Source organism: Lipophrys pholis (assembly GCF_963383615.2).
Source record: "Lipophrys pholis genome assembly, chromosome: 11".
NCBI classification, from domain to species: domain Eukaryota; kingdom Metazoa; phylum Chordata; class Actinopteri; order Blenniiformes; family Blenniidae; genus Lipophrys; species Lipophrys pholis.
The window spans coordinates 17089332-17161420 of NC_137631.1; the positions used below are offsets into that span (position 1 = coordinate 17089332).

The following is a 72089-nucleotide window of genomic DNA, read 5'->3' on the forward strand; positions in this document are numbered from 1 at the left end:
GGTCCTGAATCATTCTGACATCTGCATACAGTGTACAGGGACTTGTGTTGCTATATCAGGAGAGGCTCAGTTGAACTAACCCTAACCCATTCCAAGCATGCCTGCTGTATGGATGACAGTGCCTCCAACTGCAGCAGTAGATTTTCTGCATACCGATATTAACCCCGCAAATGTATGAATGTGTGGGAGCAAGCAATTGAGTCAACAGTAACTCCAAAACAATTTTATTTAAATATCTGCAGCAAAAACAGTAATAATGAAAACATCTATTGAACCTACAGTACATACGAGTGAAGGAATTGTACAAAAATATGTAATTTTGTCAAACATAACACATGATTATCACTAGAGATACACACATCAATAATAGAACTAACTTGGGCATGCTGTGTCTCCTGTACATGTTCATATAAATATTTACAGTCATTCAACATGAGCAAACTTTTTTTTTTATGAGATCACAATTTTAGCACTTCAACCACATCATTACCTCTAACAGTGAGTGTACTTTCAGCAAAGCAATAAAAGTTGAATCTGATTGAGTCACAAACCATGTCATTATCCTCTGCCAATGGCTTTACTGAAATATCAGATGACAGACACAAAGTAGTAATTTTCATGCATAATTCAGTCTCAGTTTTCAACTTCCATTGTAACCTCAGTTCAATCAAAGTATTTCAAATATTTGACATTTCTCATTTTTCCAAGAAAAATGAGAAATTCAAAAACATTTTCAGAGGCATGGTTGGAGTCAAAGAAGGGCAGGTGTACACAGGTGTATCTTCAAGACTATGAATAGCACTGGAAAGAAAGTTAATTGATTCGTCAATATTTCAACACCCAAACTAAAAGTTTACAGCATTTATTGAAATTTCAATAGTATTTGTGGTTTTCAATTCAGAAAACTGGAAAAACATCTGATCTGGTGAGATATGGAACCATTTTGAGATATTGGATTATATAAAAAAAAAAAAGCAATATTCCTGTGAAAGTCGAGGGGAATTTAACTTCTATGTTTTCCGACATGCACCTGTAAATCACGAAACCAACAAAGGTTTGCAATGACCGCTACATTTTTGAACGGTCAATGTTGTTCATGCTACATCAACTTAAGAGTAAAACTTCACATCTGACACTCAAATTTGACAGTTATGTCATTTCAGCTTAATGTTTAGAACCAGTGAATGAATACACACAGCTATTAGTTGCTTTCCATCTCTTTCCTCACTGCTGTGCCGTCCTCACTATCCTCCCTCGCTCCTGTTGTCCCATCTTTTCCTCCGCTCTGTGGTGTCTCCTGTTCCTGCTTTTCTTCATTTCCTGGATATGTTTCCATTTGCCAACTCCTACGCCTCGCCCCCGAACCCTTGAATGTTTCTTATCCAGCCACAGTGAATCGCAGTACTCTTCAAGAGAGCTGAATGGAGAGCTCATCACTCTCATGTAGTCCTTATACCGCTGACGGGCTTCTGCAGCGTGGTGTATTTCCACTGCGGGGCTTTCGCTGGGCTTTGGTTTCCTGTCCAGTTGTCCATGTGTGACAAGCTGCAGTGTGAGACGCAGGAGAGTGTGCGTGAAGTGCGTGTGCTCTTGAGCAACACAGATATACACCCCGACATCGGAGGGATGGAGAGAACGAATCAGCAGACCACGTTCGGTGTGAACAACTCGATCGTCTGGTCGAACCTAGGAAGAAGAAGAAGATGATGAAGGTGACATAGCAGCTGTGTTGTTTGCCCATCCTTTATACTGCTTTATTTGACTTGAGTGTGGGGGATCCAAGCTGACTATAGGTGAAAGCAGAGTACACCAGTTTAACTTCAGAAACAAGTTTTGTTTTTTTGGACTGTGTTTAGAAACCGGTGTACTCAGTGGAAAACTTGCACATGCACAGGGTAAACATGCAAACTTCACAGTTTAGGGGTTGGGCCCAACCCACTGAGAATCAGTCTGCCTGCACATGACATCTGCCTACAAGTGGACACCCATACATTTCAATGCAAGATTTGTCTTCAAGGTATGTTAAACAAGGCACTGACCCCTGGAAGAGGAAGCATATTGAATTGGGTGTGGCGAGAATCACCCACAGTGTGGGGGGAGGGGGGCAGAGAGCAAGATATGGTGTGGAGAGATCTTTAGGTGCATAATGAGAGTACGTGCTAAGTGTTATGGGGGTAAGTGTGTGTGTGTGTGTGTTTGTCAGTGATGGTTGGTAGCATGTGATTTTTTACAGCACTCTTTTTATTTAGCAACCATAGTTCAATCAGGTGGTGTGGCTGCTGTCGGAGCCTAAAACAACACAGCTGTATTGAGAGGAAAGAGAAAAAGCCAGAACTGTGTGTGTGTGTGTGGGTGTGTGTTTCTCTGCATGTGTGGCTGCTTCAAAAGCATACCTCCCACAGCCCTGTGATGACCCCCCCCTTGAGGTGTAGCTGATAAGAGGGGCAGAATATTACCATAAATTTCCCTCCGCATGAGTGTTGTAGCTTTGTGTCGCTCTTTGTGTGTGGTTTTTTTTTCTCCTGCATGTGCAGTCCTTTTGTGGCTTCACGGTCTGACACTGATGATGTGTTGTCCAGCCAAAGGCAGACCCACCAGCTTCAAAATCGATCTGGATATTGACCCTTACTCACGTCAGACTCACCACCCTGTCTCCTATCACGTACTTGTTTCCTGACACACTAGTCCGACTTGACTTAACATATGGAATAGGTATTCAACACATAAAAATCTCACTTCTCCAAGTCTCTGTTCACTTTAAATCCATACAATCTTTATTGATATGCTTATTTGTTTGTCTTTTAAGCCACCCATTCCAAAAAGTCAAGGCATCTGAGACTAAACAGCCATGCCAGACATTTAAAGTCGCACAGATGGTCTGCCTTCATTTATGGGCCTGCGTGCATGTGTCTGTGTATTTCCAGGAATGTGATTAAATCAACAAACGCCTAAAAAAAAACAAAAAAGTAGTGAAGTATAATGGAAATTATATTATTGTAATGAGTTGTCTGTGCTTGTACAAAAAGTGAAATGCTAATTTCCATGTTGGAACGCATTTGAATGGGTGTGGCAGAACCAAATAAAATAATATTTTGTTTTATTGTTTACTTTCAACAACTATAATAGAAGGTTAAGAAGTTGAGAATTTCCCACGATTTTAGGAAGGAGGAGTTTTGTTCAAATGGGCTCTGTGGGAGATTTTCAACATCATCCATGCCTTTCTTATTAACGCATTTCTTTTGGGTAGCATGCTAGGCTCTAGGAGGTAAATACATACTCGTGCGCACACACATGCGCAAAAAAGAACACACATTTAGAGAACCGCAGCAGCATTTATTCCCACTCATATCTTTAATAGTTGACTTTTATTAGAAGATATGAGGTGCATGTGAGGAGGGGGAGTATTGGTGTTGGCTGCAGCTGGCTGAGGATTTCTAGCCACAAACTAGGAACACCAGAGGAAGAAAAAAAAAACAAACTGTGAGAAGTTGTAGAGATATCTCAAAAGGTGAGAGGAAAAACAAAATAGACATGCTGAATGGCGTGAAGGGAGGAAGTGAGGAAAGATTAGGGTGGGACTGATGGGGCAGGTTGGAGGACAGGTAAGACAGACAAAAGGAAACGGAGAAGGACAAGTGACCTGCATGTTAAAAATCACCTGCAGCACAGCTGTGAGACTGGGTGAACTTCACTGCACCAATAAAAGAGAAAACCCAAAAGATTGGAGACAGTTTTATGCAAAACTGTGCTACAGTTTTTTGTTGTTTTTTTTTTATACTACATCCAACTAACTTCACAGGACTTTTTTTGGCTGGATCAGACAAGTGTAAACACATTACAGGTACAAACGTGTGAGATGCAGGACTTCTTATTGCTTCTCAACAGCTGACAGGAGTCTGTAATCCAGCTTAATGTGTCATTTCTGACTTGAACATTCAGTTGATGTTGCACCCTACTGATCGCCACAGATATAATTTAAATTCCACTGTATATTTTCTGACATACTGTTTATAACTGCCTGCATTTAAAGGTTAAGAGCAGGATAAAGAACTAAACATGAAAGTAACCTGAAATTCCCCTGAACTTGTTTCTTAGGTTTGACTTGTGGTACCTGATACGTTTACGTGCAGAATAATGGAATTTATTTATGCGATGTCTCTTGCACTATTAGGATTCTCTTTCCCTCCAGGATAGCGGTTGAATCCTAATGAACCATCTGGTTTCGTCATAATTGCATCCATGCATACAACAAACCAGCATTAAGACCAACATCACAATAAGTAACAGGAATTATTACATCCAGATGGTCTTTCTTCCAATTTATTGCTAAACCTTATAAATAAATACACAAGTCGATGTTTTGCCACTTGGTCGTAATAAAAACGAGCCAAACTGCTGTTGATCCCCGGTCTTAAACACATTTGGTTGTTTTTATTTTGCTTCTGTGTCTAACACATAACAAACCTGAGAGAGGAAGAACTCCCGCGTTCACTCCTTCATCACTTTGTCTACAGTACAATAGGTCACATATCATTGTATGCCTACACACACAAACACAGAAAATACCCCATTGTGTTCATTACCCCTAAACACATGGCTGGCCGTAGGGAGTGCTCTGTTATGATTTCCGCTGTGGGGGGGTTCATAAAGAAACACACGGACACACACACACACACACAAACACACACACACACACACACACACACACACACAGACAAAAAAACACAAGACTTTCTGCTGTGCAAGCCCGTAAAGGAACACATGGGTCTTTAGTGGCCTCTGCACCTGTCTCCGTGCTTATACTCGCCCGTGAAAGAGAGAAGACGGAGCGCAGTGGTGGGAGTAAATGACTCTAGTGTGAAAGGGGGAGTGAGTGGGCTAAAGCAGTAAGAGGGGCAGTGGATCTGGGATAGTATGGATGTTTTGATAGGGGAGGGGAGGAGGGCACTGAGGTGCTGAGTAAGCCTGTCGCTGTCGTCTCATTCAGGAGACAAGTGTCATCATCAATGAGTTCCTTTTCACACAAAACAAACCTTTTTATTTTTTTATAAGTATTCCGAAACCCAGCAGTCAATGTATTGTTTTAATCTATTCATTAACAAACCAGTCCTATACCTGTTGATTATCTAACAGTGCGTACTGCTTTGATTAGGGGTGCCTCTCGGAGGGTCCATTTAAACTCAAAACAGTCCATCAACTACAATTTGCCGTCCCTAATTTGTCCACTGGAATAGGGTTGGTGGATTTATACAGGCACACAGTACACTTTCCTGATCTACTGCTAAACTATGAATCACCTGGACTTCAGCTCGTCTGGATCGAACATACTTTGTGTCAAGAGTCGGAACAAAAACATGTTGAAACTGCTTTTACTTTTTATGTACCAAATATTTGGAACAAGGACCCAGACACATAAATAAAAGCCTGAACTCTTAAAAAAAGACTAAAGAGCTTCATCAGCTTGCTGCTGCCTATCAGTGAAGCAACCACTCATCGTATCATAACCCTGCCATTACATTGGCTGTTTATTGTATTCCATACTTTATTTTACAATTTAATGTTTTCAATGATACTTCTCTATATTTACTTGCTCGTTTTCTGCTTTGTTTGCTGTTCAGGTTTGTAGATTTGAATTGTCTTGTTTCTGTAATGAGCTGTATGAATTAAATTGCTTTACCTATTGCCAGTGAAATACCATTAACATGAAAGCTTCACTAAGAATGCTTGTTTGGAGAAAATCTTCATATTTAATTTCTCTCAACTACTACTGTTGGTATTGTTCAGAAATCATGCAGCGTATAAGAAGACAAATAACCACAACAATAGCAGATTTCCTTCAGTATGAATAATAAGAATTCCTGGATAAAAAAAAATAGGCAATGATATAAAGTATTGTTGTGGTTTTTTTTTTTATTACTTTTCTTGTAAGAGAATGATGACTGCCCATCCCCTTCGCACTGGGAGGATCTAGTAAAGGTTAAGTCATCCCTCATTCTCCTTAAAGACAAAGGAGTTTCAAAAAAATAAAGCCCTGGACACTCATGAGTGCAAACATGATGGTGCAAAAACAGTTGCTTAAGGCTTTGAATATCAGATCTCAGAGCCAGTGAGTCAAAGGGCAAGTATGAGGTTCTTTGGATACTTCTTACAAGTCTTACATAATACATTCATGCAGGGCCAAACATTAGTTTTTGGCTCTGCCATTTCTATTGTTTTTGACCAAGCATGAAAAAACGCAGCCCTCCAGGTAGTGTTCAGAGCCTCAAAACACTTCCAGACTCCAGGGGGAGATAAATGAGTTTTTAGCTGGTGAGTGTGAACAAATGCAGATGAGCGTATTCTCTGACCTCTTCCCTGCGTTCAGATCCAGATATTTGGAAGTACCACCGGATCTGGGCCTGTTGAGATTTGGGGATACACTCCAGGAACGTGGAGTTGTTCTGCACTCCAAACAGAACTTTTTCTTCGACACGCCCCACACCGAAACCTGAAAATAGAGGGAAGAAATAACTCGTTATCCAAGAGCGTTGATTTGTTTGTTTCTCACAGAGCCGTACTTCCGCTAGTAATTGCATAAATGATGACATTGCAAAAGTCACATACCCACATTTGTTCCCAATTCAACAACAACAACAACGACATGAAATGGTTGTGTGTCTCAGTTTCATAGTTTTTTTTGAGGAAACATGAAAAAGGTATTTTGAATTTGATGGCAATAGAAACATGTGAAAACGTGTTTAACATTGTGGATCATCCCTCTGATCAACCACTGTCTGGAAACATCTGAGAGGATCAGTTTCTGGAGTTTTGTTGAGGAAAGTTGTCCTATTCTTGTCTGATGCAGGAGTCCAGCTGCTCAACACATCACCTTCTCAGTCTTCCGTTGCCACTGTTCCAACCTTTTTTTTTTCTTTTTTTTTTAAGATTATTCCATTCAAAATTAGCTCATATGTTTGGAATATTGTAAAATGTCTCTTTTTGCTATTGGGAATAAAATGTGGATTTCTAAGATTATCAAATCATTGAATGTGTTTAATTACAGTGAACATACCATCCTAATTGTTTTAGGATCATTTCTTTAATTAGGATTATGACAGTATCACTCCTCGATGCAATCAGTTGTTGAAGATACTTGGCAGATAAATTGCAAGGATATTGGATAACCTACTTAACTTTTTTAGGTGAATATTGTCTGACTCGGTTACTTGTCCTTATGTAATCCCAAACTGATGATGTTGGGGGTGTTTTTTGTTTCGTTTTTTTATAGAGATATTCTATTGAATGCAGAAGTTGTTGTTTTTCTTGCCTTTAATGATTCTTCTTTATGGCGGCATGCGCTCATTTCCACGCCGTAAAATAAATCTGGGTCTGATCAGATGACTCTAATCAAGTCATGATGAATGCAAAATCTTAAATAACTTGTGTACTGCATCTGTTCACTCTTTTCCTGTTTTTGTCTTTGCAAGTTAAAAACACACAATCTCCCAAGAGTACATACTGTCCTCTGTGTCCCAGCACTGATTAGCAGGATCTCCATTCTTGATATCTTGTCTTCTCGCTCGCCTGAAACACAAAAGCACACAGTCTAAGAATAAATGGCCATCGTTCAAATCTATTACCATGACATACGAGATGCACAGCTTCACAAAGTGAATACCTAACACCTGAGATTTCAATTACCTAGTTGTTAATACATCATGAAGTTTAATATGTACAACTGCATTATTGTTACCAATGAGTATTGGTCCAATAAAGTGCTTGGCAAAGGAAATAACAAAATTGATTTTCAAATCATTTTTAATGGTAAGACTTTTTCAAATGTTAAATTTGCATCTAGCGAATCTACCTGAAGCAATATTCTTAAAGCTATTTATTGTTGTCTATAAGTTAACTAAAAAGCCCAAAACAATGAGAATTGTGAAGATAAAAGCATAAATATATTCTTTTCCTCCTTAAAAATAGTATTAAATATGAAAGAAACTGATTTGATGGAATTCACTTGGGCTCCATCAGTTTGTATTGATTTCTTCCTCCACTTCCTGCAAGTTCTACGTGATGAGACATCTGTAGCCTACATTCGGTGACACTGAAGATCTGCTTTCAAAGGGTTGCTTTCAAAAGCGGGGGCCTCTGCTGCAGCACAAAGTGTAACAGCATCCCCACTGGCCAATAATGTGACCGCTTGACCCCTAACTGTAGGGTATGGATTCTGTAGAGCTTAGAATTCGTGCAAGCAAGCACACAACAGAAACAGAGAAAAACAACATGGGTATCCTTTTGCACCTCAAGGACAACACTCTGGTGGTGTGGAATGACAGATGCATTAATAAGCTGAAGAACAGTATCGCTAATCATTACTTGAAAGGAGCCAAAACCCTCCGGCACGAAAAAAATGCTGCAGAAATGAAGCAATCCGAAACACAAATATATTTAGCAAAAAAACCTAACCTCCTGACAGCTTCGGGAAACATACAAGGAATATGGGCTTCACCAGGAATCTAATTCTGCTTTCATATTTTCTTTTGTTGTTCTGTTAGATCGCTTCGATGTTTAAGATTTATTGCTTTAAATCAAGCCACACCGCAATCTAGGATTTATTTGTTTTATTCATATCAATATTTGAATAACCAAGTATCATATTTATAGCATACCGCTTCGACGCAGGGATGTATCGAGAGCACGTGTGTCCGTCCCAGGCGCAGTAGGGATCTCGTGCCAAGCAGCATTCAGCACAGGCCTGACCGTACAGGTGACATCTGCTGAGCGAGACCTGGGCAAGTCCTTCACGTGAACCCACGTAGAGCTGTTGCTGCAGTAAAACACAACACTGCTTCAGGAGAGACAAACATACAAATCCCTTCCAAGTTCAAGTTTATTATCCATGATAAGCATTTATTCGGTTAGAGAAGGAAATGTATACAGTGTAAAAGTATGGTACATTCATATAGAAGGTAAAACAGGAGCAGGCAGGGCTGAACTGTGAAAGATCCTGAGATGAAACCGTCTTTCATGTAGAATAATTGGATAAAGCTAAAATATTGTATCACTCCTGGAAAAACATTTTATTTAAAGAAAACATTCACATTATTCACAGATGAAAATGTTTTCCTTAGATTATGTTCAAGAATAACTTTGGCTCAAACAATGTTCCACCAATGTTTTTCAATGACTATGTAACTAATACACATTATTCAATTACAATGATAGATTGGCACCTGAAACAAACTCGTTTTGAGGCTTTTACAATGCAAACTATCTTCAAAATTGCAGGTTTGAGAATCTGCACCGACTTGTCTGGAAAACACCAACAAGTAGACGAGCACACACACATACACACACACAAACACACACAGACACAGGTCAAACTCTGCAGGAGATTAATGGAAGCTGTGATTAGGGTTGAAGTGTCTACTGACACCCCTGACCCCTAGATAATGAGGCAGTAGACTGAAAAAGGTACAAGAAAATGGGCTAAAGACAGAGAGGGTTGTGTGTTACATTAGGCTTGAATGAAGGCAAAAGTCAAATGAGATTGTAATCAGTTAAATGAGAACAAACCTGCTTAGAAGACATCTTCATACTGAGGATGGGAGTGGGACTCTGCAACAAGTAAGAGAAACCCCATCAGCTTGACATCAGTGCACATTGCTGAATGGCTGTTGTTGGGGATTAATTACTCAGACAATCCATCAATGTCGCAGAGTTTTTATAGCAACAGCATGATGAATATTTCACTGCAAAACATTTATCAAAAAGCAAAACTCAAATAGATTAATGGACGTGTGTGTGTGTGTGTGTGTGTGTGTGTGTGTGTGTGTGTGTGTGTGTGTGTGTGTGTGTGTGTGTGTGTGTGTTGTGAATCAAACCTGAAACACTTGAAGCTCTTCAAGCACCACTTCTTCGGTGGACCAGTTCTCTTGTGTGATGCTCACCACCTTTAAAATTGAGCCAACGTCTACAACACAGCAAGAGAAGGCAACAAAGTGGAGTGAATAGTTTTCATTCACAAAAAAGCAAGACCTCAGTAAGTCAAAAAGAGATTATTTCTGGTGCATTTTGTGGTGAAGCCCCATTTAAAGTCACCACCAGACCATTTATAGACCGTGGTTTAAAGGTTACACAATACATTGAAGAGTTACAAAAAAATGATGAGCTATAGGATAAGGTGTGAGATTAGAGGACAACCCTGAACAGTGTCCCATCAACTACACCAAAACACCATCAGCACTCTTAGTATGGGTTGAGAACAATACAGAGGGAACAAGTGGTATGGGGGCATTATTGTAGCAAAGCGATTTGTCGATGCATAGGAAGAGTTTTCTGTTAGTATTCCAATCCGTCTGTCCAAAGTGAGTTGTCAATGTGTAAAAGAATTTGTCAATGTGAACCTGAGCTCAGGGCAGCAAAACCCAGGGCTTTACAGCTTTGGATCCTGTCAAGGCAGAACTGCAGCAAAAAAACTTGTAAACTTGTAAAAACAAAACTGCCAATTGTGAAACTGCTGGACTCGTAACTGTAGAGTTGTCTGTATTTTTAGTATTTGTAGTTGAAAAGCCTGTTTTCAGCTTCAAATATATTTGTACGTATTGACAACTATTTGTACACATTGACAAATCGTATTAGATGTACAAATTCTAATACAGATGAGCAGATTTTTTTTACACATTTAATTATCTTATTACAGACAGTGCCCTCTGCTGGTCAAAGTTAAACTTTCAAACGCTGTCTAGTAGAAAATGTACTGCATGTGTCTTACCTGTCCCCAGGAACATAACTTCGTATTGTCCGTCATCTGCCATAACTCTGTCCACCACAATGTGTGTCAGGGTGTAGTCCACTCTGACACGAGTAAACACAGGCCGGCCAGTCAGAGGGTAGACTGAGCGATACATCAGAGGGTGGAATCGAATGAAGCTGACAACTTCATCTGGGAAGTCTTTGGTGGTCTTGATCCTTGGATCATAGGTTTTGCTGGGGCACTACAAGATAAAAGAGAAACAGTTGATCTTGTGGAAATATTCTGAAATCAAAAGATGATTTTGGTCCTTGATAGAGATTTTAAAAACTTAGTGATCCTGAATTGAATGTAAAATAGTTCCATCGCCTCACTTAGTGACAATTTACTGGTGTGTGTCTCCTCCTGGTGGTCAACCGGAAAACTCCAGCAGGAGAAGCACATGTGGAACATCTGTCTTTCCCTCCTTTTCTGTAACAGTATAGCTCAAACTGAGAGCTTTCTCCAGCAGTACACCTGAGGTTTGCACCAAATTCCCCACGCATCCTGTTCCCTCCCTTGATTGTATCTTTCTAAACAAAGTGGAATGAGAATCTAATTAACATGTCGGTAACCTCATCAAACTCAAGGTTATGTCATACATAATGAGACTGTATGTGCAGATGTGAGCCCTACAGCATCTTGAGGTTTTCACCCTTGAATCAACAAAGGCACACTTTTAAATCAGGTCATGTTTATTATTTTGTAATTAGGACAAGAGCGGAGCATTATACTTAATGTGTAAGCACAGAATCATCTGTCGCTTGAAGCGATGGAGTGAGTATTTGTGATAGTCTCTGTGCTCTTCTGTGTGGTTGATAACTCACTGTTCCGGGGCGAGGATACGGGATCCTTCCTTCGTATTCCACCCACCGGTGGTCAGGCCCTTCCTTGTGGGCATAAGGTCCATTGAACACGGCCCTTATGTCTGCCATGCTATACACACACACTGCAGAGCCACGGAAAATAGAGCTGGAGACGAAGCGGAAACAGCTGGTCAGATTAAGAACAGGAAAAGGAAAAGATCACAGGTGGTGATGATGATGGGGACCTTACCTGGAAGTTGTGAAGATGGCATACACTACAGGGTTTTTATCATCTCTGGTAGGAAGTACAAAGATGTCCTCTGCAAGAAAGAGGAAAATAACAATGAAAACCTGCACACCATATACTGCATTTAGGATTTTCTTACATATCAAGGCACAGAGAGAAAAGCTTTAATCATGTCTGAAAGCAACGCGACTTATCCATCATGCAATACCAATTACTCCCATTACTTAAAATGCATTTTGCTCTAAAAACACCAATAACTATCAACGCCAGACCATTCACATATAGTGTTTTAACAAGTAATCAGTTAATTTGATAATATTCAAATGATAAGTTCTGACAACAAAGATAAGATTTGAGATGGGAGCACAGCCAAACTTATCCAGGCTTCAACATGTTTATCGTTACCCACATCCTCAATCAAATGAGCTTAATTGATATAGAATGCATTTCTTTCAGTTTGGTAGAATTAAAAGTGCTTTTCAGGATGATTGATACAGTGATAAACAAATGACGATAAAAAATAGAATATGAACACAAAGTGGACTGAAAATTAATACAAATGAATAAAAAGTGATAAAATGACAACAATGAATCCCAATGTGAAAAAACAATATTAAAACCACGTAGGCCAGCTAAGGCAGATCAAACTGAAATAATAATACAAATTTAAATGAAAATATACAAAACTAGTTTGGATGAATAAGCCAATGGATAAAAAAATATATTAAGATGAAGATGGCAAAAGAAAAACCAAAGTAAAATGAACATATTCAAATAAATAAACATTTTATTAATTAAAAGCCTGGCTGAAAATGTATGTTTTAAGCTTTCATCATATTTTTATGATGCTTGTAGCTGCCATCTTGGTCGGCGATTTTATTTACCAGGGACTTTTAATATTACATGTATTACAAGTATTAAGTGCTCTCATGGGATTCTCTCTTTTACTTTATAAATTCACAGTGACTTACGGAGCTCATCAAAGTGAGTATCGACACCGCCGGGTCCAGGGATGGAGCACACAAGTCTGGCTTTGAGGAAGGTTGTCCACTTATTGGTCAGACTTCTCAGCCCACCCACATCATTCTGAAACACAACCGCACAAAAATACAGTCAGCCGTCCGACAGGACCAGGAGACAACCACAATTAATAATACACATGTTGTACTTAACCACAGCCCAACTGTAAACTATCCAATAGTCTCAAAACACACCACAGCCTGACTCGGATTTCTTTCACTAATTAAGAAAATAAATAGGTGAACCGCATGCCTCTGGTGGAGTTGCTTATTTAACTCGCACAAAGGGGAGCTTCTTGGTAATATAATTATAGTCGCGAGTGATAGAAAAGCAAAGGGGAGAGAGAGAGAGCGTACAAAGAACTCGGAGAAGAGGGGAAAAAGAGAAAGGAAGAAAAGAAACAAGTGTAAGTAGTGCATGTTGAAAGAGAGCACTAAAATCAAGTGAGGCTGCTGATTAATAATGCAGGTTTCTTCTTAGCATTTGAATTGCTGTTTTAAATTGCAACCTTTGACGGAGCTTTGGTGAAAGATTTCAAGTGCATCTCTTTGTGCCACATGGAAAACTTATGAGAACCCCTTGGACCAGGGCACAAACTGAGCACTATAGAGGAGACGGTTATGGTTCAACACACACAAAAACACACTTGTGTTTAAGAGACCCCCCCCCCCAAAAAGAAAATGTAAGCACTTAATGAGGATGTTTCACGATCTTCAAAAGAGGTCTGATGTGAAGTGCCCTTATTCCTTTTACATGGAGGGAATAACACACTTGCAGATAATGAAAGTGAAGGAAAAATGGAAAGTGTGAGAGGGGAGAGCGAGAGCGAGGGAGAGAAATGGGGAGAGTAAGCAAAAAAAAAGGGGCTGTAAACCAGAGGAATCTCCTTCCAGTCTGCCTTACAGCTTACTCTGAAGTCATAAACACACCAAAAGCTTTTCTCCAAGAATGTAGCAATAGATCTTCGAATGCTCGCGAACTTGCTGTGTCGGCTCGTTCCATTTCGAATGACTAATAGCAGACTGCGTGGTTTACAGAAGGCTCCCCGATCATGAATCTGTCACGCCTCTGTCTTCAGTCAGCTGTGCAGTGCCCATCACAGCTTACTGTTGTTTTGACACACTGTCAAACTGAACTTTACAGCCAGTGAAACATGATCATCAAAGCTTTTGCAAAAACCAACAACTGACCGGAGAGAAAGCGCCACTAAAAGGCTCCACGTTCGGTTACGCATTTGAAGTCTGCGAAGGTGCTTGCAGCAAAAAATAATGTTATTGAATGATGGCTGATCAAATGGCTTTAAGTGTGATTGAGAGAATACGTGTGCAGGTTCTGTCAGGGAAGTTTATTCTATATACATGTCTGATTTATACAGTATCACAAGGAATTATTTATTATTATTTTCATAGAAAGCAAAAGCAAATCTTTTGAAGTAAAAATGTAGCACACATATCGGTCATCTACATTGATCTAAGTGACAATCCAGGTAGTAAAACTATGAATGGCCTTTCAGCGGAGCACATGGGATTCAAAGCTATTATTTACTACCCCTGACAAACTCCGATGACTACAAAGGGAGAATATATTGGGGATGCTTCCTCCTGAGGATGATGAAATAACCCTACAGTTTCCTACACAAAGAGCTGATCAGATCAAAAGTCGTGATCCCTACAAAATGTTTTGAACTGCAACAGTTCCACATGAAGTGTGAACATGCAGATGCGCCACTAGTGCATGTTAAGCGTTAATCAGGAGAGTGAAGATGTTTGGTGACTTAAGGCGCCATTATTCAGGAGGACAGCGTCACTCACTGCCATGAAGCCAATTTATAAGATTAATAGAGACTGTTTAATTCATGTTTTCGCCTTTTTTGTTTAAATGATATTAGAAGAAAAGGTTGTAATGGTATTTTATTTGTAAATAGTGTGGTATTTCAGTGATAGCACCATAAAGAACTAATACCCTCTTCAAAGCACTCTCTCGTCCTTTCCTTTCTTACCTGGTCCTCGACATCCATCTATATTACTGCAGTCTCTTCCATCTCCTTCCTTCTCACAGTACAGTACCTGTTCACCCATTCATCAAATCGCCCCCTTTGTGCCTGAGCACTGCCCACTTTCCACACCTTGCTCCAGTAATATCTCACCTTGCACACACGAGCCACTCGGGACAGGATGCTCTTGTCGTTGCCCTCCCACGACACCTCGCGGAAGAAAAAATATATCTTATCATCATCTGGGTTGTAGGTGTCTGCAATGGGATGAGCAGATATAAACCTGGCCTCTGAAGGCATAGAGAGGGAAAGAGAGAGGGAAGAGCGTTAAAACATGGGAGATAATGGTTTTGCCATGTCTTGAGGTGGCATTAACATTGCACTAACCACATGTTTATTTGCAGCCGACCTCTTATTTCTGCAGAGGGCTCTGATTTATCACTGCAGCTTTTCACTAAACTAAAGGTCTTCTGGGCTGCACACAGACCTTAAACCTTTACTGGTGTTAAGGGGGCAATTTCAGGACAATGTTGATTATTTCAGAAACACTTTGGTTTACTTCCTTTCAATTTCAAACCGGTTCTGAAATATTTAATCATGCAGCAGTGATCCTTTAATATCCTCTTACTAACAGATGCAACAATTTGACTAAAACATTCAGTACAGGGGAAAAGAAATAAAATAAAATAAATCATTTGCATTTTTGGCCTCTTGGGGGCAGCAGAGCGTAAACACAATGTGAGTATCATCAGCTTATACATTTGAACATAGATTGTTTTCTGGACAATTTTTTTTTTACCTTGAGATTATAAAGATATATCTTAGCTCCCCCGGAAAGTTATACATCCATTAAAAAATAAAAAATTGTTTTGAGTAATGTCTCTGGCAGTAAGTATATGATGTCTTTTTATTATTTTAACAGGTTTTTTAAAAAGCAACAGTCTTCTGTGTTTATGTTTGGTTATTTGATCAACTGTTACCTGTAAGTTGTACATTAAAAGTAAACAAAACGGTAAACTTAATTAAAAACACTTGATACACATCTGAAGAATTGAAGAGTTTGGTGTTAAACTTTCCATACTTTATCTTAGCATGGATACAAAGAAGAATGGGCTTCATTTAAAAAGTGCATACACATTCATCTCTCCATCTCTTTTTAAAGTTGAACTTTTAAAGCTACGGATAAGTAAAAACATGATACAGTTAAAGAGTTAATATTTCCTCTGAACCAGAGGTGGGATGGAGGGCTACAGTCCTGCATGTTTTTGCCTTGCTCCTGCGGAAACACTGTAATGGTTGACTTATTGTCAGGCTTCCTTTAAGGCTTCATGATGACACAGTTATTTAATTCAGGTGTTCTGGAGCAGCAAGATTAAAAACATGCCGCAACATATTTGTTGAAAAATAGACAGTTGTGAAATAGAAAGACTTCAATATCTATACTATGTAAAGACTTTGGCGAATTATTTTTAAAAGACAAATAAGGTTTAATTCTTACTCCAGGATATTGAACAAGGCTAATGTAGGAAAACAGCAGTGAAGAAAGATAAAATAGCAGCAGCATGTTGCCATCAGTGTCCCAATTCACGGGGGAACAAATGCAAAAGCTTTAAAGTTGCAGTGACATTACATCAACATTAGCTCAACCCCAAGAAACCGAGCCAATCACCAGAGGGTGATTCCCCAACTGGAACAGCTTAATGTACGGCTGCAAACACGCTCGACAGAAGGTCATTGTTAGTCATGCAGCACTGGAAAGATGTTCCACAGGCTCACAGGAACAAAAACAGAGAAGTGGATGGCTCGTTCTGCCTGCCTGTCCCAACACACACACACACATAGACACCCATATGCGCAAACACATTGTTTACATACTGGAAGAGAGAGGGAGGAAATGAGAGAGAGAGTATTACTCCAAACCTCTCTGGCCACGTAGTTGTGAAAAGTGGAGACCATGTGTAAGGATTTAGATCTCAGTGACAACTGTTGACACACGACAACCCATCAGCGGCTGTAAAACACTCCAGACTGAAGATGCATGCAGAGAAGCCTCCGTCCTCGGTGCATGTATGTGTGTGGCTATGTGGCCGTGTGACTAAGACTGGCCCACTGTAAATTCCCCAGTAGGTGTGGTCCCGGCTCAGCTCTGGCATTCATATAAAAGTTCAAGCTAAATGAATAAGTGGGCTGTTTCCTTCCCTTTGGAATGCCAATAACCATCCTGAGGGCACAGGGAGGCTCTTTGTGTCAGCAGAGAGGCTGGAAGTTTGGTGAAAAAAGCAATAACAACTTTTGAGTGCCCTCAGGGTGCTGGTGTGGATGCGTGAATGCATGTGTGTACCATTGATCCAGTAGTCTTCGGAAATGTCTGTGCGGATGTAGTGCTGGTCAGGTGGAGGGCCGAGGGAGCGAGTGAATGCCGTATCTTTGCCCAGGAAGTCTGACGATGTGCCCACATACAGGTACTGATCTGAAGCAAAACCGGGAACAAGTCAATAATAATGACAAAAAAAATAAACACATTCTGAATATTAACCTTTATAATTTCTATCCTGAAACCATTGAAAGGATTTAGTATCTATACTTATAACCACAACTCCTTGACTTTTTGTACATGGAAAATAAAAAACGACAAGCATAAACATAGAGCTTTGTGCCCAGGTACTAGAAATGATGGTGGCTCACAGGACTTCTGCAGAACACACTTTCCATCACAGGCCAGATTCACCAGTGTGTCATACATTTGTAATACGAGCTTTTCAGATCATTAAAAAAACAAAAACATCAAAGAACTTCCAGATATTGAAAGTTGAAGTTATCTTGAAGCAGAATACCTCAGTCATTGCACATTTCTTATGATTGTACAGCCACAAAATTTAAATAAATCCAGTAATCCTAGTCTTAAAAAAAAAAGAAAAAAAAAAAAGGTTAAAGTGTCAGCCGTCTATATTTGCAATTGCACACACGCACAAATAAGTATGACAGAAAATAAATCTGACGGTTCCTTTCCACCTCAGTGGACCTAAAGATGCAGGCTTTCAGAGATTTCCATTTCTATAAACGGTATATCAAAGAGTCTCACTAAACACTTGTTTACAATTATCTGCCGACCAATGTATTTCTGCCTGAGACAAATAAAATGACCAAAATATTGATTGATGGGTCCAGGGAGAAGAATACACAATTATAGAAGCGGAGAGGTCAGAAACATATATTCATGAGAAAACTATGCTGAGCAGGAATAAACTTATAGTTTGCAGGTAGTAAGTGCTACTTCAGTATTGTAATCTTCCCAAAATCCTTTTACCTGTGAGGACTGAGGTGAACGGCTGCACGGGGTCGAAGGGACATTTCAACCTGCCGGACTCCTCAGTATTAGACCGCAACTGGAATACACCATTCTGAGACAAGAGGGAAAATGTTTATTACAAAATTCAATCATTCGAGTTAAAAGAAATTTCCCTGCTGTGAGTCGCTTCTATCTTTTACCTCTCTGTGTCCAGAGATTTCAATGAAAGCACAGGTGGGGTTGAAGGCTCCTGTCCCGCAGGCATAGACATGTGTTCGGTTGTAATTGTGGAGGACCCTAATAAAATTAGCACATTCCAACTGGCGCAAGAAGAGACAGAAAGAACAGGGATGAGTTACAAAGGAAATTCCGATTAAACAGGATCGGTGTGTATTTCAACATATGAGGTGTGGACAGATGTCAGTGTAGAGAAGAAAAGAGACTTTAGAAAACACTTACGTTTGCATTTTTGCCGGCCAATTCGCACATTTCAATTCGGTCCCTTGGAGCAGGCCAGTGAATCTAATAATAGAACAAATTTTTTTATTTATTTATTTTTTTCAAAATATGAGCCATTCACTTTTGTAATCAGCCAGCCCTCTGACAGTAGATTCCCATGTATTCAGTATACATCGACACTTCCAGATTTTATACTATCAAATCAATTATATCTTCATTTTCTTTGTTCTGTATTTTAGCTGAAGCTATAAAAACTTTGTTCAAAATGCCATCGCCACACAAGACAAAACACTTCACAACAGTGTCATTCTTGTACTTACGCTTCTGGGCACGTTGTACTGATGAATTATAGAGTAGAATATAAGATGTTATCAAACCTTTTGAAATGTCCGTCTACAAAGTGAACTCCTGACTTCCCATTGCCACACAAGTCTAGATAAAATCTCAAGTGGAAGATGTTTCCATTTATCCCAAAAGTTAGAATAAAGAGGCGACCATTTTATTAGATTCCACGGTGAGTTTTGCATCCTAATGCTCTAAAAAGGCTACAATAAATTTTTTTCTCTATTCCACTAGTTTTTTGGAAGGGCATGTGAGCCTAATAAAATCATTAATAAGAACCGGCTTGATTTTGCTAATCCTCTCAATCCTTAGCTAAATAGGTGATGCCACTTAAAGACTTATCCCATCTCCACGCGCTGGTACGAGAAATCATTTTACGCAGAATGTGCAGTGTCCCTTTGACGTACCTCACCATGTTCATACATGTGTTATAACAGGCTTATGTGCTTAGCGTGTTGCCTCCTCTAAACCCCACCAAGGAGAGCCATCGCCAAATGTATTCAAAAGCCCAGGAATTCACGCAGAAAATCAGCGCTCCAGCGTGATGTGTTGACACAGCGCCGTGTGCCTGTGTGAGAGCTTTAACGGGTTTTGAAACGCACCATTTGAAAATATGAGTGACCTAGTTTTAACCAAGTCAATTTTTCTTTTTCTTTTTTTTTTTTAAGACTCTGTAAAAAAGTTTACAACACAGCAGCTATCTTCGGCAGAAATCAAAGTACCAGAGTAACACCTGGACTGTTGGAGAGCATGATATTTGTGTTTTAGTGGCTGTGAGGCCCTTCAAAGTTATATGCCTGTTCACTGACACAAATCCCAAGTATGCGTGAACAGATCATCTTCACCATCAAGGGCCGATCCCAAGAGGCTCGGCGAGATACACTTTAGGTGCATTTTCCTCCGGCATTGCCATCAGACAGGCAACCCTTTGAGAGCAGAAGTGAGCTAAAACAACCAGACCAAGATCAAATAAACACACTTGCAGATCGACCTCAGCTGCATAAACACACACTCACATCTACAAACTTGAGCATATGGCACTAATCCAAATGCATTTGTGTGTCTGTCTGAATGCCGTGCTACATGAATGTAGACGGAACTTATGCAGTTCAATGCGAGTGTGTGACCCGAACACAATGACCCTGACCTTACCAGACAGACGTCTTCCAAGCGTTTTTTACTGAAAGGTGAAAGAGCCTTTATAACAATAGTTGAGTGTGATCAAGTAAAAAAGCTTTGTGAAAAAAGAAAATCTTGCATCCCCCCACTTAAAAGGTGGTCATGAACTGAAGCAAAGTGATTATTTATTCTATTATGGGTTGTGTGTCACAAACAACTTGTGACGTCTCTAGTGACTCCAGGCAGGATTTTACGTGTCTTAGGATTAGATCAGTCAGTGTTTACAGAGGACTGAAACTTCAATTTCTTTCCACATTACCCACCTGTCAAAGGGTGCAGGCTCTGAGAACTGCTGTCAACACTTTGAAGTCTACTTAAACAACCTCTCAAGTATACCAAATGCCCTAAACAGAAACAAACAAGAGCTGTGGTGTATTTATGACGCTCAGTTCATTCTTGGCTTCATTTTGTGCTCGGAAGGCATATTTCATATCTTTTTTTTTTTTTTACCTTTATATGTAATCTTTACATTCCTGTCTTTAATGTACCTTTCGAGAAGCTTTTGACAGATTGTCAGGGTCAAGCAGGTAGACATGATCCCGGGCTCCCAGCAGAAGACGACCCCTTTCCTCATCCAGCAGCAGCGAGTGGGAGTGGAGGCCGTCTGAGGGGCCCAAGAAGAGAGATACACTGCCAGCCTGCAGTAGTTCTAGCCAACACACAGACACAGAGAGAGAGAGAGAGACAAACCAAGAGATTAACAAATCTCTGCAGTACCATGTAAGTATACAGCTTACTTTTTAGAATGCGCCATCTCACATCAAATTACAGCCCTTGAAAACATATTTCAAAAGGATTATGCTGTCAGGCTTAACCCATTCTATGCCGTTTAATCCCAAAGACAAGCACCAGGTTGCCTCTTCCTGGGAAAAACAGTCTTGACTTGTTTTAAAACGGACTAATCCTCTGTGGTTCAACACCTGAGCTGCAGTGTTGACAGAGAAGATATACAGTAGCAGAAGTTTGAGCAGTGTCATACCTCAAGAGGTGAACGATCAGATATCTTTGTCGTGAGATTTTCCATTGGTCTAGTTTTACACATACACACACTTAAAAAGCAACAGATGTTCAATTTGGGCAATGTTAGATTGAGAAGATAAGATATACTTTTATTGTCCCCGTGGGGAAATTTGTTCTAGATTCCATGCAGCTGCAGCTTACAAGGGTATAAAAACAGAATAAGAAAAAGAATCAAATACGAAAATAGAGCAGCACATACTTCACATAATAGAGATATTTAACAGACACAGCATTAGATCTGGGTTTTTCTTAGTTGGATAAAGATGTTTCAACACCTAGTAGCCTAGTTTATCACACAACTCCTACTAGTTAGATGCATTCTGGTAAATCTATAAAATGTCTACACCAGTTTTGCGTCAAAGCTTATTTTATTATTCAAAATATTCTCCGTTACACATTCAGTGAACTCAATTCTAAAAATATGTTTTTCCTGATAGAGTCAATAGTTTCAACCTCTTTTTCTTAAAAAAAAGAAGAAAAAAAAAAAAGCTATGAAAAAGGAAGCCCTCCAGCACCCAGGTTTTTCTAGCTGTTGTGCCTAGAAGCTCTCTGCTACTGGATTAGATGATTGTAAGAGCAGGTGGGCTACCTGCGGCTTCACATTTTTTTATGTCCTGTATATGAAGAGTTCAAAGATACAGGTTGTTTTCATTCACTGGTTTTGGACCACAATATGAAAGAAAGTATTCTCAGAGTCAAAAAGAACTGTCTGTCTTCTCAGCTCAGTTTTTCTTACATGATCTTCTTGATCTGAGGAAATCTCTTCCATCACCAGGGTCTTTTCAGTGCAACAGTATAGCGACATGCCCCGAGTAAACACAGGCTCAGTGTGGGGGAGTCCTGTGGGAGTCACTCTGAAAGGATTGACATTGTGATTACCCTCTTGGTGTGAAGGATTGGAGAGGTTACCAACCTTTAATATTTGAACTTCTGGGACCCCATCCACACCACGTAGCCCAGTTTAATACCTCCTCCTATACACAGGCGCACACCCAAGCAGAACCCCCACATGCTGATATCTCACTTCTTCACATACATCATGCCCCTAGAAGACTAAACCTTACAGAGAGATTAGGACTGCTGGCCCTTGGCTAACAGTAATCTGTTCTGTAAACACGCAGCACTATAAGCCCATTGAAACAGTCTGCTTAGCGGCTGCTGCTCAGTGTAGAGATCACACCTCTCTCTAAAGAGAAGAGCCCTCAACACCCTGAACAATCTCTTGATTAGCCCCTCTGTTGGACCTCAGCGGTGCTGCAGAGCCACGCTTATTTAGTTTTTAGATAGGCATTATTTAGACATCATCATGAACGTTTGAAGCCATGGCTTTCAGACTTTGAAAAGAAACTTAGTTTATGATGTTTGCCATTTTATATGTGCACACAATATTATAATGTTATATATACCAAAGAAAAGGCCCCCAAATGAGAACAAAATTTGACAGAAGTAGCCTTTCTGTACTCTGCATCTAAAACTGCTCAAATAAGACTGTATTCTTTCAGGTTCCTCAATCACATAGTCAGTTGTGCATTGTTTTGCGGTGTAGGATGTTCTGTCCATATTGTCAGGAAACACCAAGTATCGAGACATTCTGTGTTAAACTTTAGGTCACACAATAATTCCGATTTGCAGCTAATCAGGATGAGATATAGAACAGGCTCGAGTAATTTGGTGAAATGTGTGTTAAATTTACTTTCACTAAGCAAATGACCGTAATGGAAAACTGTTGACAAAAACCGCGATGAGTCATCTTTTTACTGTGATTTGACTAATTAAGGCCCCATAATGTGGGATGAGAGGCATATGGCGAAACTTCCCATCAAGAACAAAAGCATACCAACAATCTTACTTGGAAGAAGAAAAAAAAGAATTGATTTACGTCACGGGCAGATGATCTCACTTCTCATTGGCAGAAGGCCATGTTATCCGAGTTGTGCCTGTGGATGAAACCTAAACTCCATAACGTGATTTTCAGAGTAAAGTTCACAAGTTCACAGTTGAAACTGTTGTTTTGGAAGGTGTTCACTCATTCAGTGATGATTTCACTTTGATCAACTCGGCCTTCACTCACTGGAGCTATGCTTTCACGAGGGGTGTGTGTGTGTGGTGGGGGGGTGGGGGTGGGGGGTGATGTTCGAAGAGTGGTCACTGCTGGGTGGTGGTGCTCTTACACAGAGAGCACTGTTGAGATGATGACAAGATGCCTGCATGACGTGTGTGTGCCCGAGGTCATAGTTTTGCTTCTGACAGGTCTCGAACGCTCCTACTGAAAGTCGAAGATGGACATTGTTCCATTGTTGTTACTTTAAAGTTCACAGGAAACCACTTCATAGAGAAGAAATTATTTTCCTGAATGAACAGTGAAGTTTGGTCAGCTGGGCTTAAAGTCAAAGCCAAGGCACACCCTGATAGAGTCTCAAAGCGGTCTCAGATATACGACTACATTAAAATACAATCATGATGAACAGTTTTGTTTTATCGACTGGTTTGTTCGGAATAAAAACATAAAACAAGACAAACTGTAGACCTTAATGCTATCCTAACTGCTGAGTAAACATTGTCCCAAGCAATCATTATTTCCTACAGCCACTTGCATGTATTTATGTTGGACACTCACGACATACATGTGTATCTATTTCCAGACATGCTGGAGTTTGGAAGCCTTGACCAAAAGGGTGCTTTTGGAGACTGAAGTCAAGAGTGAGTTTACTTTTAGATCACAGAGGGGATTCACTTTTATGGACCAGGACTGAAGTCCATTTGTGTGGTTTCTTGTAGCTGCTGCGATGCATGGGAGACAGAGCCTTTTAAGTAAAGTCTATACCGAAGTTCAGAATGTGATTTTAAGGGTGCAATAATTCAGGTTCCCCCTGATGGCACAATGCAATCTAAACACATGAACACAGTACGTGTTGCTGAGGCCAAATATATACACAAGCAGCAGGCTGGATGACCTCTCCTGTGGGCCAAGGGGACGAACATCAACATTTAATATAGGGTCTACATGCGGCGAAGATATACATGTCAGGACTGCAACAACAGTGCAATTTATGTGTAACAAGCATTTTCATTTTGTCATTAAAATCATAAAAAAAAAAAAATTAAAGAAATTCTAACTATTTAATTCTAACATGATTGGAATTAAAGTCAAATAAAGTAACTAGAGGGGGGAAAGAAAAGCCTTCAGACAGAGAATTATAAAGATAAATATTCATTCCACTTTTACCTGTGCATGTTTGCACAAAATTAAGGAAATCAGGACAAGTGGGAACAAAACGTAAGGGGTATAGACAAAACATCGCATGCATGGCACAACACATGACACAAGCAAAAACAGCAATGTAGTTCATATATTTACCATAAAAATATTATTTTGCTTAGACTGCCTTGGATGCTAAACAATATGAAAGTATAAATTAGAATCTGAAATGACACTAAAAGACAGAATCAATCGACACATTTTCAGTTCTTACCTTTGTGACCGAGTTTGACTCTGGGGACACTTTGTTTGATGCTTGCTCCAAAAGGGAGGGTGGCCAACAAAAGCAGTCCCACTAATGGGACCCCTGGATGGGACAGTGGAGTAATCCTCTTCTCTTTGTGGCCATAATTACTGCCAGACAAGCAGAGCGGAGCCCTAACCTTTTTCAGTCTCTGATTAGTTGAGTCCGGTTTCTTCATGGCGTGTGCAGTAGTTGCTCTTCTGTTTTCACTTTGTCCTTCTCTGCAACCCTGGAGGAAGACCAGTAGAAAGAATCCAGTTAGGGAGGGGCAATCATAAGAGTGTGCGGAGTCTCATCTAACTTCACAGACGATATGTATCTGTTGGGACTATTCAGCTGTTTCACCATGGAGCCCTCCAGGCATGTCCCCTTCCTTTGCATATCCTCCATCAGCTGTTGCCTGTCACCGACTTTCCTTTTGTGTCGCCCTTAAATCTGTTTGCCCAAAACAAAGGTCAGACTAACAAAACAGTGGCATTCTACTCTCTTTCAGTCGGCCGTGCCCCTTTTAGCTCCTCTCTCTCTCTCTCTCTCCTCCCATCACCTTTTCATGTGGATTACTTATTTAATTCTTTACTTAATGATTCTTGCTAATAGTTTTAGCATTGGCTGATGACCCTGTCACTTCCTCCTTTATACTTTGTAAAAAAAATGGGCCCTGCCTTGATGAGTACTTCACACAGAATAAAAGAGGGCAGTGGCACACAACAATAGTTCACACTGTGAAAAATGAGATGTTAGTCGTGGTTCATGAAGCATCATGAAAACAACTTAAATCAAATCAAATGTATGCAGAAAAAACCCTAAATTGAACCAAACTGCCAAACACAGTTGAAATGCCACATGGTCTAACCAGATATTGAACACCGTTAAGGAGCTATTCTATCAGGCAAAAGTGTAATCTTTAATTTAAGAAATAAAAAATATATAACACTGACAAATGTATAGCATACTATTTCAGCTCGTGAGTCTAGTTTATTTTCTCCCATAACAATCCATTTTTAGATTTCACAGACTGAAATCAGTTTCTGAATATCATTTTGGAATCTTTAACTATATTGGAAAGGAACTCCGTTTCATAACATTTCAGCTTTTACAATGGCTCTGGAAAATCATGACTTGAACCAGGAAATCAGTAATGCTTTATAGGTATCAATTAACATGGGTCTTTTTGTTTTAATGTTATGCCTATCAGTCCAATACAAACATAAATGTGATACTCATGCACAACCTCAAAAAAGTGGTTCGTTTCATTAAGTTGTTACTTGGATTCCCTTGGAATGACAAATATACAAGCCGAGTGTGACCGTTAGTTTTATAACTGCATTTTTGCAAATTCCTCACAGCCTCTGAGCTATTAATTAACCAGATAATTGAAGGGAAAAAAAAAATTAATGAATGCATCAATAGCAGGCCTCCCTCTCAGACTTTATTGCAAAACTTGTTTCTTCCCCCGCTCCACACTCCCCACATTACAGATAACACATATCAGCCTGTCAACTTACAACGTAAACAATGTCAGGTTAAATTAATAGATCAAATGTAGATATGCCACACGCACTTTGCCCGAAACCAAAACACACTGACTTGAGGTGGTCGCTTAGCACACATTACCAAGAGAAGGAACAATTACAATTTGGACATTTGTTTATGCATGTGAGAACTTATACCAGGTGACATGCTGAGGATGTCATTTCCATCCAAACCTAGACGCATAGATTTCCATTGCAAGATTAAATGTAAAGTGACTTGCTGGCAAACAGATATAAGCAGTAAATCTACAGCTCATTTACTTGTTTGTTTTTCCTGTCCAAAAAAGTCATCTGGCGTTTGAAAGTTGAGTTTGCAGAGGAGAATCAAGACGGAGTGGCACATTTCCAAATACCCCATAGCTTTAAATGGAAGAAAATTAGACCGAGATAAACAGACTGCTGTTTATTTAAGATGACAAATTGAGACACCTTCACACCTTCAGGGTTACAAATACAGATAGGGAGCTCTGTGTGATGGATGGGCAATCAACAGAGAGAGTGAGAAGAGTTTAATCCACGCAGTCTTTGCACTTGGTGAGCAACTGCGATAGTGCTGATGGTGGGGCTTATCCTCCCTACAGTATCATCAGAGGAGAGGCGACACAATTTCACCCAAGCGAGAAGCGGTTGAGTAATGCACCTCTCTCTTCACGGCATGAGTGCTCACATCTCTCAGCAGTACATGCTTGTGCAGCATCCCTCAAGAAAATGCCCCCAAACAAAGGAGAATGTAGATAGAAAAAAAACCCACCCCATCTATTGATAACAATAGCACATGCACTGAAGCAGGGAAAGGTTAGCAAGCATTCAGTACGCCATCAGTCTGTCATTACTTTGGAAAGTGAGAATAATAGAGACGAGAAAAAAGAGCAAGTGCGAGGTGAGAAAGAGGAGAAACAGACAGCTAGTGCCATGTGGGTTAAGCCAACACCACTATTTCCTGCCGGCGAGAGTCCCTGTTGTCTTTGGCGGCGTGGCCAGCGCACAGCGCAGGGGGTGATGGGAAACAATCCTGATAGAGATGGTGACAGATTTAAAGCGAGCAGCCAAGTGGCGCTGGCCTTTGATCTCACACCGATACATACCATCTATTAAGTGTCACCACTTTAAATTTACTGGCTCTTCCAGTTTGGGCTCAGCAAAGAATTCATGAGGCATAAAACATTAACTCATCAGCACCCATTAATTTAAATGCTGAATCTAGAGATTAGGAGACAATATAACACACTTAAAGTAGATGAACTTTAAAAGCTCAAATGATGGAACATTACTCCCAGCAGAAGTAGAGAAAGAAGCAGATGGCGAAGAAGTGCTCCTGCCATGGGCATTCTTGCATCGAGACCACCCCTAATGAGGCATTTAGCAACACCCAGGTGCCCTGTAGAGTACACCATTATCAAACCCCTCCATCTCCACAGGACAGAGTGCATTAGCACAGCTATTTGTCTTTATTCCCTGACCACAGGCACTGACCTGGCAGAACAACATAGGTAATTGTTTCTAGCTCTCGAGACATTAGTTGTTATTTTTGGAAAGTCAATCATCTTTTTTTAGCCGTGCATTTAAGCAAGCATGTGAGTCCCCCGTGAGTCTGTGTGAGTTCATGTCTCATAAGGAAAATACAGGATCGCCACCGGGTCACACCGTTTGTGTTTTCACAAAATACAAACTATAAAGCGTATACAAGGAGCATTAAATTTTAACAAGTGTTCTGTGTTGCTATAACTCAGTCATTGATGGCAAAGAAAGAAACATAACATTGTTCCAGTACAGACAACCACTCTTACTCTTCCTTTTTATGTCACGGCACTGTAATATAATGAACCATTTACTTTGAAGAAAGGGTCATTTATTTCTCTTTCAATAGCAAGCTAGAAGACTTCACGAACAATATAAATTAACACTGTCTGCTCCACATACTGAAGGTGTTCATAAACCTCATCCAAGGGGTTCAACCTGTATATCCTCCGACTCCAGTTAAACTGTTTTCCTTTACAATATCAACACCGCACACACACTTGGTGCAGTTCTCACTCTGTTTACCTGTATCCTGGGAATGAGCTTAGTGAAGAACAAAAAAATTATATGATACAGTCCACGACAAGGATGATGTGCAATTTCACTCACAAGCTTGAGAAACTATACTGGACCAAGATCAAAACGTTTAAAGTATAACCTGCTTATTTTTCGCTGTGGTTAATCTGGTTACAAAGTAAATATCAGGGCTGCAAATGGGGGGGGGGGGGGGGGGGGGGTTCAACCACGAACAATAACACCACCTTATCTGCCTGAAACACTGTATCTGTCACCGCAGCATGTGTATCCCTTGGGAAATTACATATCACTTTAAAAATGCAAAATAAATTGCTAGAACACACACACACACACACACACACACACACACACACACACACACACACACACACACACACACACACACACACACACACACACACACACACACACACACACACACACACACACACACACACACACACACACACACACACACACACAAAATGTAATCACTGAAACATGGTGATGGAGACATAGATGGGCTTTGAAGTTGAAAACACTGCAGTAAATTAGCTGTAAATAATGAATGAACTCATAGTACAAAACGTTTTGGCTGAAGATATTCAATACCTCTCCATGGACCACTAGATTATTTGATTCAGAGCCGCTCAGAAAGTCTGTATTTCCTGTAACCATTTACCTTCTAATAAATCCAATAAATCATTATATGGCTGCTTGAAGAAGACCTCTCTCAGACAGCAACATCAGTAGGCTCCTGACAGTTAAAGAGTTCATGTGAGGATTTCTATAAATGCTACACTTTGCACTGTGTAAACAAGTTCAAAGAACCACTTTAAGAAATAACAAACATTGCATAGCAATTATACTTGGCTGGAAACCACTATGTATGAAATCTGTGAATGGCAATGCCCAGATGGGTGACATTCCACAGGAATTCCTTCCGTTTTGGATGAGAAAAGTATGTCTGTGGGGAAAACCAAAGGAGATGGATAAAATTCCAACCCTGAGGTCGTCTGTCCACTTTGTGTCCGTCCCTGTGGCGTTATCTCAAAACACTGGTAACAAAATACAACAGGAGACGGCTCATATGGTAACCCAACATACCAAGCCAGACAATAATGCGTGTGCACCTTTTAATAAAGACTTACTTTGTGTTTTATGTTTCTGTTAAATCCTCCATACATCAACAATGGAAGACCAAAGGCAACTGGAACGGTGCCAGCTTAGGTCTGCTGTCACACACAGGGGTTAATGGAAAGGTGGGTGAGAGGGAGGGGTGGGACGTGATACCTGATCTGTTGTTTAAGTCTTCAATAGGCAAGATGGAAACAGGAAAGCACAGGGTGGAAACAAAGTCGATCGACATTCAAAACAGAGAGCAAGCCATGTAACTGAGAAAGCGAAATGCAGGTTGTTTTGTTGGCAACAGACAACAAAACCAGAAGCTGTACTCACACTGAACTTGGCATGACCCCGCTGTGCAATTCTGAATGAGAATATGCATGTATGTGTGCATGTAAGCTAATACCTTCCTGAGGTAGGAGATGGAAGCAATAAGGCATGAAAAGAGTGACTGACAGTCGTAAGTGCTCTCACTTTTCTCCTGATGGCCCGAGGAGACGGGGGTACATCCGTGTATGCTATGCAACGGCTCCTCTCAAGAGCATTGCAGTCAACTACCAACTTATGAAGCAACTCTATTGTTCAGTGCGAGTGGTGGGAACATTAGTTGACATGCAGTTTCACTTCACATCAGGCTCAGCACCGTTCATTTACACAGTGATTATGCAGAGGGTCCACAGAGCTGCAGGGCAGGCAAACCCAGCCGGGGCTGTCTGTCTGCAAGTCATTGGCACCTAGCTGCTGTAGTCTCTCTAAACATACTAACATCAAGACCGCAGTAAATGCGACCTAGTTGTGCTGAAGGATACTGGAAACATGACCATATTAGGCAAGGTTTGTGAGCAGCGTGGCTAAAAGTATGTTTTAATAACACTTTCCTGCAAAAAAAAAAAAAAAAACCTGTTGAGGTCAGAGACAGCATCTCCATTTAATTTTTGACCCTTCATCACCACTGTGGAAAAAAAACCTTGGCATCAACAGCTCAACACTGTCACGGAGGACAGCAATGGTGCGATGAGCCGTTAACACAGATTGATGCTATGAGGAGTTGAGTAATGTCGGATCAGTCCAGACACATCACACAGACCAAGAGTGAAATTTAACACAGAGGAGGGACATAGGGTTAGAGCTATGTGGGTTCGAAATCACTAATATAGTGAACAATGACACATATTCAACCAAGACTATTGACTCGGCCCAACATTTTTTTTTTTTTAGAAGCCACTCACAGCAGAGATCTCTCAGAAAGAAGGCTCTCAGCAAGCTGAGATTTCAGCAATAGTCTTTAGCCTACATCCTCAGCCGAATAACCTGGGACTGACTGTGTATACAAGCACTCTGTAATAAGTATGCTGGGCACCATCTTTGTGACGCAACACTTGGACACTGTTTAGAAGAGAAACTCTTACAACATTTTCAGAGTCCTTTTTCTATGGCCTGAAGCAGAAATCATTTATTCACCCAGTCATGTTGATCGAAATCCCTGAAACACGCTGACATGCTGCCTGAGAAATCAATACACACACATCTTACCCTCACTCTGCCTCTCTTCATTAGCTTCTCTGCCTCTCAAACAACACCCCCACCCACCACAGCTCCTTGTAGGGAGTTAGATTAAAAAATAATAATATTATTAAAAAAAACTTAAGCACAGTAAGTGAAGAGAGGGTCATTGAAACTACATAACTCTCAAAATCATTACAAAACTTTTTTACCTGCTTTCCCTTGTGGCTGCACAGTGAATCCAAAGTACTTTGTAGAAAACCACTACAACAGCTTCAATACTTAGAACAAAATAGTAATTGCCTGGAAAAACTGTCAGGACACAGAACAAACACCTTTGGTACGAATTTGGTTCTGCTGCTGTCACTTTAATGACAATTGGATCAATCAGACAATAAGAAACTGATGCTGCATTGATTTAGACAGGCACACTTTTACTTTAAACAGTTTAAATATTTATCATCAGTTGAATAATAACTTCCAAGTCACTGCTCTCTAGGGAACGCATGCGCAATTAATCATATTTTTACATTTCTATAGAATTAAGAGGGGGGTGAGAGTACGCGTGTCATGTGGCGTGACAACCTTCATCTTAAACTCATATTTCAGAATACCTTAGATAGATAGATTTGTGTATTTCATATTGGAATGTCGTTTGCAAAGCTCTAATTAATTAACGAAAACAATCTTCAAAGCAGATCGTGTGAAAGCGTGTCAAAATTATGCATATTAGAAGAAAATAGGCGGAAAAACCTTCAAGTCACAGGTTTTCTTCACCCTCCCAATCAAACTTTCAGTACAACGTTTAGACAACTGGTTTCAACTTCACAGTGAATTAAGTGCAGGATTGCGCGTCTCGACTCACCTGCTTGCGCACTCAACTCCGTCTCCTCTCACGTGCGCCACATGCTGTGGGGACTCAAAGTTACCCAGTGCAAGAAGTCAAACACGTTATGGACAAACTTTCCACAGATACTTCCACTCTTCTTAATGTTTCCTGAACGGAAACTTCCGCTGTTGAACTCTTCGCGCACAGTTTGTGTGTGTGTGCGTGTGTGCGTAAAAAGAGGCTGGTTATGGTGCGGCTGTTCGCCCCGGGAAAGACAGAGAGCAAACTCTGTTTCCCCTGCTGTTGCTGCTGCTGCTGCTGCTGCTGCTGGAGGGGAGGGGCCCTTAGCATCTGTACCGTTGCCAGCCAGGCCACAGTTATTTGTTACTGCGTATTTTCAACTTCACCCCTTGAAAACTATCTTAATAGCTCATTAATTTCAGGGTTTTTTTATTTTCTTTTACGCATTCGTGTTTTATGTCTGAATGAAATTGATGCATATGTGTGGAGTTTACATGTTCTCTATGTGCATGCAACTTTTGAAGTATCCCATAGGTGTGAAAGTGAGTGTGATTGTTTGTCTGGCTGTGTTTGCACTGGACAAACAGCAATAACTGAGCTGTATGAGTGCTCATTGGCCACATGTAATATGAAGGTATCAAGGGAAAGAAAGAAAGAAAGAAAGAAAGATAAAGATGTATAAAGTCTGTTCTTTGTAGACATTTGTAAAATCTGAACAAAAGCTGCTTTTTTACCGAAAAAAGAGCTTCTCCCCATAAAGCAGTATCACGTCCTCCTGACCTGCCTTCACTGTTGATAGAAAGGAAGTGACAGTTCTCATCCCAGCCTCAGGCGCACATGTGACTGATTAAACCTGCCAACAAACAAGTTAAACTGCAGTAAACTGTCATTTTAGTCAATTTATGTGTTGTGTGTCACCAGATCAGTCATGTTATGATCCTTTAGGGGAATTTTGGGACCAATGAGCTCTCGGCTTCTTCAAGAACCTGGTAGTGATCTTCCTCAAGGACATGTTTTGATAGTGAGGTGTCAACAATGTTTGCAGTCACATCTGAAAACAATAACTAATGACTTGTTGTGAATGAGGCTGTTTACATGAACATGGTAATATGAAATTCGAAAGCAAGCATACTTTATTGATCCCCTTTGAAACTATCCTCCTCATAGCCATCCTTAACTAATTAAATGGGAGGGGCAGTGGGGTCAAGGGTCTTTCTTGGGTACCAGCAAGTCAGACCCCGTGTCAGCAGTGGGATTTGAACCAGCAAACTTTAAATCTCAAAACTCAGTAAGATCAGTAAGCGATAGGCAACCACTACTCAAAAGCTATGGGAAAAAATGTTATCCAATGTGACAATATATATTCAGATGATAGGATTTTACAGAAGGCAGACCTGTCCTTAAAATACATATAAACAATAATCACAACAAACAAAATAATTTTGGAACGTTTTGAACAAAGTCTGGACATTGCTACTACATTTTCCTGCATCAGAAAATGATGTTCTGGCCTCAGCTGTGTTTTGTTATGTTTTTTGTGAAGGTGAAGCTTACATCTTCTGCAGTCACATTGTCTGGTCTGAACGTTACAATGAGCATTAACTGGATTTATCTACCGGCTTCATTTGTGGAAGGTATGCTTTGAAGATGACGAAAGAAATGAACTGAAATATTTGCTGCTGTTTTCATAATACTCTTCATGAATATATTATAGTGTAGTATGACTTCTTGCTTTTTTTTACCCCAGCTAAAACATGACATGAAGCACCACTAATATGCCGAAAAGCAAGAAAACTGGTCTCAAAATAGGCTAAAAGATCCTGCGCGAGATGTGCTCTTTTGCAACTTGAACCTTTAAAATATTACTGAGGCCTCGCAGTTTTGTGATTGCGTGGCCCTCAGAATGTGTAATGCACTGTGATTCACAAAATATCAAAATAATTTTCTTTTTATGACAGTGAGATCACCATATTGACAGAGAATAACTGACTGAACTTGCACAAGGTGTGCACCTGCCTTTACACATAACCTGCTGGGATCAGCTCTGAGGGAGCCATAAGTTGGATAGAGACATGAATAAAATGGATAAATAACTGTAAAAGAAATAAGAACATTCCAGTATAATAGAGCCAAGAGCTTGAGAGTGTCTGCTTTATTTTGTTGTGAATGGGAGTGGTTCATATGGATTTGATCATGACAGTATGTGTCTTATGCCCCTGGGATAATCCTATAACTGTCAAAGATATGACATGTGGGCATGCATGTCTAGTTAAAGCTTACGCTGATCTTTCTTTTTCTTTTTTTAAAACTTGAAATATATTTCTCTATTCGTCTCTTAAGTGGAGAAAATGAACAACTCAATGGATTTTCATCCAGCTGACTCTGTAGGGTGGGATGATTTATTGGCTGCATGTCTACATAGAAGGAGTGCACGATAAATGATGGACAAAATTACTTGGTAACCAAGGATTTCACTGGACTCGTAGGTGAAAACACAGATGTGAATCCATCACAAATGCACACTGACTTTGGCAAGAAGTTGTGTAAAGATTGGAGGTATGCAAACAGGTCATTTCCACTGACAACCACAGTTATTATGCTGGAGTCTGAAGAGGATAGCAGTGTGTCCTCATGAAACTAGATGGGAAGCGTTTATTTTTTTCCCACTGTGGTGGTAATTAAGCCAATACCTCTCCTTTTCTGGGCGTGTTTCTTCACAGATGTGGTTGGATCCACATTACCTAAGCAGATTAGGTTATAGGTTAACAGGTTAAAACAGTATCCTCCCTCCCCTTCGGGAGGCTTTGTGTCAGGGTGTGCACTTCCTTAGATAGCGCTGTAACCCATGCACACCCATAGAAGATTAAAATCATGAGTGACGTGCAACGGTGATGACAAGAAATACGTACGTGGCAGAGTGCAATGTTGTTTTCAATCCTGCCCATTCTCCTGAGAACTGCATGATACACATGAGTGCATTTCTTATATTTTTAAATGCCCTTAGAATAGCTTTGTTGGGATACACCTTTCCCTTTACGATAAAAAATAATAAATTCTGCTTTTTTAGTAATATGATTTTAGTACTATAATTTGAGAAAAACAACCGTATATACCATGCATGTAAATATTTTTCAATATTAATGGAAAGTGTTTTCGTTCATTCATTTGAAGACTATTTTAATGAAGCGTAGACACCAACAACATCCCAGAAAGTGGTCCATTTATCCAACTAGGTGCATGAGCAGTTCATCGATGTACAAGTGAGGGACAAAATGGTTAATTTTTGATTATGTCTTGTTCAACCCGTTGAAATGACTCAACCCAAAGCAAACAGAGGCTGGTGCCATAAAAAATGAGTCATACAACTGAAGAAAGATTTATGGTAAAATCTAGATTATAAAACGCTGACCGCACATGAAACCTGGTTGCGTATGGTTGAAAAATATAACATTGCAAGGTTTAGTTTTTTTGAATGTATGTGTTGGTGTGCACGTGATATAAATATATATTTCGAATGACGCACATGCATAACCACAACTGTATTTCCCCTCATGTGAACTGCTTACTGATTGGCAGCGTGGTTTTTTTTCTTCAGCCCCTGTGCTTTGAAATATGGAGTGTAAGTGAGCTCAGAGGATTTGGCAGAGAGAGATATGATAAAGAAAACCAAAGAATTGTGCTGTAATCCCCAGTCGTTCCTACAATTGGACTGATCCTACTTAATGGAGGATATACTGTTGAGTGTGGATAAGGTGGGAAGAAGAAGATCAAAAGTTGGTTGCTTTCAAAGGAATATACCACTCTTGGCAATGTTGATTATCCGGCAACACAGATGGTATTGTCAAAGTATAAGCAGGAGATGATCGTGGATAATGGAGCAGGGGGGACATGTTAACTCAAGTCCAAGAGGAGCACACGTTTGTTTTTTTCATTTATATCCTCAAGACTTCGAAACACTTTCACTGGCACATGAAGTGTTGGTGAAAGTGAAGTGGCCTTTCAATCCTAATGTTTGGTTTAGTCTGCTCTTGAACGTAAAAGTATTTGTTGTAACGTCGTGGGTTGAATTACGCTCGGCAGCAGGCCGAAATGAGGTGGGAGTGCAGAAATTCTTATAAACTTTGGCATTAATGTTGCATTAGTAGATTAATAACCCTCCCTCGTTTGGAGAAGGAAATAGCTCGTTTTAGATGCTTGTGGTATTCATGGGGGAGAGGCTCTTGAGCACAGTCACACACAGTGGATGTTAGCGTGCAGCACAATCTGTGAGTAATTTCTAACAGTAATCGTTGAGATCTCCAGCAAGAGGGCAGCCATCCAGGGCTGGTCACCCAGGGAGCTCCTACACCATTTACAGTGCACGTGCGTGTGCGCGCACACACACACACACACACACACACACACACACACACACACACACACACACACACACACACACACACACACACACACACACACACACACACACACACACACACACGAAATCGTCTAAGCTGTAGTGCCAATAGACTTGAACTGATTAAGTAATCTTGATTACATGAACTACCACCAAGCTCGTGGTGCTTTAAAAGAAGTGGAGCAGAGCTAATTATCGATGATTGTTACTTCTCAGTGATTACGGTTAAGGATCATTAATTAGACTTCAATGAGACATGCCAACAAGCAACGTGAGGATTTCACAGTTTTAAAATGTACTTTTCTAAAATGTAAGAGGACTTAAAATGCCATCTGTGAAACTAAATATGCAGGCCCCATGGGGGTGTTGTTATGAAGGCTCTCTTCACTGCAGAAGGAGGCCATGAGGTCACATTGGCAACAAGGCATTTGTTGAAGGGTAAATACAGACATCAACATCAGCAGAGAGGTGATCTGAAATTGAGTGTGATTTTTATAGTTTCTTGTGAATTGTTATTGGCGATGAGGGGTTATCATGAAAACCAAACAGAAGCTAATACAATATAGGTCAGTTTTAGGAAGTCGGGATGATCCATCCATCCATTTTCTTTCCCGCTTTTCCAGCTCAGGGTCACAGGGTGCTGGAGCCAATCCCAGCCTACAGTGGGCGAGGGCAGGATACACCCTGGACAGGTCGCCAGTCTGTCACAGGGCAAACACACATAGACAAACAACCACACACACTCTCATTCGCACCTGGGGGCAATTTAGCGTCACCAATTGACCTTACATGCATGTTTTTGGACTGTGGGAGGAAACCGCATTACCCGGAGGAAACACACGCACACACGGGGAGAACATGCAAACTCCACACAGAAAGGCCCTAAGGGGTCAGACTTGAACGGAAGTCAGGATGATGCACTTTAAAAATGTCTGATCTCTGTTCAGTAGATGAGAACAGCACCACCTTCTGACCTGAAGTGTGTGATGGATAAGTTAAAAATCACTTTTTTTAAAAGGTTATTTAAACATTTAAATAGTGTTATACTCACATGTTCAACTTTAGTATTACTTATATGTCTAATTTCTTTTTTGTTTTCTCTTGCACGTTTCAATTTCATGTGCTATTTACACCATTGTTTAAAAAAAAAAAAAAAACTTTTCTTGAATTAATGTTCTCTTTGTTACACTAGTTGATTTCTTCTGTTTTCTTTTGGACACTTAAGTATTTTGTCATTCCTCCTGCTTCTTCTTACCAATTCCTTTTTCCTAAACAGTCCGTGTGAGACTGAGCACAATATAAATGCTCCGGGAGGCACCAAATAGTTGCGTGAGGGGGATCGAGCTAAAACCTTGAGTGTCTAACACAGGATTCTTTTACCCAGTGTGAAGACATATTCATGGGAGAGAGCACAATGAATGCACTTTAACTGTACATGGTACAATGTGTTATACTCATAGTTCATCTATTTGAATGGGATTGAATTTGCTGCTGCGAGTCACCCTGTGGAATGGGGGAGCGGAAGGGTCAATCAGAGGCAGTGTATAAAAGGCGGCCACCTACTGCGGGGAAGCCTGCTGCTTAAACCTTGTGCTGCTTCAGATATACACTTTTTGATGTATGTGTCCTTGTATTTTGTATTTTCCTGTGTGAATGGAATAAAACACTGGTAATGATCTGTACCTCACCCCTGCCTCAAGCTTTAACCACACTAGTGGCCATCCTAACAGATGGTGAGGGTATTTTTTCCCATCCCCTTGCTTAAAATGATCTGAACTCACAGCTCATTTGTTGCCATTTTCCACAATCTACGTCCTCTGTCTTGTTAAACAAAAACACCATCATCATCAGACATGCAGTATTTTTTTATTTTTTTTTAGCATCACATTTCACAATTCCCAGACAGGTGGACACAATAAAATGATATGGCCAACATTCAAACACTTGTCAGCACGCCATAGCTGGATTGGGATGAGAGAAAGAGTCAGCAACACATGGAGAACGCATGTTATACGCCCTGTGGGGGTCAGCATGGAGCTAATATATTCATCTGTCTGTCAGCTGTGTGATACAGACAAGATGTGTGAGCACAGTGCACAACAGCAGAAAAATGGAACTTTGCTGAACTGCTCGTGTTAATAGATGAAGTCAAACTATATTCAATATGTGCCAAAACATGAATTCTTACATATTAGTCAAAAAAATATATAATGTAATTTTTTTAGTAGATTGATTACTGCCATGTCCAATAAATTTTCATTTTCAAGTGTGGACACACACACACACACACACACACACACACACACACACACACACACACACACACACGCTACACAAGAAAGGCTGCCTTTCTCTGAGTTCCTCAGAGGCCAGCAATCAGCGTAAAGCATCACAATAAACTATAAACAATAAATATACAGCTCAATTTAATGCATTCTCCAAATAGATTACACACAAATACTTCAAAACACAAGTTTCGAGATTCACCAAACCGTACGGCCAAAGGTAAACAGTATACATGTCAAGCGATTAGACTGAAAACTGCAGCAAAAACATGCAATCAGGGAGTTAGACAGTGGGCACACTTGGAAAATGTATTTGTTTTTCTCCCTTTTGGCATTTTGTATATTTATCCTCTGTACTTTAAGTGATTGGCAAGTGTCTGAGCGTGGGACTGTTTATTTACTTTCAACAGGAACATGCAGTTTTGTGCCTCACGGAGGGACAGACTCGACTGGAGGATTGAAGTGACCGGAAAGTTGAAACAGGTGGGATGCATGGCAGCTGGGGAAGAGAAGGATAGAGAAAGTGTGAGACACAGAGAGGTATGTAACGGTACAGATATGTAATCTAAATTTCAAGTGGTTGATGGAGGTTCACTAAAGATTTGCAAAAATACTGAAAATGCTTTTTAGCTTAAACAAAGTTTTTATTTAAAAGTAAAGAAAGCATTTATTTCTTTATTTCTATTGTTGCTTGTTTTCTTTCTAACTACGGTATGTTCAGTATTAAAAGAGCAGTTACAAAAGTGGGCAATCTTTTAGACCTGAATCTAATCAAATTCAATAAATATGCTATAGTGAACAACCACAGGCATGACAGTTGCTGGCTTAAATTTAAGGTCCTACCTATCTGACTTGGATTTTCAAAGAAAAAGGCCTTTAATCTAGATGTCTCAAACAAAGCATGGATCACAGCATCCTCTCAAAACAAAATATTTACAACTTAGCATGAGACTTTCACTTTGGTTGTGCAAGAGTTGGTGGCTCAGCTTTACTTGGCTTTTAAAATACAATCATTTGATCTGTTGTGTCTGATCTACTCTAATGTTATGCAACCCCACCACCCCTTCACCCCCACCTCCCAAATCCTTCTCAGCAAATTTGACCCTGGTCTCAGGGGTCCCAGCAGCTGAACGTGTATTTCACTGTGAATCAGAGGCAAAAATTGAAACTATTCAATACCTGAAATTATTATGTGCTTGAAATAACCAAAAGGAAGCCAAAAACGTCTCTTTCAGGTAGTCCAAGAAGTGTAGACTTGCCAATATCTATCACTTTCTCTCACATATTTATCTTTTTGGCGCAGCAGAGAGGCTGAAAGTACACATCATGAAGGGGACAGTACCTGTCATAGCGGCTGTTACCTTGCAATGACTTGTGAAAATGAATAATATTCAAAGAAACAAACATCTAGACAGAACTTACAGTTATTAGCTTTGAACTTCGTATTCCGCAGAATAGCCAGTGGATCTTGGAGATTTTCAAACTGGAACTTTGTCTCTTCTTTCACTCCAGCCTGTCGAAAAATGGACACTGTCTTTCAAGTAGAATCAAGTTTATCTCAATGGAATCTTTGAAAAACAAAATCTTTCTTACACAATATCCAGACCAAATAGTTGAACTGACATCCCTCTGAGATGTTGATAGGCCTTCACATTCCTCTTTGGTGAAATAAACATGTGTGGACTTCATCTGATTAGCCAACAGAGGAGGAGGCGACCAAAGGAGAGACGTCGAAGGATAGAGTGTACATCAGACCTTGAGGGGAGGAGGCTGACATGCAGCCTCAGATGGTCTGCGAGTCTTTGAACAAAGCACATTTAGCAACAGCCTCCCCGGTGTAGTTTTGTGAGTTTATGCGTGTGTGCATGAGTCGGTCCAGCTGTGTTCTGTTATTCTATCAGGGAGACGTTCTCCTCCCTCGATCAGCTGTTCATTCTGTGAAACACACACACACACACACACACACACACACACACACACACACACACACACACACACACACACACACACACACACACACACACACACACACACACACACACACACACACACACACACACGAATGAGTTTACAGCCATAACTTGAAGATAAGAGGATTTTAGACTATTAGATTGTGTTATTTTTCACCTTTAACTGAAAGGTCTCTCACAGCTCAGTAAAAGATAACAGGATGACGAGAAGGGTGACAGTAAATGAGACTGCAGCTGTATTCATGTGATTGATCGCACCCTGTCTTACAAGGAGAAACAAAGAAGCAGGAGTTGTTGTTGTTTTTAAATGTCAGTAATCATTCTAGAAAGAGAAACTGTAATAGGATAGCACAAATAGGGGTAGAGGGCTTGGGATAGACATGAGCATTGCATCTGTAAATATTAGAGAAAAAAAGAGCAATAGTCATTTGCCATATTGTGAAACATTGATTTCAGTTTTATTTACACAAACATATTAAGTCAAGTCATACGCTTCCTCTTCAAATTATTTTCAGGTAGAAGCTTTATTTACTTTTTGGAGATACAATGACTTGCAACACTTAGAACCAATGGCATAGTAAGACCCCCCCTAGACAAGAAAAAATGAAGCACAATGCTGTTATAAAAAAGATTGAGGCCCTTATGATTCATGTAGTTATATTGTCATCATCAAGATTCAGACAATGGCAGTAGAAAGGGGAAGGAAGCATGTGACTGTTGCTCTGCTTCAGATGACGGCGCTGTTGTGGACAAAAAGGAATTTTTTTTAGATCATTCTTCCATTATTTATGTTCACTCTTACAAACCCTTTTGATTTATAGCTCCACTTTTGAGCAATCGAAACGGGCGGAGGGGTGTAGATAGAGAAATCCCAGGGGGAGAGCCGGAGGACAGAGCGGACTGCAGATAGAGACAAAGCATCACCTGCATCCCGGCGAGGTTGAATTTATGGCAGAGTTCTCACAGCTTATCAAACATCACAGCTCACTCAGTGAGGGGCTCGTCCACTTGTGGCGGTCCAACATTCATAAACACTGAGACCCAGTCGCACGTAAAGATGGAGTCAGACTTTGGCATGACAGAGAAAAGAGTTGTAGGCCGGATTCCAGTGGGTAAATTCTACATGTAAAATCACAGTGTTTATATATCTGTGTGTGGTTGCAACATTTATAAATGAGCCATTTCAAATCATTGTCGCTTCCTGTGCAGAGTTCAATTTGCAATTGTGTTCACTCAGGCAGAAACTGCAAGAGAAGGGCAGACAAAGGAGGAAAAGCACAAAACAGTAAGGGAGATAGATCTGATGATAGCGCTGCTTCCTTTGTTCAAGTACTGTAAACCTTCAAGTTTGGAGATCAGCCTTTTATTTCATTCCCATTTTTGGAATGATCCTAAAACAATAACAGAAACTGTCATTTATTTAACTTTACCAAGAGCTACAGTTCCTCTGCTCCTCTGCGCTGGACGAGTGGAGACGTGCCAATTTGCTGAAGTCAAAGATGAACAGAGATGATCAGATTACAGATACAGCATTAACTCCATTGTTATTGCTAATCTTCTTAGCCGCCTCACTGACTCCCCTATTGAGAAGGTTATTATTGGGTGTGTATTTCTGCACATATTCATTAAAGCAATGGAATGCATTTACATGGCTTTCATCGGGTCTCAAAGGAACACGTTGACAATAGTGTGCATGCAAGCAAGCGGTGACTGCCACATCCCCAAAATCTACCTTACGTGTGGTTTTAATCTACTGCCTCACTTTGGGGAACTCTCACTGCTCATGTCTCTTGTTTTGTCTGGCTGCTGGAAGTCATAAATCTATCCAGTACCATACTTTAAACAACTGAGAGCAATTAAAAGCAGTTAAGCACCCAATTACCAGCACGTTAAGATTATTGTGGAGTCCCTGCACCATTATAAACGAGTTCATTTGTACAATGGTCACAATCCATCTGTAAAATATCAGATTTACCAACCAATTTCGACTAATTGGAGACAATTTGCAGCATTTAGGAGTATCAATAAACCTGAAGTGGTTGTAGGGGCCTGGGATGGAGGCCCCATAATGGTTTTGATGGAAGCATACAAATCCTCAATGTCTCTGCAACGTGTGAGACACAAGTAATTACAGGTGTGTGTGAGAGTATTTGTGTGAAGGACATTTGTAATAAGGCCCTCAGAGAGGGTTTTGTATGGCACCTGACTGCCTGAATGGTCCTGACTGAGTCATAAAAACACCTTCACCTCCATTAGGCCATAATGAGTGCTGTGTCAGGCTGCAGGATACTGCTCTCTGGCTGCTACCACACAGCACAAGCCTTCACCAGAGAGGAAATGAGAAGTGATAGGTACAATGACTCACTGTGAGGTGGAAGTGGCAATGGGACAAGCCTGAGGTATATGCTCAGAGCTGTGGCAGGGTGCTTATTAACCTGCAGGGTGTTGGTGCTTGAAACAGGAGGTGACTTGCAGCCTTTGTGTGTCTCTGTGTGAGTGAGTGTGTATGGGACAGATAAATGTAGCAGCCCAGTGTTGTGAATATGTAAAGGACATTTGGAATTTTACACTCCGGTACCAGTCTCCCTGTTGCTTCGTGTTAGCACACCTCCCTTGTCGACAATGTCACAGGCTGGTAACACCTAATTGTGTCATGCAACAATAATCTCTAACGGTTCATTGCATGAATACAGATGGAGTGTTGTGTGCGAAAACCAGAAAATGCACAGTGTGAATTAAGCTGAACTGACCACTGCCAATAAGAAACATGTGGAGCCTGAGAAAATGTACGTTGCTTTATTTATTCACCTTAAACAATCCCAAGTTTAGCCCTTACTTGTTTATTTGTTATATTATTGTAGTCCTGACATATGAATAAAATGTTCTTCTACCTAAAGGAACTTGTGTCTGCCTTGACCTATTTCTGAAGTCTGTGACACCACGTTGGCCCACTTTGACACTCATAACAAGAGAAACAAGCAATAAATAGAGAGTCAAGAAATTGGAGAAGGTGGACAGACGGTAGAGAAGCGATAAAGTTTGGAAAAGGAAACTCTTTAGCTGCTTTTCATCTGAAGAAATGGTCATTAGCCGAGTTTGCGCTTGCTTGCAGTAAATTGTTGACCCTTCAAATAACGGGGTCATTCTGAAGAATCAGTAAGGAGACGGTTATAAATCTAAAGGGTTTTATTTTCTTCCACATGGGATAGCTCATTAGATTGCAGCAGTACAACTGAAACCAATTCCATATGGTTGTTAAAGGAAGAAACTCAATTAGTGAGCAAACAGGGTCAAATGAGGGCATTGGGTTTCAAAAGCTGGATGCACAGACAAAAAAAAAAAAAAATTGAGGAAAGTACTCATGGTGGTTGACCAAAAACATAATGAGATATATGTACATGCAGAGACGGATGACTCTTGCATGTCTGTACGGTGAAGAAATTCTGATTTTCTGAAGCGACTGCGAACAACACAACAAGGATACAAGCTTCATTACAAGCAGTAGTAAGCAACTGGTGCATTTCTTCCTGTCTGCCCTTCCAGCCCACCCTTTGAACCCCCACCACCCTCCACCCCCCGGAACCCCCTGAGTCCCGAAGACCTGGGAAACTGTCTCTGGTCTCTGCTCTAACCTCCACCACTTGGAAGACCCTCATGTGAATCATGACCTAACTCTGGTGAGTTAATCACATCACCAAAAGCAATGATCCCTGCAGGAAGCAAGACTTTAAAAACCAGGAAGTTCAGACAGAGGGATAGCCCGCGGCCAGTAATCAATCATCAGGTGTCTCGCGTGAGGTCACCTGTGTGTGTGTGTGTGTGTGTGTGTGTGTGTGTGTGTGTGTGTGTGTGTGTGTGTGTGTGTGTGTGTGTGTGTGTGTGTGTGTGTGTGTGTGTGTGTGTGTGTGTGTGTGTGCGTGCGTGCGTGCATGCTTTTAAAGATATACTTTTTTCCAGTGCATCATGGCCTCTAATAATCTCTGAATCCGTGGATTCTTGTCTGATCTTTTGAAAAACAGTGAAAGCACAAGTATTAGGATTTTTCTGTTGCCACTGTAACCGCTTGTTCAATTTTGGCTTCACGGGAATTTGAGCTCATTCTGATAGGAGCCCTCATTACAGCGGATATGCGGGAACCGACAAAATCCTTTTAACAGTGGCAGTTCTTGCAGAGATCATGATTGTTACATGACCTTCATCCTTGTAGTCTGTGAATGTAGCGTGACCCCCCGTTTCCAAGGTTACAGCACAGCACCATCCAATTAGTGGCAATGTTCAGACTGACAATAGACACACTAAAAGAGTTTATATTCACCCAACCTTTTCTCCTTTTTACAGAGAGACAAGAATCTGAGTAAAAAAATATTTTGTATCTTCTCCCTTCTTTATGATCGTTATTTCTTGATATATTATTATCTATGTGTGTTACTGCAGCTCTGTATATTTTAGCTGTGATAAGTTAATTGATGGCGTCTGATTGATGATTGAGGCCACAAGTTATGATGATGTGATAAAAGGGTTCCTCTAATAATTTGCATTAAAAAATCATTACCTAAACAATTTGCCATTTAGAGACAGTTTCCAACTAAACTAGAGCAGCTTTCTTTAATCCCACAATTCCTTGGGGCAGAGCAGAAGAACACAGGCTGTCAGCAAGAAGGAACACAACACATCCTGGGGCCTGTGGCATGTGTCATTAGTTGGAATTGAAATAGATGAATTCCCTCTGTTGATGGTCTGCAAGATCAGATTCAGCCTACACGGCAGTAATGCATCACATTAATATGGAACGCATTTTCCTTGATTAGCTTCCTGCCTCCGTGAGCATGTGCACTCATCATGCAGATGCATGTTTTGTTACATGTTACAAATGCAAGGGAACAATGCTTGGTTTTCTCATGGACCTTTGAAAAAGGTCCATATGAAGTAATACGCTGTTTGATACAACACACCTGTTTAACCTACACAATGAATAACTAGAAGAAAAAAAAGGCTTCAAGATTCAAAGTTTTTGTTTGAAGTGGGCTGATCCCCTTTGTCTGGCTGTCTTTTCTCTCTCTTTAAACTGTCTTTGTCAAGCCTTTCCATCTGGTCGCTGTGGTTAATGTACCATATCATTGTATGTGACACACCCTCCTTTCATCATACCTCTTCACCATACAGCCAAAGTGTGTACATTATGTGCCTATAGAAAAGACTGTCTTTCCGATGTCTTCATTACTGTCACCCCTTGTACAGGTCAGAAAAACCATGCTGTCAATTCAGCTGTCCACTACAAAGCAAAGCATTAAAAAGTCAAAGACAGACTGTGTTCACAAAATAAAGAGTGTAACAGTTGATTTATTTTATTTTTTTTATGTTTGAGAACAAAACCTTCTTTAAATCTCTGTCAGTAAATTAGTACATGTTATATCTGGGGTGCATCATTATCATTCATGCAATGCCTTTTTCAGTAAAGTTTCCCTACATGTTAAAGCAACATTTGCTGATGCAGTTATAATGGAAGCAGAGATGTATGTGGGGAACAATATACGCCTCCATGTTTATGGTCATTGTCTTGTGGAAAAACAAATACAAAAACAGATACCTGTACGTGAAAGGGAAAGTTAAAAGAAAGAGAAACACATGAAATAGTGTCTTGCAGTTTTACATTACCTTTACCTTTGCTGGTACATTCACAAGTTTGGGTCATTCACACTCCTGTAAAATTCATTCTCATGATATGGTGTTGATGAGAATGCTGAATGCAACATAGAGAAATGCAAATTAACGAATAAAAAAATTTGAACAAAATAATGTCCAAACGTTTGACAGATACAACATCCAACAAACACATAACATATATATGTAATATATAGTCTGACAATTTGTAATGACATTTGATCTATTTTAATATGAACCAGTTCCACTGACATTTAGTTTGAGGTCTAAAAACCGGATAATCAAAAAGGAAAAGTTTATTGTTATTCAAACTTATATATATATATATATACTTTTCTATACTGCTGTACTTCCTATGAAATAAGTGAAGAAATTGAATTCTTGAGTTGTAAAGGAAAATAATTATTGAGTTTTTTCTCGTCAGACATCATCTGTTTTTATGCCATGCTGAGCTTGTTGGATTCACTCCAACTATAAATGCAGTTTCTTTAGAGCAATGATCCGAGTGCTATTGATCTTTCTCTGACCAACACAAGCCAAACAGAACATTGCATGCTGGATGCATGCAATGTTTTGTATGCATCCAGCATGCATCCAGGAAGCTCTTTATCAGAAAAATGTGGATATTGTAAAGATTAATTACAATATACATAATGTGAAATACAGGTGCTTCATTAATGCTAATTGAAATGCAGCCTTTGTGTAGACACGACTGGGAATCTTTTCGTTGACTCTGTGTCTTCTTTAGTCCTGTTTTTTTCACTGGATAAGTAAATAGTCTGTTTACTGCATCCTCATCCAAAAGAGGTGACAAGGTCCTTCTGGGTCTGGGGAGTGACTAAAAGGCATGAAAGGACAGACGGAGCCAGAAAGAAGTGAAACGTTTGATGTGCAGTTAGTGATAGAGCTTCAGATTGATGTGATTCATGTCTGTAAGCTGGGCCAGACCCCGCAGGTCAAACAGTGAAGCTCAGAGGAAACACCTGGAATGCTGTCTAATAGATTTACTGTAGGATTCTTCAAGTATGTACACTATTATTTTAGTTGTATTGTTTTTCTTTACACAAACTGTGCTTAAATTGTTTAGTATTATAATTTGCCGTATTTGACTTGAAGGTCAGAAGAATACTTGTAAAAACAACTAAGAACCATTACAGTAAAAGAGAGCTATTGTGGCAGTTTTATTATTTGGGGCTTGTGAGAACAAATGCATACAGTCACACACATTGAAATTACAAGATTTAGTTAGCTATAAAATGGTACTCATTATATTTAAATGAAGAACAATGACTTCTGAGGAATATTAAAAAGGCTTTGTGATCATTTACGGGTGGAGCTTAACTTAAAATCAACAACATTTAGTTGTTTAAGCATCTGTGTGTATGTTGGGTGTATTTATGAAATGGGATTCAAAGAAATACATGAAAAAAAGCATAAATAGGATTCTACTGTGGAGAGGGTGTTAGATTGCTTAGTATTCTTACCTCACAGAGCCAAGATTCATCCAGCTTCTATGGTGCTTCATTCAGTTAATGGTCTCAAGCCAACAATGCCAACAGTATGTCACAGGGCAAACACAAAGAGACGATCACCCACATCTTATTTGCCACAAATACACGTGTCCTGTGCAAACAGAAGTACACATAGAAACGTGCACGTATAGAGAGAACGTCCAAACTCCACACACAAAGGTTCTGCACAGATTTGTAGTGAGAATATCTCCAGTTTTGTTTTGAGTTTAAGGCCTTCCTGTACTGAGTTTGCATATTCTGATGAAATATTATATGTCCAATCCTAATTGTACTGTACAAAGTCAACCTTTGCCAGTGTCCCTTATTAATGCGTCTCAGTGATCTCTCTAACAATCTCAATAATAGCAGTGTCACTTTTTCTTTGAGTGTTTCTTTGCTTTGTTTATTATACTTTGTCAGGTGGTTATCAACAGTATTGACTTATTGACCTAATCTTTTCATATAAAACTAAACTAAAATGAGTCCTCCTTTATTTATCCCCTGGGGGAAATTCCTTTATTTTCACTTATTGACCACTGTTATATCTAGGATGCGGCGGTGCAGCTCACATTATGTGGCTCCAGGGAGCTTACGAGGGTCAAGGAGGTCCTGCTCAGTCTGAAGTGGTGACATGTCAACTGTGGGATTCAAACGTGTGAGCTCCCGATCTCTTCTCTAACCTCAAGGCCACCACTGCCCAAATATAGGATGATCTTAAAATGCTGTGAAAGTTTCCCTATTAATCTTTACAACTGAAAACTGCACAGAAACCACGTCTTGAGTCAGGTTGCTTTGTGTTTTTTTACGGCCAGATGTTAACTTCAGGTTCACCTCTTTCGGCCCTGCAGTTACTGATGTAATGATATTCCTTTCTTTCTTTTGGGATCATGTTCACTGAACGATAAAGCGCTTTTGGAACAGCTTTGTTTTGTGCTCAGTCAGAAAAGCATCTTTGCAAAGTTTCTGTAACAATAAAACAGTGGGGCTCATATATAGCTCGCAAGCATGGACACCCACGCGTATACCTACATATGCACACACAGATTCAAAGACTCCCCTGATGATGCCCCAATTAGACCCGACCACATGGAAGTCACTGAGTGTGAAATTGAAAACAGAGGCAGGGACACCATTATAACGTCAGTGCCCAAACTTAATATGAGTACTTCAGGAGATAGTCCTCATGCAGGAAGCCAGTTCATCAAGATGTGTGACAGGAGGATGTATAGTTTCTTCTTTGCCTCTTTCTTTTCTGTGCGATAATGTATCAGTTGTTTTTAAATTCCATAAACCGTATAACATTTTCTAAAGGTTTTAATGCGTACAATAGGTGATTCTGATTGAAAGAAGATGCGTTTACTCACAAAGTCACCCAGAGTAGCTTCAGTTCAAAAGGTTGATTAAAAACATGCAAAGGCAGTTGTTGCTGGGTGAGCGTTGCCATTGTAAATATCAGGCTTTCCAAAAGTGTGTTCCGACATTAGTGAGACGCATAATTAGGTTCTACAAGAGGCCTAAAGATGTTTTTAATGAAGTATTTGGCCAAATCAGCAGAACTATACAGGCTTGCACACTTAGTGCAGACAGAAACAAAAATAAATGGAGCAAATTAGTACAGCACTGAGATTCCAATAGGCCCGAAGAGTGTTATCATATTGGTAAATTTTCCAGAGGTTTTGCGCTCCAAAAGTAGCCCTGATGAAGAACAAACAAAAACATTTCCAAATTACAATAATAGCTTCATTGTAGATTAAAAGACAACATCAGCTAAGTTATCGCCTACAATCGATAACAGTACATGCATTATATTTTCCTTTTCTGCTCAAAATGATGGTAACTTTTTAATTGCAGAAGTGAAGACGCCTGACAAACTTGGCTGGGTGCATAAACAATATTTACATAGATAATGGATACACGAGACAGACGGGGCAAAAAGAGACGGAGAAAAGAAGAACAATCAGAACCACAAGTGTAAAGTGTTTGTAACAGTTGCTGTACACACTGCCGACTCTCACACCTCTTTCACATACTGTATGTCTGGTGTGTTGGGCCCTAGAAATGTAGGGGTCCTTTTGGCACAAAGTTGTCCAGTGAAAATCAACAATTCATAGGGTTAGAAGAGTCACATGGATCTTTCTAGTGGCATCCATCAGTTCTTTATAATGCATTTGGATAGAAGTGGATTGGTTAGCTGAATCATGCATCTAGTTCCTTCATTAGACATGAGACATGTAACGGTCACCAGATCCCAGAAATATTAAAAAAACAACATCACATAGAAGCAATGTACAGAAAAAGGTATGATGAAATGCATGATGACCAAAGTTTCTAATCTTTTTCCAATTATCTCCTGTTTTGTTATTAATGAAAAAAACACTCGACTGCTGAAATCCGTTTCTTCTCCGCTGCATCAAGGCTCCTAAAGCAAGTAGTGACTTCTTGTCTCCTTTCCAAGTTACAGAGGTTAGTTTGAGGGATGGTTACAGCAGCTCAGAGGGCCAGGCCATCTTCTTGGCTTTAGTCTTCAAAGAATACCCCAGAGAACTACAATTTTTTTGCCTCTTTTAACCCTCCTTCCCCTCGTTTGTCACAGAGCCACTCTGCTGACAGCAGACCGGCTGCGATGCTCACACTGTCAACCGTGTGATCCTCTGCCCAGAAGGTTTGCGTCTCGACACCTCGGATTCACTATCTCCACGGCTAGTTTCTTATTATCTGGCCCGAGTTCACACTGTCATCATGATGTCACTTAGGCGCCAAAACTGTTATGTCTCCTGGATGTTACTTTAAGGATTAAACTGAAGGGAGGGACCGGGAGTCCGTTTTGTCTGCTGGGATCGGTGAGACCTCTGAGGCCGGTGCATTGATATACCGATCTGTCATCTCTTTCTTTCTTTCTCTATTCAATCTCTCTCCCTGCTCCCTGTTGGGGTTGTAACGTGCCTCCTAATCTGTATTTAAGGTTTCGTCCGCCTTGTCACCACATAGTTAGGAGGATGTCTGCCCTGCCGTTCTGCAGGACACGCTGTTTTGATTTGATGACAGTGGAACCGCTGCTGCATGCTCCGCTGGGGCCTGCAGGCTCTGTGTCTGTCTGCCTTTTTATCCCCTGCATTCATCCTGTTCCTCCATTCCACCACCCGTCCTCTCCTGGGGTTTATATCTCCTCAGCCCCCCCTTTGTCACAGCTTGTCCTGTCATTACTCACGCTGGCTATCCGGTGACACCAGAGCATAGAAGACAGAAAAATGTTTATGCGCGTGTGCGTGTGTGTGTGTGTGTGTGTGTATACACTCAGCATCTTATTACACCGTAATCAGTGATGTAGCAGCCAACAACAGGGAGCAAATCACATTAAGATAATTGGGAAACACTTCATGTCGGACAGCTGGGGTTGTGCAAGATTGATTAAATAAATTTGATGTCACACTGAAAATGTACTCCGTTCTTCAAAACATGTGTGTGAGTGTGTCTTCACTCATGTGTGCATGAAAGAAAAGACAAAGGAAAGTTGTTGGAAAACAAATTACAGGTTTATTGACATGCGAGCAAATGTGGGATTTCCAAGTCATTGTTGCGAGAACAGAATACAAAATATAACGCTCATGAGGAATTATCCATCCATCCATGTTCTAGACTGCTTATTCTGTTTGGGATGACATACTGGTTGATGCACTTCCCTCAGAGAAGGTCATGAGTTCAAATACAGACACAGCCTTTCTGTGTGTAGTTTGCAAGTTCTCCCCGTGCATGGGTGGTGGTACTCCAGTTTTCTCTCATAGTCTAATAACACGCATGTGAGGTAAACTGATGATCCGTGGTTGTGTGTGTGATTGTTGATTGTTGCATAGCCAGGATCGACTCCAGCCCCCGGAACAGTTGCACTTAATGGGTCTGCAAATAATAGCATTTTTAAAACTTGCAAGGAGGCAAGTTCAAAACGATTACAAATAATCAAACTGAAACACGGGAAAAGTTGACAAACAACTTGTTGGACCGAGTATTGAGTAGTGCTTTGTCACCATTAATTAGCTTCTCCCTCATCTTTCGTCCCATCTGAAGCACAAGAGGCTCCTAATTCTCCCGAGTGACCGCTAGATGTCACTGTTATCTCTGTCTTAAATACCACTTTGTCTGCCCTTCATGACATGTTTGGCTCACAAAAATAACAGCTGCCAAAATCGTTACGGAGCATTAAATTGTTATTTTTATGCCGTCCGATGAATGTGTGAGTAAAGTCGCATTAAAGTGATCGATAGGTTTGATAATTGCAGAGTAACTGATGATTTCTGGCATGGCTACAAATTAATACAGCCTTGAAAACGAAACCAAACCGGCTAAGTATAAAGATGATAAATGTATAACTTCTGGCTGTATTGTTAAAACATTTCTTCAAAGGTCACCTCGTTTAAACTAGTATGAGGACACACTGGCTTAAACTGAGAATATGCAAATGAGCAGCAAGTAATCAAGGTTCAAACTGAATTGTTTAAGAGTTCATTGAACTGGAATAAAAAGATGTAGAGGAAATTACTTCAGTTTGTCATTGCTGTGGCAAATTAGGCAAGGACTGAATAAATGGATTATAAGAAATGGGTGCATTTGGTGTGTGTGTGTGTGTGTGTGTGTGTGTGTGTGTGTGTGTGTGTGTGTGTGTGTGTGTGTGTGTGTGTGTGTGTGTGTGTGTGTGTGTGTGTGTGTGTGCGTGCGTGCGTGCGTGCGTGCGTGCGTGTGTGCGTGCCTGCGTGCATGTGAAAATGTATGTGAACATGCACTTTTATTTATCCACACACACGTAAGGCATTTCTGAATCGGCATGGAGAAGACACTCCAAGACACACAACACTGCTTCCATCTTTTTAATGGCGTGTGTTCTACTCCTCCCTGTGTTGTCATGGTGATGTGTCCCTTCCAAACCTTTTTTTAGATAGGTATGCAGGTTTGTTCCTCCTTTGCAATCTGACACACATACAGCAGAGCCACCACAGAGGTAAACTATTTTAAAGGCTCAGTAAGGCGACAGCTCGCAGCGCTCCAACCCAAAAATTCCCCAAGTTACTAAACCTCGCTTCATGAGAACAAGCTAAACTTACACCTCAAGCTTATAATGGACTTCATGTTACACCTGAATAAACCGTGAAAGGATTTGAAGTTTTTAAATAACATTTCCCTTTTGGGTTGTTTTAAAAAGAAACATTTAAACTTCATTCAGTCACATTTCTTCCAATTTGAAGGGTAATCCATTAAAAAAACCCATCCTGCTCCACCCCCTGAGGTGCATGGTAACAGGCGGAACTCTCGCGCCTGGCTTTTGTAATCGATTAAGGAGGAGAAATGAGGACTCGGGCTCTGCCACGACTTTAAACACCCGGCTGATCTTATTTAGATTTAGTCGGGGAGAAGAGAAGAGAGAAAGGAGAGGCGTGGATAGACAGGCTTGACTGTCTTATCTGCAGCTTGCGGTCACATCCGCTTTTCACACCTTCTGTTCTATCTTCTGCCCACACACACACACACACACACACACACACACACACACACACACACACACACACACACACACACACACACACACACACACACACACACACGCACAGGACATGCTGGGTAATAGAAACATCGCTGGATGATTAATTATAACATGTATTATAAATGCTTTTGCCCAGTTAATACATTTACCAGAGCTGTTGTCCAAGGTCCACAGACTTACATAAGTGAAACACTGATTTGTTCCCTACTGCTGCAGATAAAAGAAAAAGTATTATATCAACATTTGTAGATACAAAATTGTACACACCTGTAGCCACTCTATTATCTCCGTCTGTAACCTGTTTCCTCGATCCAATTTCTTCTTGTTTCCCACAGCTGAACAAAGCCTTTGTTCCGCACACAGCCACATTCAGTAAAACCCCTTAACACATTATTATCAAGGCCGACAAAACAAACCATTTTCCAGTATGAGTGGTTTCCTATTACGTTTCAACAGGAAGCAAATTGGGGGTGAGGATACTGTTGATGATGAGAAGTGTGTGTCTGGATGCCAGGTGCTGCTGAGAGCTCATTTTGCATATCAGAGAAGTGTGATTGTGACTAGAGCCATGCACACTCTGCATTAGTGGACATAATGACCGTATGAGGGGGTGACAAAACTAGAGGTGGCCATGCACACGCGCGCACGCACACACACACAAACATGGTCAGGCAGAGAGGCACTGTGTGAGACAGACAAACAGAAACAAACTCAAAAACTCTGCATGTACACTTACATGCAGAGTTCAGGGTCATCAGTAATGGAGCAGAGTACAGGAGCGAAGGCGACAGTGATGGATTCGCATCTCCATAAAACCTGTTCTCTTTCTTGCAGCCTCTATACATATTCAGACGGCCTGACTGAAGCCGTGCCACATCGTTAGCAAATGAAAAGTAGTTTAGCATGAGAATGAGCCCAGGGGTCACAGGAAGACGGACGCACAGACACACAACAAACTCCACTCTGCCTGTAATTGGCACAAGAGAAAAAGGGAAACAAGGGACAACAAGACAAAAAGGAACATTTATTTTATAAGCATTGCTTTTGCAGAGCTCCCCATAAAATTGGATCCATTTTTGTGAAGAACATCTGTTTGCATAATAGAGATATTGTTGTTAGACTCCACCATCTGATATTGAAATCACAGTGGCATTGGTTAGCAGCGTTTCATATTCAGACGGGGATAGACATTTGCATCAGCGAGGGTTACGAGCTCTGATTTGACACAATGCCACACCACAGTTGCACCTTGCAAATGAAAAAAAGCTGAAGTTTTTTTTTGTGTGAGTATTGGAAAGTAGTTCGAGTTGGCAAACTTTAGAGAAAACATTCTGACAAGAGTAACTTCGAGAGCAGCTGGTACACTGTTGTTGGCAGAGATTCATTAAGGCTGGTTTGACATCTTCTGCTTTACCCTCAGTCCCCCACATCCGTCCCAATGTGCAGGGTGTCGTCAACATCTCCCCATTACGACACGACACTTCTTGACTGTGGCCTACATTCTGTAAAATAACTTTGTGCGTAGTTTTCAAAATCACAGACTATGTCTATAAACTCTGATGTTTTTGTGCAAAAGGTTAGGGATTTTAAATGACGGTAGAGAAAATGTGTCCTTCTGATGAATTAAAATGTTTTGAAAATAAAAACTTTTTTTTAACAGTCTGGCTTCTGCATACTTAGGATCAACAGTGATTACTTAACCTTGCGTTTCTGTCAAAACTATGGTTTCTTAACACGTATTTATAACCTCGCCAACACTTGACTGAAAGGCGTAATGCAACTTTATCGTCCCTTTGACATAAATGTTGAGCAGGTGTGTTAAACGTGCGGCTCGTAGGCCAAGCAGATGCTCTTGTAAAGTGTGAAATTCACCGATTCACACACCAATGGAGGCGGCTGCCATGCAAGGCACCTAATCTGTCCATTGGGAGAAATTTTGGGGCGGGCAATCAAACCTGCAACCTCCTCGGTTAGGAGCCACAGCCACCCCACTATATAAAACCATGTATCTCATAGTATTAGCATCAAAAGTCATAGAATGAGGGTGAGTTTGTGACAACATTTGTGCTAAAGGCAGCAGAGATGTTGGGAGGAGACACAGGGCACTGTGGCAGGCAGGATTTCATCCTGCCCCATTCTTTTAATTATAACATTTTCAGGATGTACTTATATGTTTTATGCACTAAAACTAAGGAAAACATTCTGTAGTATTTTTAGATGTAATATTTATTGGTTATTTTGTGATAATTTCCACGTCTTGCCTAATCAAGATTAATTAGATGTGTATCGGATCACATGACATGGCTTTTTTTGTGGTTCCAAGCATCAAAAACAAACAAACACAAACGTTTTTATGTCATCCAGAAAATGCTGCTCGAGGAAAACATTGTGAACATTCAGTCAATGCAATTCTATTCAGGCATAATTTGTGAGTAATCGCTGATCAAAAAGATTTTGTCCAAGAAATGTTTTAAGTAAACCTTTAGGAGGGGGAGTTCTCTTTTACCCAAGAAGCACTGGGAACGTCAAGGAAAGATCATATGATGAGATTTCTCTTGTAGATTCTTTTTCCCATATCCATGTATATGAAGTCTTTGCCAAACTCAACGCTTCAGAACTGTTTTCTATTGCCTTGGAGTGTAATGGCTTTCTCACAAAAATTCCAAAGATGATTTGAAGTTTTGTCATCATTTCAGATAAAACTGCTATTCCGTTGCAGGATCCATGCTTTTAGAATGATAGCATCAAAATATGTGCTGAGCCCATGGAACCTCATGGTGAGATTCAGTGTGATAGGTTGAGTTTGTCACCCAACATAATCCATCATTAAACCATAATGGTTTGATATTTTCATTCACAGAAAATCACTATTAAATTGGTTCAACTATTTATTTTTGTATTTTATTGGTTATGTCTGGGTTTGATGTATGTTTTGTTTCTTCTTTGGTCTTTCAGTCATGTGTGCATATTCTAATGTCTCTTATTTTATAGTCAGCTTGTGGAAGATACAGTAGAAAGATGACAAGTGCAGAAAGAATACCGCGATACATGAGAAGATTAAGAGCAGATCTTGCATGGAGAGGGGAGGACCTGAGAAACAGACGAGCACAGTGAATTTATACATTAGAACAATTGTTCTAATGTAACTTGAAACTCTTTTGACCTTGATGCAACAACTGATTTACATTTTAAATAGAAACTGATGTGATTGATTATCTCATTCCCTACCATTTTTATTGGAACCATTCCAGATGCTGAAAATTGGTATATTCCCATGAATTGGACTCTACATATAAACATTGAAAATATGTCATGCTTCATGTATTTCATCTGAAGGCTTTAGCCACGAAGGTTGTGCATTGGAACTGCTTGTATAATGTGTATACTGTACATGGAAAAACGCTGAGCAAGCAGAGGTGAAAGAAATTCTCTTCTATTTTTTCATGGACCAGCATGGTGTTTTACAGTGCTGTAGGTCATATCGTAAAGGGTAGAGGCAAACGGTCTCAGCGGTAGTTCAGGCTTCAGGGCGTGTTGGGTAGAACGGAGAACAGAACTAAGACCGATCAGTAATCAAGATCAACACCAGTCTGAACCAATTTACACAACCTTAGAGAACCTGCCATGCTTCACTGCTCACACCGACCTCGTTCTCTCTTTCTTGCTTTCTTTGTCTTTCCCTGCCGTCTGTCTGTCTGCCACGCGTTCCCCCCCCCCGCCCCGCTTTTTTTTTTTTTTTTTTATATGTAATCTCTCTGGCCCAAGTTTTCCGTGGAGCAGAAAGTCATTAAGTGAGAGGCGACAGTGCAGTGATGGTTCAGCCTGAGAGAACACAGTCTCCCCAAGCAGGCCTGACCATGGCTGCACACGGATTAGCTTATTACGGGTCATACACTTTTCTCACTCTGTAAAATGCAGTGAGAGAAACCAAAGGGCGGCCAGATGATTTTTGTTTCTCTACGCAACCTCTTTATTTACAAATCAGTTTGGTTCTTTTCTCTTCACCTCTTCAGCAGTTTGTTTCAGGTACTCCTTTTCTGAGGCATCCCCAGAGTAAATTCATTCTGTTACACAGAGGAAAGACAGTGTATTCTGTCACATGTCCCCTTCACTCGCACGTTGTGCAACCGCAGTTACAAGATTGTAAGGTGAATATGTCTCACAACGCAAGGATGCCAGGAGGTGATTACAAAAAATGTTTTCCTGAATCCCCTCAAACATTTTCCTGTCAAGTTATATTGATTACACATGAAACTGCTCTTGCATACACAGAGCCAAACAACCATCATGGTTGTTAGCTAAAATTTCATGTGATGTGTGTGTGCCTTTATCCATGTGTCTACCTCATTAAGCCCACAGCAGAGGAGAGTAGCCTGGCCAATTATAGAAGTCTCTCTCTCTCTATCTCTCTCTCTCTCCCTCTCTCTCTCTCTCCCTCTCTCTCTCTCTCTCTCTCTCTCTCTCTCGCTCTCTCTCACTCTCTCTCCATCCTTCTAACCCCCCCAAACAAACAGACTCATTTACATATTGCTTAATGGATTGCAAATCACACGACCCCCTAAAATGAGCCTAATCGAGGCAATACATCATATTGCTTGCTGATTTGAGAAAGATAATCATTTCTAATGTCATTTTCAAATGTTGTGCATCTCCTCATCCATTTGTTTGAACTGAGCAACAGTCTTGAGGGTTTTTAGGGCTCACACTTCAAAGAAACGTCTTAATATGATTTTAATATGAAATAATTGAAACCCTTCAAACTACAAGTGGAAAATGTGGTTTAATTCAAATCTATCATATACCAAATGACACAAAATATGGTCTAAATGTCATCTCAAAGATTTGATGTTGTGCTACTTGTTTACCAACCTAAGTCAGACAAGCCTCTGCCCCACTGCGCAGTGCGTGCTGGGACGGGACTGGCCGGGACAGTACGGTAAAGCAAAGCACACTCAGACCCAACTCTGTTGCGTGGTTCCACCACAGAAAGTCGAGTTAAAATGTAAGTGGGTCTGTGAATGTCACATAACAATGTCAGTATGTAACGTCATTACTCAACAGTAGTTGCAGGACTAACGTGGAAGCTGCGGCCGCAGCTCAGGCGGCCGTCCGGGTAAAGCTGTGAGCCTCCATTCTCTGTGACAAGCTTGGAAAACGTTCTCGTTCTGAACAGCAGCATCCAGCTCCCGCTGAACCTCCTCCTCTCCTGTTGCAGAAAGGAGCGTCTGCACCTCGTTGGAAGAGGGTGCTATGTAGCGCCGACATTTCAATAAACCGAGTTAACAAAGTGGCGCAAAGTGGCGTATGCAAACAACGACGGAAAAGTTTATGGCAAATGAACTATTTAAAAATTGCGGCTTGTCCAGAATGATGACCATCACTATCAATCAGCAGGCAGCTGCGTTGTTGCTCCTCCTTATGGGAACCATTCCGTTGTGCTTGGTACCTCAACGGAGGGCTGACGTTGTGTATGGTTCTTTCTTTTTACGGGTGCATGAAAACCCGGTGGGACCGCAGCTATAGTTGCGCTCAACTTGCAACATCTGTTTAGTCTTGCAATTCAAGCATACACCACAAGGTGGTGCATCAAGTCACTCAAACAAGCAGCTGGAGAAATAGGTAGTTTACATGATGAGCAGGTTTATGTCATTTACCCACCAAACACTACCCAGGATTACTCAATACCCACTAAGAATATGCATAGTCCAGATTGTATTTGATCAAACTTACGTTGGATGGATGGATGGATGGATCAATTGATGTGGAGAATTTCCATGTTCTCCCTGTGCATGCGGTACACCCTAATCGTCCCGTAGTTGTTAAAGTTGGTGTGTGTGGTTTCCAGATTGGTGCATATTTAGTTTATTCAACTGTAAAACTGTTTTCATGTCTAAAAGCTCAGAGTGTGGGACCAGTGGACCTCCGAGTCTTTCATACAGGTTTAGACATGTATAGCTGTAAGCTAGTTGGCAAAAACAAGTGGTGCTAATCTGCTCTAGAGGGGAGTGTTGATACTGGGAGACAGAGCAACTGGGAGAAACACAGTGTCACACGACAACCTCTGGTGTTTCTGTGCTTGTGTATATCTCTGTGTGTGTGTGTGTGTGTGTGGTGGGGGTGTGTTATGAGATGGCCAATGGAGACCTTGAGAGAGCAGGTTCCCATGACCCTTATAGTCCAATAGGAGGTCTCTTCAAACTTGCAAAGACAACACTTTGCCAGCAAGCACACACACACGCACAATCACACAAACACACTCACACAAAGTGTGACCACACACCAACTAGCTTCGGTCTATACAATCTGATCTCAGGCTAATTCGGCAAACACCATCTTCTCTGTCTCTGCTCCCTTTTGTTTCTACTCCTGAAGATTTCATCTGTCCTCAGGAGGATTCCCAGGCCTTCCCATCTGCACTGTAAAATCTAACAGCACAAACGGGCTCACGAAAACAAAATACACACAGGCACTTATCAAGCATCCAACAACAAAAGGCCCTAATGCAGTGGAATGATAGCTGAGTTCAAATGCAAACAATTGTCCCATATAACCCTCCATCTCAATGAGATAAAGTTCAAAGAAACTTTAAAGATGTGATGCATGTCTGGACAGCAGAATTTCTGACAGAGAAGTTCTGTCTCGTCTGAAATCTTCTGAGGTTATCATCTGAAATAATGTGAATATTTATGAGCTGAGAGGAATGAGACACAGTCATATCTAAAATATGAATTTCCTAATCAGAGCTAATAAATATTTGACTTGTGGGGTCTATCGTGTAGATTAATAGATATTCAGGGCTAAATTCTTAATGTGATACAGGCCGTACAATATGGTTCCACATTAGAACCCAAGTCATCTTTGTCACTGATGGTGATGTCCAGCCCTATCATTTTAGTCCATTACCATTTTCTGCTAATTTCATCAAACGAGAAGCTGGATAGTTTTATACGTCATATTTTCTGTTTGTATGATATTTGGGTTTTGTGAGGACATTTTGATGATGAGACAAAATCTTGTGTGTAGTCTTCGCCAGTCCAGGATAGAAGCGCTAAACGCTACGATGTTGCTTGTTATCAATCACAACACTCATTCCTTTTGTTTGCCTGTCTGTCTGTGTCCCTTTGTAGCAAATGACGCAACAGCCTCTCACCTCCATATCATCATCTGTTTATCGGTCACCTTGTTACTTCACCATGTTCAGACTTTTAACAGGCCAGCGGACAAAAGGAGAGATAACAGAGAGTGAAACACAAAATAATCGAGATTTTATCCCTCTGTCTTTTTAATTGATATAAGCTGCTTTAGTCAGGCTCTCTGCAGAAATATAATAAATAAATGTAATGCAGAAAGTCCTCTCACTTTTCACATTCAACTGCATCTTCTAACCTGATTTAATGTTGTGGCGTCTCCTCTTCAAGCATACCAACCATCCATTCATCATTCATTTAGATTCAAAACAGCAACTTGACCTAAGAAATTAGAAGGGAACAGATCCAACAGGCCACATGGCTGCAGGTATAGTAATGCCAACACACAAACCCAGTGAGAATGGCAAAGGCTCCAGCAGTTGATGTTAAAAAGAATGACGTGCCACAGGGAAGCAGTACATGTCTCAAAACATGAGATATAGCCGACAACAATCAAGGATCCGCAACAAAGCTGCGCGCAACATAAGGAAAGTGTGAGAGCGAGGGGCCAGTCCAGACCCCGGAATTAGATGAGAGAGAATAACAGCCGACAGACTAGGAATAAACTGGGACCAGTATATCCATGCATATTCTACACCAGAATGTAGAGTGCAGTGACAAGGCATGACAAATGTGTTTCGTTTCGATAACTAAACAGAACAAGAATAAAAAATTTGACCCGAGGGTAAAGTGGTTAGCTCTCTCTCACCTCGCAGCACAAATATTTCTGGATTAAGTCCAGGTTTCGTGGGATTTCTGAGCAGACTTTATATGTTCTTAATGTAAGTGGCTTTTCTACGGGTAGGCCGGCTTCCTCCCACGATCCCAAAAAACATCTGTGGAGAATTAACTGGTGACTCTAAAATTTGCCTGTAGATGTGAGCGTGTGTGACTGTCTGACTTGTTTGGCTTCAGCTGGCCTGTTGAGCAGCCCAGGATGTACCCTGCCTTCCCCCACAGTCAACTGAGATCAGCTCTGGTCAGGGGCATTTCTAGACACTCTTGGGGCTGCAGGCAAGAGTTACCTTGCCCCTAACTTCAAATTCTATCTCTGTCTACAAACTATTAAAGTGACATTCAATGAGTTTTTTGGAAAGTTAGTGAAAAGAATCAACTTTATTTTTTATTACACATATGTAATTATAATTATCGTTCAACAAGCACTCTTTTTTTAAAACTACATTTCTAATTATATTACACTCCTAAATAATTACATTCTGAATATGAATGATACTAAATGAATACAACTGTTTACTTCAATTGCTTTCTCCCAGTATCACATTGGCACTTATTTTTCATCCCCAAAAGTGAAATTGATCAAGGATCAATATTTTCTGATCATGATTTATATTTACCTATGCCCCTAGGATTTAAGTATTAAAAACAAACTGCATTAGCCTGTGTACCATCATATTTACGTGTGTGTATCATAGATTTTCAGCTATTTGTGCCTTGTTGACAGATTCATTTAATAATGAATTTAACATGATTTATATGCTGTATATGTTGAATGTTGTCAGGATAGAAATAGCTTGATGTATTGAAATTATTTTACTCAATTGTCATTTTTTATGCAGAGTCTCAAACTGATGTAATTCAAAAATATGTACAAAATCTCTCTGTTTTATGAAGTATTTATTTACTCGCTCTTATAAGTGCTTAGTGATCTTTTGTTTTCCTTTGTGTGTACTTTGTTTGAAATCTTTTTGATTACTTTTTTTAACTTCAGGATTGCTAATATAGAATTTTTTCATTCTCCCGAATGGCCCAACCTTTCAAATATTGCATTTTTAATATATTCACGTATTCATGGAAAATTATTTTTAACAGCCTTTCACGCTGATACCGCTTGTGAGTTAGAGTGTAGAAACTAGGAAAATGTACTCAGGAAAATGAAGAAGCAAAAAGAAAGGTACCCAATCTCTTTGGCTCTCACAATAAAAAAAAAAAAAAACCTGAGCATGAGCTAGAGTGGAGTCAATTTGAATTCCCTCACAGACTGCTTATAAACACGACCACATGCTGAGAGTGATAAAACCCGTGGATTTATTCCTCCACCTCATTCCCAGCATCCACCCATCAGAAGGAGATGGACAACAGAGAGAAGAGTTCGAGACTGATAAAGTTTTACACTGTAAAACAGGTTTCTTTAATACTCAGGGTGAGAGAGAGAGAAAAAACTCCATCCGGCAGTGCCAATCACAATCCAAACACAGGCATACATTCAAAAACAGTCGGCACATGTACACATGGTCGTCACAACAGGCAGGCCACACCTTGCACCAAAAATTGTTTTGTAGCTGAAGCTATTACAGTAACACAGCAATGTTCAATCTGATCAGGACATATTAAAAGTTTTAGTTTTTTTTTATTATTTAATTTGCTGATTATTCAGTCTTAAATATTCATACTTCATTTTAACAGTGATGAGAACACATTAGGCAGCTGGGGTGCTTCTGTATGCCATACACCCAGCTCAGGTGACAATCCATGTAATATATGCAAGAAGCTTTACCTTCGATACCATTTCAATGTTGAATATAAACAAATGTAAAATAAGTGTGTCCACAACTATCATAGAAATACTTGCATCCCCGGGCGGGATGAGCTTAGCGCAAATGACCTATTTTCTTAAGTTTAAAACAGACCTAAATAAGAGTGAGAATATGCTGTAAACTGCTTGTGCAAGACCCAAATCTCTCACACAGCAGTCAAGTAAACCCTCAATCATGGATCAAAGTTCTGCCAAAACAGCCCCACACTGTGAACAAAAAATGCATGCTGTAGTAGGTAAGGCAAAATCAGTTGACTGAGAGTCACTGTAATCTGAACATTTGTTGTGGGCTCAGACTGTTTAAAAAAATGCTGTTGTGTTTAAGAAACAGAATCCACACTTAAGGTTTAACATTCATGTGTCGCGTGAAACTGGATTCTATATATATATATTTGCTTGTTATCTTTGCATAATGACGGAAAATAAAATGTTAAATATAATGTTGCATTATAGCATGAAGATTATCAGAACTGTCGGCTAAACAAGTGAACTGTTGTATAAATTATGAAGTTTAGGATTTTATTAGTTGCTTCTCAAAGAAGTAATGAAAAACTAAATCTGTCTTTAAACTAGGATATCTATTTTTTAAACAATAAATGCAGTATTACTGCTTGATGTCAAAATTCTATCCTCGTTCAGTCTTGTATATGAATATCTTTTAATTGAACAAATTCACACTCCTATTCTATCCATTCTACTGATGTTGGCAACTGTACACAGGTATTCAGCACATGAGCCAACAAGGTTTCTATTAAAAGTTCACCGTATCTGTTGTCGGCATCTCAATTGTTGGCCATGCTCTCGTACAGATGCACACTGTCGCAACTTATGTAGCGTTCCACATTTGGTCTATAGAATCACGTGAACCTCTCGAACCACGCAACACCCATGCAGGTGCTGTAGCTTCTAGAAAGATAACGGGTACTTTACATACCAACCGAAGTCACCGTGCCTGTTTATACATGTTTAGAATTACATTGTAAGTTATGAAATTCCCATAAAAGAGAACACTAACAAATAAAAAAATAAAAAAATAAAAGCAGAATTTCAAATATTAGCATTTAGCCATTGTGCTAAGATTACACAGAAATATTAATTTCTCGATTATTTACTAGAGTGTTACTGACAAAAGTAGTGTATTATTAGACTATTGAGGCAGCTGGTGTGAAAGGAAGATTTATTGCCATAAGTACGTCAGACGTAACGCTCCGATGATGCATTGCTCCAAAAGTATTGTGTCATCCTCTGGCATACTGACAGACATGTTTATCTGAAACTGTAAAGAACTCAAAAAGTTGCTCTTCGCGCTACCTTGACACAGCTCGAGTATTCAGCAGAAGTGCAGGTATTGACATAAGGAAAGTTAAACTCCTCGGTTAAATTCTCAGTAAATTCAAAGTGCGAGACTGTAGGAGGGTTACTTAAGTTCAGTTCTGTCGCTCACCGTCTCTCCCTCTCTCTCCTTCTCTTTGTATGTTTCATCTGGCACCAAAGCTACCTGACAGTATGCGATTCTTGGCCCGCTGCTTCTGCACTTCAAATACACGTCACCAATCTCCTAAGCATGCACACAGGCACAGGTACAGATGTGCAAGATGCGTGTAAAAGCCCCACACTGACACTTGTCTAAAACCTACACCTGCATTGGAAGTTATCTAATCATTCAAAGTGTGGGTGGTAAAGCTTTAGGAAAACTATGGTTATGTGTGATTCTTTTAACAGTTTTGTTTTTTTTTTTACAGTATGAAATGGTGAGTGGTGGTCAAATGGTCCGGTCATGGCTCCTTGAAAACATTTTTTTTTTTTTTTTGCTGCGGATATTGAGCTGCAAAGACACACTAGAAACTTGTTGCACAGATAGAAGAATTACACAGGTAGAAATACACAGGCCATCACACACATTTCAATGAAGCCCTGAAATTCCTGCTGTGTATTCACTGAGAGGAGGAGAGGAGGAGGAGAGGAGGAGGGGGGCTGAGAGCTCTATAGTATGGACAGCAAAAAGAAATGATTTCTTGAATAGACAAAATCAAGGCCAAACAGAGGCTTTGATTTATCATGTTATCCACAAAATAAAAAGAGCTTGGAGAGATGTGTAAGCTGCTTGTAACATTGGATTTCTTCTCTGCTTTGCACTAACAGAACCACAACATAAGATCTGGTGGGGGTTTTGCTTGTTTGTTTGTTTGTTTTTCCAAAAGATGCTAAATCAGAAAATATTTGACTGAAAGTTTGAATGAAAGCCCAGTGAAAACCATGCACTGCATTTGTTGAGAAAACGAATACTATTTTGGTGTTAAACCCTATTCTGACGGCGATGCAGTGATCTTTTTATCTATGGGTTTGAATGTGCAATGTGAAAAAGAATCATTCATTGTTTTCGCTCCAAAAATAACCAAGGAAAGTCAAGTGGATATGTAGGTAAGCACTATAATGAGGTGATGGCACACGATAAATATGACTCATGACTGATTTTTTTTGCGAGAGGCATGAAGGCAAAGTTGGTGTTCGGCAGCTAAAATTGCAAACTATTCCTGTTGCTTTACTTAGCACACCTGAAAAAAATGGCAGGGTTAGGGCTTTTATCTTGTTCTGGAGTGTAAGGTAGACACATGTGTGGGTGTGCACACACACGCACATGCACGCACATGCACGCACACACTCACACACACACACACACACACACACACACACACACACACACACACACACACACACACACACACACACACACACACACACACAAACGGATGCCTGAAGCACCGCAAGACTTGCTATCTAGATTCCACTTTCTGAAGATCAAGCTCTTCACGTCTCGAAGACGAGACAGTTCTGCTACCCTGCCCTGTCCTCAGCGAGGAGGCAGAGGAAGAAGGTGGGAGTGAAGAATTGAAAGTTCGGGCAGAGGCAGAAAGAGGTGAGGGGGAGATGGGGAAGGGGGGGAAGGAAAAACAAAGGTGATGCTTTTCAGTGAGTGCATACAGTAGAATGTATCCGTTGGAGGCAGTAAAAAGATTCAAGTCAATCCTCCCAAAAAATCTGCATCTAACTATTGCAAGACCAAGAAAATATATATGTGGGTGTTTTGAGGGTGTGAGTTAGGGGTGCTGATGTCTATAGATAATGAATATACAATAACACCTGGAGGCCTTCAGCCAAAGAAAACAATGTAGGAAGTTTTACTGGTCGGACTCTGATATTTTAAGATTTATCAGTTACTCACACCTTGCAAGCTGCATCGTTGCCTCTGCACTCACAAATATTGACGCTTTATGTGTGTGTATTCTGTCCAGCCTGCACTGCTGGTTTCGCCTCAAGCTATGAAGACACACACACACACACACACACACACACACACACACACACACACACACACACACACACACACACACACACACACACACACACACACACACACACACACACATACACACTCACACACACAAAGGGTGGCCTAACAGCAATGAAATTCAGTATGTAATACCGCGAGTGTGAACAGTCTCCTCTGGGATTTACTACTGAATGTTACAAAAACAGATAAAGAATAACAGCCTCACGTGACCTATTGATTTGTAATAAAAGCACAGATACACAGAGATGCATGAAGATGCACACGCTCTAAAACATAAATAGATGAACACAAGGTGTGTGGAGGAAAGAAAAACCTGTCATTCTGTCCGACTTGCAATGTTCAAACTGCACTAATCGGCGGCAGCACTGCTAGCGGCACCATGAAGCAACTAAGTGCTAATGTCAGCATACTAACGTGCTCTTAGACTTATGCTGATGTTTAGCTGGAATTACATTTATCAGGGTCAACATCTTTTGTTTGGCATGCATTCTACCATTTTCTAATTTGCAGTACAGGGGGAAATTTTTTTTGCTTTTATCTAGTTGTATAGATGGCCCCTGAACAAAATCAAATTTTGAGACGAGACGAGACGAGTCGAGAAGGGACAGGACGGGACAAGACGAGGCAAGATAATCATGCTAAATCCCTTGTAAATGGCCCCCAAAATTTACATATTGCACTTTAACCATTAATATTTTTATGGATCATTTCATCACTTTTTAGAGGCCTTTGCACTATCAGTCACATTTACCTAATTCACACACTATCGCATCAAACAACAGCTGAAATGGAAAGGAATCACTCTCCATTGGTTTCAGCTTTGGGTTCAGTGTCGTGACCAAAGAGAGTTGAGCCCTTCATGGACAAGCACGGCCGTTGATCAAACCACCAAAGTCGGGATTGGGAGACATCCTGCGAGACCATCTGAACCACAGCTGCCCAACACAAATGTCTTGTATTTACCGACTCACATTCGTTTCCCCTTAAACTGAATTACATTTTAATCCATTTTATAGATTTAGGCTTAAACCTACAAGAATTTCAATTTTGGCGACTCACATGGCTAAAGATCTATAAGATGCCATATAATAGAAAAGAATTATGTTGGTAAATAAAGATTATCTCCAAGAGCTGACGCAACATCCTCTGATTAGAGTGGGTACAGTTGTTGTGATGCTGTGTTCATCACATTCACAACATTATTAGATTGGCACTCATCACTTCAATAGTGTATTACAGTATTGGTCTATGCACAGATCAGTCATTGTACTTGAAGTTTTAACATGCTACATCTACAAATGGTAACCCCCCCCCCCCACCCCCCGCACTTATAAGTCACATAGAAATAGCAGGCGATGTACATCCTCAGACACAAGCAATTAGAGTTTGTCAGACTGACCTGGGGAAGACAAGGTCTCTGCTGTGCTCTGTTGCTTTTTATATGCAATCCCTGCTCCTTCGATTGCCTGTCACTTACTCCATGCTCTCTCCTGTTTGTGGTAAATTCGTGCCTGACATCATCCATACTTTATGGCACACCATTTGGATTCACAGCCTGTTCCACTTGTTTATGTAAATGCTGATATGAGTATCTGTCACTCCACTCAATATCATTATGATTAATGTATGTTGCCCCACATATTCAGCTATGTTCAGATCTCTAAGTCTACACAGCAGATGCTACTAGCAGTTTGAAAAATCCCCCCCCAAAAAATTCTGATTTAAGGGTCTTTTTGGAAGGGTAGTTAAGATACATGAGGATTTGAGGTGCGTTACATGAAAGTCTCAATAAATATTTTCATATCAGATGAGTCATTAGATCAGTACTGCTGCATCCACAAAACAAGGATGCACCTTTGTTGAGACATCAAAGTGTTAAAAGTCCTCTGTTACTGTGATACAGTTGGGTTACGCCTCAATACACACTGCAAAAAATCCAAAAATGCATGACTTAGACTGCATGACTGAGGTATAATACGTATGCTGTTCTTTGTCGCATAACATGAAAAACAACTTTACCCCCTTGCCTCCTACTCTGTCAGTATCCTCTTGTGGATGCAGCAAGCTGACTCACTTTCATAGACACACTCTTACACACAACTATATATGTATGCCTAGAGCATGCAATTACCTGTGTGTATGTGAATGACTGGTGGCAGTGTCATCATGATGGTTAGAGGATATTAGCCCCAGCAGGAGCGGCTGACATCTCAGTGCTGCCATAGGGCTGTCTAACAGTGCAGAAAATAAAGGCTGGGGAAACTCATTAAGACTCGTTTACAATGTGTTGCCACTGAGTGCTCTAATTTAGACATGAGAGTTCATATCTGCTCCTACAAACTGTGTGCCGGCAAGTAAAGCAGACTGCTGCTTCAATCCAGCTTTAACTACACATCATCCATTTGTTTTCCTAACTGCAGTAGTTAGGGAAGGGCAGGTTATGAACAAGAATTAGAAGATTAATAAAACATGTTCTTTGGTGAATCGGACCAGTAAATTCGCAGTATAATGGCCTGTAAATTCTGCTCAATCTTCTCTTTTTGCTTCAAAGGAGTTTTGGTACATTCTGAAAAAGTCATAAAGCACTCCTGACAAACCTGAACATGGTGCGAAATAGAGTCAAAATTCCCTTCATATTGTTAAAAAGAAAGTTGTTACAACAGAGAATACAAAACATTTAAATAAAATTGACTTAATGTTTTATTTGTCAAATCTGCGTAAAGAAGTGAAATCCAAGTGTTTCTCAATTTAGGCCAATGTCAGTTCTCTGAACACAAAATCTCTGCAACATTCAGCATGCATGTTTTCACCTTCACAGTATGACTTCAATTGTTATTGCCTATCCAGTAAGATTGCTGACTTTAAAAGCTGAATCACTATTCAGTTCTGTGTCTCAGTGCAACATCATGTCTACTAATCTCACTGAAACCATGCAATCTCCAGTGTACAAATTAGGAGCAGTGGTTTGTTTTATTGAAATTTCTCAGTTGTTGTTTCTTTCTCCCTTTTATACTTTACAACAAAGGATTGGACTCTCTTGGACCAATTTTAACCCAAGTGCCATATGTTTGACACCCTTGCGCTATACAGTATGTAAGCCATTAAATGCTTATAGTTATATTTTAGTTTTTTTGTAGTATAAATACACAATGATACAATTCTGATGAAGATAGTAGCTTATAAAAAGCTGTTCATCCAGCAAAAAACACAACAGATTTTGCTATGAAGAGTGAGAATTTCTTTTTTAATTTAATTCATTTAGCTTTTCAGATTAATGTTAAATCAATGACCAATAGAAGTGAATAATACCGACTGTTGGAGTCTCTAGTCCATTCCTGACCATCTATTTAGGGCCAATATCAACACCTGGCAGCCAATAAGTCATGATATCATGATATCATATTCACACTGGCTCACCTGGTGCACCACAGTAACTGGCTTGTTTAACCTGATAAGTAAAGAGGCCACCTCAGGGCTGTGATCTGAAATTGTAGCCCCAAGGCTCTGTGCCATGGTCCACACATGTCCTTTCCTTACGTGCAAATGCACACGGTAAGACACACCGGAAATTTAAAAAAGAAAAAAAAATCAGACAGCCAAACTGAAGCACACAAGGCAACAAATACGTTGTGTGCTCTATGCAGTTTGTCATCTGTGAGATTATGTGAGTAGGAAATGATTTATTACCCACTTTGGTCCACTGGTGGAGGTAATCTACATGCTATGTGCAAACAGGATGTGAATACTGGCATTTGTGATTATATGTGTGGCACTTTGGCTGGTTTTGCATTTGTATGTTAGTGTTTTGTTTGAGCGACATTTTTTAAGTACTTTTTTATTTATTTATTCATTTGCTTGCTATTCAATGAATGTACAGTAACTGTGGTCCACCATAGTGTTTCCACAGTTTTGCCCGGAAAGGTAATGTCAGTCCACTCAATCTCTGTTTTTGCAGGCGCTTCAGAAAGAGAGAATAGAGAGAGCGCTTTAGGAGCAAACATTTAGAATATTCTTGGAGCACCTCTGAGGAGCTATCAAGAGATGAGTTCACTTTTCACTTACCCACCATTGCCTCTCCTCTGCATCTCCAAATAGAACAGCACACGTAATTGGACACACATAATTACACATACACACACACAGGCACATATGGTCTGTAGTCTGGCTATGTTTGTGCTGATTAGAAAAGGGGGAGGTAAAATTAAAGGAGGATGAGAAGAAGCGAAAAAAGGGGTGGATTGAGAAAAGAAGAAAAAGTCGAGGGAGAAAAATAAACAGTTAAACCACTTAAGTTTGTTTTTGTTTTGTTTTGAGTTTTTTCACAGTTAGAATGGGTATCAAGGGGAGATTTCATGCCAGAGCAATTGTGTTCCTCTTTTCTCTTTAGTCCAACTTGATTTTTTAATATCTGAGGAAACTGTGTGTGTGTGTGTGTGTGTGTGTGTGTGTGTGTGTGTGTGTGTGTGTGTGTGTGTGTGTGTGTGTGTGTGTGTGTGTGTGTGTGTGTGTGTGTGTGTGTGTGTGTGTGTGTGTGTGTGTCGGCAGTGCAAAACGGAGATGTGTCATATTTGTGTGTTTGTGAGTGTTTTGCACAATTTTAGTGCAGTTTTGACTATTATCCAGAACACTGCGGGGCAATTTGAGTCCCTGAAGGGCACTCTGTGTTGTGAAAGAGCAGAATAGCTGTCCCTTTGCCAAGCTCTCACCTGGACAGCTCTTCAAAGTGCGCCTCTCAGAGCAGCCTTCCTTGAGCGGCTGGCTCGGACATAAATACCAGCATGATGGTCGAGGAAATGTGGCCAACTAAAAACGACGGCATCAACTTAAAAAGTAGGGGGTGGTATTCTAATAGCCCAGATATCAATTCATTCAGTGTCACTGTCTGCTCAGGACTGATGATCAGTCGAGGCAAGAGAGTGTTTCCATGAATGCTTCATGATTTTGTTACTTTCACAGGTGTCTTCTTGATCAATACTTTGTGTTGCCAATCACAACATGACAGGAGAGGAAGAAGGGTGATCAACGAAAGAAAGATGGGAATAGGAACAGGCAGTAGAAGTCTACTTCAATTCAGAATGTTTGTAATTCACAACTGCGATAATCAACTAAACAGGAGATTAATGAACAGAGATATTAAATAATTCCCGGTCTATTTAGGGCATACATGGATTAGCAAATTACAGAATCTCGTGTTACGTAATGTTGATTGACAGATAAAATTACTTGTGGAAGAAAGGATATGCAGAGTGATATAGTGGTGAGCACTCCGGCCTTATAGAAACAAAAAGTGATGTTCGAGTACTGGTGGGTTTGGGGCCCTTTCTATGTCAACTTGCATCTTGTGCCTTTGCCATAATGGGAATGATTCCAGTGCCCACTGACGCTTAGCTGGGGAAGATTGATTGATGGATCAATGGATGGAAGAACGAAAAGAGAGAATATCATACTGTATCTTGGAGTAAACCAAAGACAAAGTTCCAAGATCACAGATTTTGCCTGGTTTGGTTACTTTTGATATCGAGGGATGGATAATCTCATTAGAAAAGATTTTTTGGGACCAAAATCCCTTAATTAAATATTAAAAAATTTGATAACGACCTGATATGTCTGTGTAACAATCATTAAACATCATGACTGATAAGACACACTTGTGTGCCTACAGGTGCACAAACAGACAAATGCTCACACTCTGAGGTGATTTAAGCGCATGAGTCTGCCCCCTATTCATCATCGAGCAACTCTGTGACAGGGTCCTGCCAAGTCCTGCAGCGTTTCATCAGCAGTGACAGTGGACATATCTCACTCTATTCTTGCTCTGATGAGCATGCCCTCTCGCTCAACCAGAGTCCAGAAAGGAAACATCCAGCTCTTATTTTCGATGCTAGATCGCTGCCATTATCCTCATTTTCACTCTGTGCTTGTCAGCACAAGTATTGTGGGTGTAAGTGCCTGTACCATCTTGTAGGG

General features: G+C 40.4%; 1 protein-coding gene across 1 annotated transcript; it reads right to left on the reverse strand.

Annotated features, from left to right (window-relative positions):
- Positions 1-207: 207 nt before the first annotated feature.
- Positions 208-31972, reverse strand: sema3d (sema domain, immunoglobulin domain (Ig), short basic domain, secreted, (semaphorin) 3D). The gene is made up of 18 exons (XM_080475421.1): positions 31692-31972; positions 24603-24861; positions 20598-20758; positions 18589-18651; positions 18330-18449; positions 18148-18241; positions 17182-17310; positions 14994-15130; positions 12799-12913; positions 11831-11900; positions 11602-11746; positions 10757-10979; positions 9867-9955; positions 9559-9600; positions 8652-8809; positions 7499-7563; positions 6348-6487; positions 208-1686 (listed from the first exon to the last, which is right to left on the reverse strand). Exons 2-18 carry the CDS (start codon positions 24808-24810, stop codon positions 1225-1227), a joined length of 2421 nt encoding a protein of 806 aa, XP_080331547.1. The 5' UTR covers positions 24811-24861; positions 31692-31972; the 3' UTR covers positions 208-1224.
- Positions 31973-72089: the final 40117 nt, after the last annotated feature.

What these genes read in the sequence shown, in the direction of transcription:
- sema3d (XM_080475421.1), bottom strand. Translation starts at nt 24,810, where the DNA reads ATGAAGAAACCGGACTCAACTAATCAGAGACTGAAAAAGGTTAGGGCT. An exon ending in TGTCAAAAGCTTCTCGAAAG is followed by an intron (nt 18,652 to 20,597) that starts GTACATTAAAGA and finishes TTCTATTATTAG; the next exon opens with ATTCACTGGCCTGCTCCAAG. An exon ending in GTTCACCTCAGTCCTCACAG is followed by an intron (nt 17,311 to 18,147) that starts GTAAAAGGATTT and finishes GTTTTGCTTCAG; the next exon opens with ATCAGTACCTGTATGTGGGC.